The sequence below is a fragment of the Erythrolamprus reginae genome, chromosome 4, assembly GCF_031021105.1.
Source record: "Erythrolamprus reginae isolate rEryReg1 chromosome 4, rEryReg1.hap1, whole genome shotgun sequence".
Taxonomy (NCBI): Eukaryota; Metazoa; Chordata; class Lepidosauria; order Squamata; family Dipsadidae; genus Erythrolamprus; species Erythrolamprus reginae.
The window spans coordinates 64,772,106-64,844,194 of record NC_091953.1 but is presented as its reverse complement, the minus strand read 5'-3'; the positions used below and the strand labels follow the sequence as shown (position 1 = coordinate 64,844,194).

The following is a 72,089-nucleotide window of genomic DNA, read 5'->3' as shown; positions in this document are numbered from 1 at the left end:
TGGATCTTTCTGTCATATTCCTCCATTCCTTTCACTTCTTCTATCTTCCTGGAGGTGTCTTGGTGTTCTTGTTTATATAGAAGTACTCCATGTATATTCCTATAATTCTCCATCTTCCTTGTTGAGCTAGAAGGTAATTGCCTTTAGCCTCTTCACTCTATCTCCAGAGCAACAATGTATACAACATTTATAGTTATATACAAGTATAGTTCTTGGCTTCAGGAAGGTCACAAAAGCATTTTCTTCCATCTCTATGCTTCTCTGATAAACAACAAGAAAATAGATTCCTCGCCCTTGATCTCTCTTGCCAAATAGCTATTGAGCAAAAGCACGAGCAGCATGTAAACAATTAACACACACTTTTGCTCTACCAAACATTATTGTAATACTTAAAACTGAATATTTATAGATATTTGGGGGGGGGGGGCATTGAATATGTGACTGCTGTAGGATTTAGTATATAGATGTTTTAAAGAAACAATGTGAAACCTTCCATTATTGGTTGCAATAATGAGAAATATTTATTCACTGAAATCTGTATATGCTTTGGAAAGAAATATCCAATTGGTACATTTTTTTAAAAACTACAAATGAAATAGAAGTATAATTTTAATGTCATATGTAAATTTGGCACTGGATTTTCAATGCTAATGACAAATTTGAAGAGAAGGTAACAGCATTTTCAACTATATCCTGTCTATTTCACACCCCTTATATAGTTTCAGAAGATCTAAATATTATTGCAGAAAACATTTCGGGTGGTATCATTGTTAAAATATGATTTTGACCAAAATAAAAGCAAAATGAGGCTGCTAACAACCTCGCTGAGAAACGTACTTCATTGCAAAAGTTGTCTTTTCCTTTGAAATGCATGCTTAAACCAACAAAACCTCAAGTCAGTTCTGTCACCTAAGCAATTTTCACAATTTCAGCATCAATATGAAAGCGATTTCAAAATCTGAAATGTATTTTGCTGTAATCAGTCAACGGCTAACATTACTTCCTGTTCTGTTTGTGGGTTTACAAATGCTAAAAAATTGTTCTGAACTACAGAACTAAGTTGTTTGGAAAATAAGGAAACTATGACTAGCAAATAATTTCTGGCTGGAATAAGTCCATATCAACATATATGATAATGAGTTATTATTTATTTGAAAGTGTCTTAAAAATAGAATCTAAGTTGTGTTGGTTTTAACTTAAAAAACCTTGTTGCATTGTTCAGTGTGGTCTTGGTTTTACTCCCAAAGTTGCTTCTTAATTTTTTTTTAACAGAATGACTACCCAAAATAGCATAATAGCTTTGTATGCCCCAATGAGTATTATTGGTACATGCCATTTTAAAATTAAACTTTGATTTATGAATAATGCCATTCGTTCCTTTGCACAAAGCAATTACTTACTTATAGAAATCATTGGCACTGCTGTTTACCAGGAAGACATTGCATTCGCTATTGGAATAAAAACTGTATGCATAGGAGTAGCATATACTGTATAAACTCCAGAATCTAAGATTTTGAGAGTTCAGATCAAATGTGTTTTTCACATGGCATCTGTTTTTAACTAAAACCAGTGCAATGCTTTCAAGAAACATGTAAGTAAGATATAAAACAAAGTTGTTTAACATTTTACCCCTAATCTTTAGTGCATAGAAACTAGGGATAATTCTGTCATTACCTTCTGTACCAAAACACGCAATCAGCAAAACCAGACTGGATTCAACTTCTAATCAATGTTGTAATTATGACTGGTCAGGGCATAAAACTAGTAAAATCTACTAAGGCGGCTCCCAGTTACTGACCATTAATGGCAGCTGATTAGAAGATTAGCAGGGCATCATTGTGCTAGAGGGTGGTGAGGATAAGCCAAGAGATTGCATCTAAAGTTAGATGTAAGTTTTAGCTATTTGGATTTGTAACGCACCACAAGTAAAGTGACCCCACCCTGATTAGTTTTATTTGACAAGACTTCCATAACCATGGGTGAGTAATTTCCCTTTAGTTACTCCCTATTACATTGACATAGTCAGCATATATATATGCTCATATATAAACTGAATAAACAAATTCTCACAGCCAACCCCCACTCAGTAAAAGACCTTGGAATACTAATATCAAATGATCTAATTGCCAAAGCCCACTGCAACAATATCACCAAAAAGGCTTCTAGAGTTGTTAACCTGATCCTACGCAGCTTCTGCTCTGGCAATATCACACTACTCACCAGAGCCTACAAAACTTTTGCCAGACCCATCCTTGAATACAGTTCATCTGTCTGGAACCCATACCACATTTTGGACATCAACACCCTTGAAAATGTGCAAAGATACTTCACCAGAAGAGCCATTCACTCCTCCACTTGAAACAGAATACCCTACGAAAGCAGACTATCAATCTTAGGACTAGAAAGCTTAGAACTACGACGCCTAAAACACGATCTAAGTATTGCCCACAAGATCATATGCTGCAACGTTCTACCTGTCAGTGACTACTTCAGCTTCAATCACAACATCACAAGAGCACACAACAGATTCAAACTTAATATTAACCGCTCCAAACTTGACTGCAAAAAATATGACTTTATCAACCGAGTTGTCGAAGCATGGAACTTATTACCTGACTCAGTAGTGTCAACCCCTAACCCCCAACATTTCTCCCTTAGACTATCCACGATTGACCTCTCGAGGTTCCTTAGAGGTCAGTAAGAGGCGTGCATAAATGCACCAGTGTGCCTTCCGTCCCCTGTCCAAGATAATTCCTTTATCTCCTTTATCTTTTCTTCCTTTCAAATATGTTCACCTATACTTTTGTATCTTTTCTTCTATTCTTTTCTTTATTTATATTACTACATATCTATTCTCTTCAATGTGTATTATGTATTTAAATAAGTAAATAAATAAATAAGTAAATAAGTAAGTAAATATACAAAACATATTATGAATGGCAACACCTACTTGTATGTGGTATCTATGCTGTAACCAAGCTCATCCAGTTCTTCCTCTGAGGTAAAAGTGGGAGCCATGGTGCTTGCCCCCCACTTAGTCCATTCAAACAGTCCAGGTTCTACCCGAATTTTAGCTTTCTGTTCCGTCCGAAGCCCTGTAATTGGAAAACATTAAAAATAATAATGAACACCACTCTTCAGATCTGACTCCTTCATTCAATAGATATCTAGGGTTTTTTAGTTTATAAATTCATTTTTCTTAAAAAAAAGTACAAAGTAAACAGATAAAATCTAAGAAGGAAAGAAAATCATAGAGGAGTATGATACTTAAAAGGTGTAGATTTGACCTAAAATGGATAAAGTAAGATAAAGTAAGATGCTTTTGAAAGTTCCCTTTTACTCAGAAGGGCAGAGGAAATTACAATAACTACTTAAAAGGGATATACCTCTGTCCCCTACTCGTCCCCCAATAAAAGTAAAAGGGGGAAATTACAAATTACATTGAAATTAATTACAATGATTAGGAGGAAAAATATTTAAACAAGGTATGAGGAATACTCTTTTGATAAGCTGCTTTTATTGGCAGCCATATTATTGAACCGGTAATGTGAATTTCTTGTCTAAACCAGGGAAATAATTTCCTTAAATTCCAATCCTTTGAATCCCAACATGAATTTACCTTTGGAGATGACTAGTGATGGGCGAACCCAACGGTGTTCGGGTTCGGCAAGTTCAGACGAACTTTATGCAAAATTCAGCCGAACCCAAACCAAACCCGAACCTGAACGGGGAATCCCTCCCATGAAGAGATTCCGGGGGCAGAGCTTTGACATCACTGGCAGGTTGCTAAGGACACCAAGGTGATCACTTCCTGGATTCCATGGAATCCAGGAAGTGATCACCTTGGCGTCCTTAGCAACCTGCCGCTGACGTCAAAGCTCCGAACGCCGAACACGACCCCGAACTTTGCCCGAAGTTTGAAAAAAATACCGAACACTGCAAAATTTGGTACAAACCCAAATTGTGCGGGTTCGGTTCACCCATCACTAGAGATGACTGGGATGGTAGTACTTAAATTAGGCTAGGTTGGCGGGGAGAAAGTAAGAATAGAATAGAATAGGATTTTATTGGCCAAGTGTGATTGGATACACAAGGAATTTGTCTTGGTGCAGATGCTCTCAGTGTACATAAAAGAAAAAGATACATTTGTCAAGAAACATGTGGTACAACACTTAATAATTGTCATAGGGATCAAATAAGCAATGAAGAAACAATCAATATTAATAAAAATCTTAGGATACAAGCAACAAGTTACAGTCATACAGTCCTAAGTGGGAGGAAAAGCATGATAGAAATGATGAGAAAAACCAGTATAATAGAAGTGCAGATTTAGTAAAAAGTCTGACAGTGTTGAAGGAATTATTTGTTTAGTAAAGTGATGGCATTCGGGAAAAAACTATTCTTGTGTCTAGTTGTCTTGGTGTGCAGTGCTCTGTAGTGACGTTTTGAGGGTAGGAGTTTATGTCCAGGATGCGATTGGTCAGTAAATATTTTCCCCGCCCTCTTTTTGACTTGTGCAGTATACAGGTCCTCAATGGAAGGCGGGTTGGAAGGAATTGTTTTTCTGCAGTTCTGATTATCCTGTGAAGTCTGTGTCGGTCCTGTTGGATTGCAGAACCAAACCAGACAGTTATAGAGGTGCAGATGACAGACTCAATGATTCCTCTGTAGAACTGTATCAGCAGCTCTTTGGGCAGTTTGAGCTTCCTGAGTTGGTGCAGAAAGAACATTCTTTGTTGTGCTTTTTTGATGATGTTTTTGATGCTAGGTGACCATTTTAGGTCTTGAGATATGTTAGAACCTAGAAATTTGAAGGTCTCTACTGTTGATACTGTGTTGTCTAGTATTGTGAGAGGTGGAAGGGTGGAAGGGTTTCTCCTAAAGTATATCACCATTTCTACGGTTTTGAGTGTGTTCAGTTCTAGATTGTTCTGGTCACACCACAAGGATAGCTGTTCAACTTCCCATCTGAATGCGGATTCATCATTGTCTCGAATGTGTTATATCTGTTGTATCATCTGCAAACTTCAGTAGTTTAACAGATGGATCATTTGAGATGCAGTCATTAGTGTATAGAGAGAAGAGAACATAAGCGCACTAGAGTGCCTTCCATCCCCTGTCCTATAGTCTCTCTTATATCTCATATTTCTTCTCTACTATATCCTCTATAACCTTCATTGTGTATTATTGTGTATTGGACAAAATAAATAAATAAAAAATAAAGTGGTGAGAGTACACAGCCTTGGGGGGTACCTGTGCTAATTGTACATGTATCTGATGTGATTTTTTCCTAGCTTCACATGCTGCTTCCTGTCTGTTAGGAAGTTTGTGATCCACTTACAAGTGTGTTCAGGTACTGCTAGCTGATTTAGTTTGGTTAAGAGAATGTCCGGTATGATGGTATTGAATGCTGAACTGAAGTCTACAAAGAGACCCTAGCATAGGTCATTGGAGATTCAAGATGTTGAAGGATGTAGTGTAGAGCCATATTTACAGCATCATCTGTTGATCTATTTGCTCGGTATGCAAATTGCAGGGGGTCTAACAGTGGATCCGTGATGATTTTCAAGTGGAACATCACTAGCCTTTCAAAGGTTTTCATAACTACAGATGTTAGAACAACTGGTCTGTAGTCATTCAGTTCCTTGATGGAGGGCTTCTTCGGCACTGGGATGATAGTCAAGCATTTGAAGCAGAAAGGAACATAGCACAAGTAAGTTATCTTATAGTAACAGAAACAGAAAATTGGTAGAGCAGTACATCTGGGCTACTGTTCGTATTGGGAAGATTTACCTTCTAATAGATGATAAGCAGTTTGAATACAGTGTAATGCTGGAGAAGAGTATACACAGCCAACAGTCACTTCTTTTTCCAGCAAAGCTTCTCCTATTAGTAGAAAATATTAATTTTTCTGTTTTCCCCCACACAAAAAGGGAATGGGTACAAATCAATACATTCATGAATATCAGTTGAAATTGTTTCAAACAATCAAACTGAGAACATTTAATTGAGTTCTATACAGTTTTAATGTGGTCTCTTAGTGGATCCCATCCTCTTCTTATATACAGTATAAACACCCTGATTCCTACTAACACATACCCACAACCCCTTTCAAAATGAAAATAAGCTATTAGAGTCTTCATGATAATTTGGCTTTAATAAGTAGATCATTAAATTGTACAATGCAAAAAAGGAGTACCAATTCATACTTAGGACTACGCAAAATGAGTTTGACATAAAATGATGATTCCTTTACATTGTTTCTAAGGATGCTCCTAATGCTGTTCAAGCATTGTTCTCCCATAGCTAACTAAATATAGTATTCAAATACATTTCCCCAAAATATAATGACTTTTATGACCAAGTCTTTTCTCAAGACTTAATGTCAGGTGCATCCAGTTTAAAGAGACTTACAATTATGATGCTTGTGTTTAAAAAATAAATTTGGATGTAAATTTGTATGGGTGTTATATCAAGAAAAGCCAAATAATAATTTCTGAGATTTTAAAACACCTCATTTTTCTTTCTCAGCTGCTGATTAATATACTAAAAAGCTTACCAGTGAGTCTAGATTGAAATGTGCCACAACATGATAAAGGAGGATCATATTTATAGCGTTTGATATAATCATCTTGATTTGGTAAACTGGAGGGGAAATTGAGGTCTCGTCGATAATATTTTCCTGAAACAAGATGACATTAACCTTATTTAAGAGCCGTGGTGGCACAGTGATTAGAGTGCAGTAATGCAAGCTACTTCTGCTGATTACCAGCTGCCAACAATTTGACAGATCAAATCTCACTAGGCTTAAGGTTGACTCAGCCTTCCAGTCTTCTGAGTTGGTTAAAATGAGGACCCAGATTGTTGGGGGCAATATGCTGCTTCTGTAAATCGTTTAGAGAGGGCTGTGAAGCACTGTAATATAAGTCTAAGTGCTATTGCTATTGTTATTTAAACTATCATGAAAATCTCCTGGTGAGTGGATGTTTGTTAATTTACATGAAAATCATTTTAAATCCCCACTACATTTGGGAACTGATGGGAAGTTCATGTCTCTTCTTTCAATGTAATACAAAATAGATGAGTCATAGTTCTTTTGTCTGTTTCTGTTCATTTAATCCACTGCTTTAGATCGCACCTGCAATATCGGATCTCTAAACCTTTACTTACCATCTGGTCCAAAGCATTGCTGTATCCAAGATTTCCCAAACACCTGGTCTACTCTTTCTCCATGGCAAATTACCAACATGTCTCTCTGGGTTGTGGGTTGTGTTGATAACTGAAAAAAATTACAACTCTGCTTATTTAAATTATTAAAAGATTAAAAGTTCAGATGAACAAAAGCGAATTTATATAGCAACTAAATTGATGAGATCTGATCAGTCTTTTTCAACATTCATAACTTTGCTGGTTGGCGAATTTGCAGAGTTGAAATTCACACATCTTAAAGTTACCAAAGTTGAAGAATACTGCATTTGATTGTGCTATCAGTTTTATATTTATGCAATGAACTTGTGACACTCAGAACAGTGTGGATAATGTAGCATGTTTGATGAAGTAAAAACATTTGCTTGAATAAAGTCTATCAATAATAGCCTTCTGTATGAAAAAAAAATGTTGTTATGAGAAACTCATGAGTAGAATGTGATGTTTGGTTGTAGCCTCTATACAGGGGCATCTATAGCAGGCTACAAAGGAGAGCAAATGAAGAAGCAAGCCTCATAGCATTGCAATATTTGGTTGCAAAGGGCAACTATTCTTTGCTACAGATCTTCAGTGGCTACAGAAGATTTAGGTAATATGTCACATAATTATTGAATATTTAAACATTCACTCACTATAATTAAACTGTTAAGAATACAGTCTAGATCAGTGATGGTGAATCTTCTTTCCTTGGGTGCCAAAAGAGTATGTAAGTGCACTATTGCGCATGTGCAAGTGCCCACACCCAAAATTCAATGCCTGGGGAATGTGAAAACAGCTTCCCCTTCCTCCTGGAGACTCTCTGGAGGCCAGAAATGGCCTGCTTCCCAACTTCAGGTGGGCCCAGTAGACTTGTGTTTCGCCCTCCCCAGGCTCCAAAGGCTTCCCTGAAGCTGAAGGAAGGTAAAAAATGCCCTTTCCCATCCCCCCAGAGGCTCTCTGGAAGCCAAAAATGCCCTCCTAGAGCTTCTGTGCAGGCCAAAAATCAGCTGGCTGGCACACCCATGTACATTGGAGTTGAGCTAGGGCAATGGCTTGCGTGCTAGCAGTTATGGCTCCACATGCCACCTGTGGCACCCATACCATTGGTTTGCCATCACTGGTCTAGATAGAGTATCTTTCCCAAAATGCTGTCCGTCCCCCCCAAAAAATATTAGATTACAATATTCATCGCTTTCAAACAAAGTGCTATGCTATGTGGAAATGAAAAGAATTAAAGGCAAATGCCTCAGAGAAAACACCGGTTCAACTTAGTCAATTAAGATACTTTTTCAAAAATGATAAAGGAACATATAAATCTAAAATCTGTTGGGTATTATATCAGAAAAATATAATAAAGGGACCATGTAACTAATACTACATGTCTGAACAGTGGCTGGAATTGTATTTGCACAACATTGGAAAAGAGAAGATAATAAAAAAGATACTAGAATGTGCATAATTGATAGATTAACATTTGAAATTGAAGAGAAGGAAGACATGAAATATTTTGAAACATGGGATTCGTTTTATCAATGGTTAAGTAAGAGAAACAGAAGTTAGAACTTTTAAAATTAGAAGGACTAATTTTACTATGGGGGATTATTACAAAATTTTTATTATTATTATGAATTAGTATTAATAAGTATTAATATTATGATGAGAAAACACTGTTATTATATGACCATTACTAAGGAACATTATTACTGTCGTGATGTTGTTTATTGCTCGAGGAGTGGCATATAAATCAAACAGACGAACGAACGAATGAATGAATGAATAAATAAATAAATAAATACAGTAGTCCCTCACCTATCGCTGGTGTTACGTTCCAGACCTGGCCGCGATAGGTGAAATCCGCGATGGGGAATTTATCGACTGATAGTACTTATTTAAGTATTTATATTGTAATTGTTTGGTAAGTTTTCATTGTTTTAAGTGTTTATAAACCCTTCCCACACAGTATTTATTTTAGATACAGTATTTAAATACAGTATTTACAATTTTAGATTTATTTATTTTTTTAAAAACCTGCCGATCGAGTTCGGCGGGCTGTTTAAATCTGCCGATCGGCTTCCTCAGAAACCCGCGATGAAGTGAAGCTGCAGTAGGTGAAGCGCGGTATAGCGAGGGACTACTGTAAATGTAACCAGACAACGCACTGTTTATATATAGGTGGAAATTATTATTATTATTATTATTATTATTATTATTATTATTATTATTATTATTATTTAGATTTGTATGCCGCCCCTCTCCGAAGACTCAGGGCGGCTCACAGGATACCATATAAAACAGTGAATACAAAAACAAATATAATTAATTTAAAAAACTATGTAAGCTAATAAACCCAATATGTTAAAATCAATCAAACAAATTCAATCACAGCCATACATCACATTTATTGGCCAGGGGTCATAGATCAAATTGCCCCAAGCCTGGCAACATAAGTGAGTCTTGAGACTCTTGCGAAAGGCGAGGAGGGTGGGGGCAGTGAGACTCTCTGGGGGGTAGCTGATTCCAGAGGACTGGGCCCCCCACAGGGAAGGCTCTTCCCCTCAGCCTTACCAAGCAACATTGTCTGGTTGACAGGACCTGGAGAAGGCCAACTCTGTGGTACCTAACCAGTCGCTGGGATTCATACGGCAGAAGGCGGTCCCGCAAGTAATCTGGCCCGATGCCATATAGGGCTTTGTGGGTCATTACCAACACTTTGAATTGCATCCGGAAACCAATCGGCAACCAATGCATGCCGCGGAGTGTTGGAGAGACATGGCTATTGCTTTTTCTTTATATAGGGGAAAAAAGATACTTTCTGAAAAGAATTACAGGAAGAATTCACTTATATTTATGCTATAGATTTACATAGAATGAAATCATTAAGGTAACTTTTTAAAAAGTTGGTTGACTTCTGAAAATAGGTGTCCTTGCCCTTTGGCAATTTTGATAATGTTAATTTTTCATCTAGGAATCCTGAACTAAAATCTGAAAACTGGATAAATGTTTCCTGTATCTGAATGTTTAATACCTAAACTTGTCTTCCTCTTCATTCTCACACATATTCCGTAGATCAAGATCCCTGAATTTCATTTACCTCAGGAGCAAGAATTTTAGCTACATTCCTTGGCACCGGATTTGGAATCTTTGTTTTAAAGCAAGTTTTGATTTGGTTCTTAGGATGTTGGCCTGCATCTGCAGAGAAAATATATTCTCTGAAACATAAATAGCAAAGAACAAAACAGAAAACAGTGAGAACATTTGGAATCACATGTATCTTTGGACTGAATGTAAGACAACACATCTCAGAAGAGTAATTTTCCTCATAAATGGAAAGTGTTCTTACCAAGAAACCTGAGTCTACACAAGACTTTCTCCTGTGACTAAAATGGGAAGTAGGAAGTCTAGTACTCTCCAGATAATTACACAATGTTCATAAACTCACTTAGTATATAGTGAATGATCTGTGATAATGGGAGTTGTATCTGAAAATATCTAGGTGTTGGTAATAGGGAAATAAGAAGAAGGGGAATTATGGGCTCAATGTGCTAATCAATGAAACTGAACTGTTTAGTGACAAATGACAGAAAGTTCAGAAGCAATATTTCATTTTCTTAGTATTCCTTACTGGTATACCACAATTAAATCTGCATTTTATGCAGAGTAAATGACATATTTCCCCTTCAGAACACACCTATCTACTTTTGATGGTTTCTGGCATCTACAACCAAAAATGCCTCCATAGCTATTTTAAGCAAGAATCTTTAACTGTCAAAGATACAGAAACAGTTGTAAGATCAACTCTCAATGTAATGGCCATGACAACATATTCATTTTTATTATGATTTCATGAGTCAGACTTGCAATGCTAAAATAATACATAGAAAGTTAAGATCCAATTCCATTCATTGGCTGGGGTTACTCATATTCCTTGAAATGGAATGGGGTATATCTTTTGGCTGTTACATACTTTTATGCTAATCTGCATAAAGCTCTCTCTCTCTCTCTCTCTCTCTCTCTCTCTCTCTCTCTCTCTCTCCCTCCCTCCCTCTCTCTCTCTCTCTCTCTCTCTCCCTCCCTCCCTCTCTCTCTCTCTCTCTCTCAATTTAGGATGGGGGAACCTTCAGCCTATGAGCTAATCACCAAGCTGATCTATCTTGTGTTGCTGCAAGTGAGGTTCTGTCTCTAAAATGATGAGTTAAGTTATTTTTAACCAAATAATACTAACCTGTGTTTAACCCAGGTATCTGACTCATTAGCATTTTCTGTGTAATTTTCAGGAAGAAATCCCCGGCATCCAGTTTGGTGAGATATACCGATTCTCCACCCATCACATATTTCATGTTGCTGTGACCGATCAACATATATAAGGTCCCCTGAATTCAACATTAACTCATCAATATTTTGAGGCTTGTACTGGAACAAGGCCCTCAAAACCTTAACAGAAGTCAGTAAAAAAAAAGTCAGTGTTATATTGAAAAATATTTTGTCAAATCCAAGAAACGTAACATTTGCATATGTTTTATTTGATCTATCAACCTGATAATGTTGACATGCAATTGTAACCATAACCTTACATCGTTAAGCATGGCCACTTGATTAAGAATATTTCCAAAATTCACTTGAGAATTAAATCTCATTGATTTCAATAGAATTTATTTAACAAAAAGGAGATGGGATTTGACTGCTGGAAAATAAGCTACATTTTATCAATAGTAAGATCAAACATAGTACTATTACTAAAACAATAGTAAGATAAAACATAGAACAAGGAAACTGCAGTTTAATGTTTCCAAATGTAAAATAATGCACTTGGGGAAAAGGAATCCTCAATCTGAGTATTGTATTGGCAGTTCTGTGTTAGCAAATACTACAGAAGAAAAGGATTTAGGGGTAGTGATTTCTGACAGTCTCAAAATGGGTGAACAGTGCAGTCAGGCGGTAGGGAAAGCAAGTAGGATGCTTGGCTGCATAGCTAGAGGTATAACAAGCAGGAAGAGGGAGATTATGATCCCGCTATATAGAATGCTGGTGAGACCACATTTGGAATACTGTGTTCAGTTCTGGAGACCTCACCTACAAAAAGATATTGACAGAATTGAACGGGTCCAAAGACGGGCTACAAGAATGGTGGAAGGTCTTAAGCATAAAACGTATCAGGAAAGACTTAATGAACTCAATCTGTATAGTCTGGAGGACAGAAGGAAAAGGGGGGACATGATCAAAACATTTAAATATATTAAAGGGTTAAATAAAGTCCAGGAGGGAAGTGTTTTTAAAAGGAAAGTGAACACAAGAACAAGGGGACACAATCTGAAGTTAGTTGGGGGAAAGATCAAAAGCAACATGAGAAAATATTATTTTACTGAAAGAGTAGTAGATCCTTGGAACAAACTTCCAGCAGACGTGGTAGATAAATCCACAGTAACTGAATTTAAACATGCCTGGGATAAACATATATCCATCCTAAGATAAAATACAGAAAATAGTATAAGGGCAGACTAGATGGACCAGGAGGTCTTTTTCTGCCGTCAGACTTCTATGTTTCTATGTTTCTATGTTTCTATGTTTCTATGTTTCTATGTGATGCTCTTGGATTTTCAAAAATATGACAATTTGTGTGAAATGTTATCATGGAAGGAGCACTTGTCTTCTGCAACACAATTATTAATGACAGCCAAAATAGTTGCTCAGTAATGCATAGTTATTATGGTTAAATCAAAGCCTTTTCGGATCTCTATGATTTTTGCACCATAAATATTTTTATGTATAAGATTCAAATTTTAATCCAGTAAGAAATTCCTCAATAAATAAATTGACAAGTATAGTGATTTTTATTCATTTGTTTAATTGGATTCTACTTATCTACTTTTCAATTTGTGTGGTGAATGGTGATAATGTTTTAGTTCATATTTATGCAAAAATATTGAAAATTTAAAAAGTTTCACAAACGTTTAAGCACTGCACAAATATTCACAGATTTTAATTTTAAGAGATTTAACAACAGAGCATGCAAGTGTGAAAATTATTGTGGTTTACATTTTAGTGAAAACTTATCAAGTTTATATTTTGTGAAGTGAAATTCAGTTTTACTATAAATTCAACATATTCAAAATTGTGTGATGCAGTATTCCCATCAAAACTATGCATGAATTATAATAATTTGAGCAAAAAGTGTACAAGATTTATTTAAGAAAATGGCATTTAAGAATATTGCTTTGAATAATTCTTTAACAGGTTATTCATACATATATGAGTATATTGTATGTATGAAAATTAACATATGTTTGTGAGTGCCATTCTAAAAATATATAAAAAGATACAAAAATGGGTGAACTTAGAAATAGAGCAAGCCTAAAGTGGATAAATTCCAGGCAATACACCTACCTGATAATGGACAAAGCGCATATCCCTAGAATAGAGAGCTGCCACCCACTGGCAACTTTGTTTAGGGTTGATTGATTTGGCTAATTGTTCCAATGTCTTTTGATGATGAGGATAAAATTTGTGGGCTAAAGTGAGGTGGAGTTGCTTTATTGAAGGTTTCACAGAGCAATCTACAGACAAAACATAACCAAACAGTATCTACAAGGCTGTAGTATTATTCTCAGACTTGCATTCGAAAAAGTGTTGGAGCATTGAACTGATGCACAAAGAAATAATATGACCAGCCCTTCAGAAAATACCCCCTTGCTTTCAGTGGTATACATACTGTAGATCCCTATAATCTTAGAAGTTAAATGCATACAGGCAACTATTAGAATACCAATTCCAATACCCACAATGCTATACAGAAAGGGCTGTTATATAAAAGGAGAATGTAAAGGACAGCCTCCCCCCTCACAAACTTGCTTCTCTGCTAATAGATATTATGACTTCTGGATTATTGTTACCTGCTAAGACTGCAGCTTCTGCAGCAAAAGCAGCAGCGAATGATTGGATAATCCTTGCTGGGCCATCACTAAGAAAGAACCCAATGTAGGTGCTGGAAGAATGTAGTGATAAGGAAATTATCACAGGAAAACTGCTGGAAAATTGGTTACCAGCTTTTTTTAGCGCTTCATATAAGCCATCAACTTTTTGGTCTTCACACTGGGGGGAAAAAAGCACTTAAGTTAGAGTTGCAGACAAGGAGATGTGTTAATCATTGAGTGTAGTATAATATATAAAACTAAAACCTTTAAAGTAAAGATATGATATGATCAATAATAATTTAAATAAATACAGGTTTTTTGGAGTATAAGACACACCTTTTTACCCCCCCCCCCAAAACAGGGTGAAAACCTGGGTGCGTCTTAAACACTGAATGCAGCCCCACCTAGCCACCCTCACCCTTTTGTCTCTGCCTCCCAGAAATTTACCTCCTTGCAGCAAACAACACAGAGCCTGATTAGCACAAGGAAGTGATTATCAGCCTCCCAACCCACAGCTGATTCAGCACAGGCAAGCCATGTGCTAGAACTGAAAGTGAAACTAGCTGCAAGGAGTCAAATTGTGGCAAGGTGGACTGCTGAAACTGCAACTATACATGTCCATAGAATGTTCAAATTATTAGATTTATTTTTTAAAGACTGCTTTATTATTGTGCTAGACAAGCCACTGATTATATGCCTCCTGACCCTCAGCTGATTGACTGAAGCAGCAGGCAAGCTAAAATGAAAGTGAAACTAAAGCTGCATGAAAGCAAATTGCTGGCAGGGAGAGGCAAGGCAGAATTTTATTTTCTTGTGCTAATCAGGTTGTGCTGAAATTGGCTGTTTGTTGTTTGCTGCAAGGAGGTAAGTCAATAACTATAAATGCCTACAGAATGTTCAAATTATTAGACTTATTTTTTAAAGACTGCTTTATTGTTGCTCTAGACAAGTTAATAAAATGAAGATGCTTTTTAAAATAAATGCTTGATTTGAAGAGGCCCACTGCCATTGTATCTTCTTTTAAATAGCAGAGAATAACTATACTTCCAGAAAGCCACATCAAATTTAAAGTTGTAAAAGTATAATCTGAAATGTAACAGTGTCCTGTTTAGTATTAAGATAAGGCAGCTGAGTTAAACCCTGCCTTAGTCATGTTTGGAGTAGATCTATTTAAATAATTGGCAGGAATTAGTGTGACTACATTTAAGAAAACCTTCTGGCATTAACATATTGCCATAATGTACATTTCTCCAATTCTTTGCTATTTAGCAATAGCAATAGCATTTAGACTTATATACCACTTCACAGTGCTTTACAGCCCTCTCTAAGCGGTTTACAGAGAGTAAACATATTGCCCCCAACAATCTGGGTCCTCATTTTACCCACCTTGGAAGGATGGAAGGCTGAGTCAACCTTGAGCCTGGTGACATTCGATCTGCCAAACTGCTGGCAGCTGGTGATCAGCAGAAGTAGCTTGCAATACTGCACTCTAACTACTGCGCTACCGAGGCTCTATTTCTATGGGTGAGCCACCCACATGTACAGAAATACACAGCAATCTGTGTTGTTTGCTGTTTGCTGTTTGGCAAATTGCTGAGAGGCAGAAACCTTTTTTCCTTGCTTTTCTCCCCCAAAACTAAGGTGGTGAAGGTCAGTGATGGCAAACCAGAGCCTGGACGAGTGCTATCATGCATGCACAAGTGCACACATCCATTATTCAATGCATGGGGAGGTGAAAACAGCTTCCCCCTGCCCTCTGGAGGCCCTCTGGAAGGTGGAAATGGCCTGTTTCCCAACTTCTGATGGGCCCAGTAGGCTCATGTTTCACCCTTCCCAGGCTCCAAAGGCTTCCCTGGAGCTGGGGGAGGGTACAAATGTCATTCCCCATCCCCCCAGAGGTTCTCTGGAAGCAAATAAACACCGTCACAGAACCTTTGTGCAAGCCAAAAATCGCCTGTTCAGCACACGCATGCACATTGCAGCTGATCTAGGGCAACAGCTCATGTGCCAGTGGATATGGATCCGCATAACACCTGTGGCTCCTGTGCCATAGGTTATCTATCACTGGTATAGGTCATTTCATCCAGTTACTGGCTTCACTTCTGAATTCCAAGACACTTTACATGCCGCCACAAGTCTCCTGACCATTTTCTTGCTGGAAATTGCTTAGTTCTTCTCGTGAACAAATCTTCCAGGTTATATTGTGTCAGCCTTCCACTCTATTCGATTATATCCCACTTCCTCTGTTTCTCTTGCAGCATTTCTTCTTGCGGCAAGAGAAAAAGACCACCCAGTTCAAAAAGCACAGGGAAATAATGGCAATGGTAAATAATGGACTGTGGGGAGTCACTCAGCAGAAAATATTAAGGAGGCGAAAATGCTTGCCTATTAAATCACCTGCCCAACATCTCCAGGGTTAACACTGCAAAATAAAATTCATAGTACAGTAGTACCTCTAAATACGAGCTGCTCCACATGCGAGTATTCCAAGATACGAGCCACGAGGGGAGAGAAATTTCTGTTCCAGACCCGAGCTCAAATTCGGGATACGATCCGAGCGTCCACTAGGTGGCGCAAGAATCTGTGCTTCTGGTTATCTCAGAGGGGAAAAACAAAGTCTAAAGCCATTTGTTCCAGATACGAGTTGTTCGACATACAAGCTCCCTTCTGGAACGAATTAAACTCGTATCTAGAGGTACTACTGTATTTCTTCCTGTACAACAGATTAGAATGAAGTTAATGAACTCAGCTATGAAAAAGGGTCACTGGTGAAAGAATAGTAAGTGTGACACAAATCCCAGATTTGTACACATGCAGAGTGAAATTACCTCTGAGCTTAATCTTTAGCTTAACCCAAATAGTGCATTAATCTACACAGCAAGGGAAGATTGCAACAATAAGAGATACCAGAATGTTATTTAAGCTATTGTCATCTCACCCACAAACGTAACTTACTGTGAAGAAGTCAGAAAGTGTAATGTGTGGGAAATTTTCATGAACTTTGTTTTTTCCACATTGGCACTTGCTTTCTCTCCAAAACTCCAGCAGAGTGTCATTCAAGGGCCCCGTTGGGCACAAATAGAGGGCATATTCCTGAGGGATGGGATCTTCTAAGGAAGGATCATTGCAGTGAGAATGTAACCTGCAATTTAAAATGACAATGGATCAGTTGTTGTTTTTGCATTTTTCAGGCAAGGCACCATATGAATTAAAAATAATGCAAAGATGAGTGATTCAGGACTCCATATGTTCTACTGGCTTCCCTTCTGAGAAGCGATAAGGTCAAAAATTAGGCAACTCTTTCTTGCTTCTTAGAATACTTTAAAATGACAAAACAGCTGTTTTAAGCCTTGTAGATACTTAAAGTACCCACTTAAAAACTGGCTAATTATCTCAGAATGTATGCTACTCCCACCTATTTTAAAGTATGGCCCTTCACATGTTACATAAAGCCTAGTTAATCTCTCAACTTGTCTGAAATTGCCCATAGAAATGTAAAATGAGAAAAGAGGTAACATGTAATACTATTTTTTTTTAAATTTATGGCAACCTATGCCCTGACAAAGCTTTTCAGACAGATGACTTCCACTGAAGGAAAACAAACCACGCTGTAAGACAATTTTACTAGTTGATAATTTATTGTCATGTTTATGGAGATTCTTTATCATCCAGGTCATGGTTGTCCAAAAGACACTTTTTCAAAGGTGTCTTTTATTGTCATGAAAATCTTTCTAATACCCGATTTAAATCTGTCATTGGTTCTGTTCCTGCTTTAAGGAGCAATAGAGAAAAGCCAACTCACTATATAACTATACTTCCATTTAGACTTCTGCTGTCATATCTTAGTCTTCTCTTCAGCAAAACACATGCCCATCTCCTCCATTGTTCCTCATAGGAATTGGTTTCCAGGTCTCCTACCTACCTTTGTCTTTACTTTTGCCAATTGGCCAATGTTCCATCAAACTATGATACCAAAACTAAACACATCTCCAGAATAGAATTGTTAAAATGTCAATTCTTCTTACAAAAAGTCCACTGAGATTATTCTAGTTTAAATTTAAATAACAGCTAAGCCAGTGAAGGGCTACCAAAATTTTTACTACCACACTGTGGGCGTGGCTTATGCAGGATGCCCTGCATTTTCTTTCAACTTTCAGTGCAAATTGGGTGCTCTGGGATGGAACTCTATTTTTGTCACCTCACTGCGTTCCCCACTGTCCGGGCAGCAGCCCACCCCTAAGCTAAGCCTACAATAAGATATTGGGGATCATTTTTCTTAAATAAACCCCACTTTCAGAAGCATATTTTGGTTATAGGCTGCTCACAATCATTTGTCTGTGAGATGGGCCGTATTAATATTATAAAATAAATAATAAATAAATATTTTTTCCTAGAACTGTAAATGTTACAACTTTTACACATTTAATAATCACATTTTTTAAAGAATCTGATTATGTCAGTTTCCGGGAGTTCCGATGACAAAGCACTCTTTCTCCACTGCCAAGTTACATAGTTGTCCACCCATCCATGAGTCAGTAGAAAATAGTGCTAGCATAATGTTTGAATTTTCCTTTGCAGATACCTACCCCACCTCTTTTGTTTCTATTCTGAATGGTCATGTTCGTTTTTTGAGTGTATGCTGCCTTTTGTTTAATTTTCTGGTGGTGTTGCCCTCTGTTATTCCTGAGGAATTCCAAGCTAGTGGGAAAAAGTCACCAAAACCAATAATAATACCGGAGTGAGACAGGAGGGGGTTTGGTGAAGTGACCCTCCTTTATCCTGCAGGGCAAAGCCAGAGGAGATGAGATTACATCTGAATTTAGGAAGCCCAAATAACAGCTACTAGAAGTCTTGCTGAAACACCAGTGTTTGAAAGAATGTCCATTCAAAACCATAGAAGCTGACTTGCCAAAGACTGCAGTTTTGAAATATCACATTAGATACGTCACATTGGCTGCTTTTGAAAGAGATACACTTCCCCCCCTCCATTTTCAAGTAGGTACTGTTCTTTCAAATCCATGTATTTCCTCACCTTTTTTAAATGGAGAAGAGAAAAATGAAAGCAGACAAGATTGCCAAGAAAGTGGAAATAAACATTACGGTATGTACACACCACCTTGAAATTGCCAATAGTAACTGGATTGATCCACCTCTTTTGGGTCATTCGACTGAGCAACGTCAACAGCACGAGCAGTGAAACATGTCATTTTGAAATTGTTAGTGGTTGCTGTCAGTTTTGGAGAAGAAACAATGCAGGAACAACTAAGAATGATTGAAGATTGCCTCAAGCTTGGCCCAAGGATGAGAAGACAATTCTCAAAGACCAAAAGAGCAGACAGAGTGTCAGGAGATTTCATACCTTGATTAGATATTAGTGGGAAGGGCGCCAAGGTAGGTAGGTCATGACACCAACACACTCAGGGAATCTCTTTATCAGCCATAGCTCCCTGAGGCAAATTTAATTAATGTCCAGAATCCAGATCCAAAGCAATTCTTTCATAAAAGTTTTGAAGTGTATGCAGCTCTATTCCCTAGATCCATGTTTCTTAACTTTGGTCCTTTTAAGATATGCAGACTTTAATGCCCAGAATTTCGTACCCAGCATAGCATAGCTGGCTGGGGAATTTTGGCAGTTGAAGTCTGCAGGTCTTAAGTGACCAAGGTTGAAAACATTGATCTAGATAATATAAATGAAAACCAGGGCTTTTCACAACAGTGTTATTGAATCAGGGGAAAAAAACCCATTCAAAATAAATTTCTCTGCAGCAACATGCCATACTACTTTACTTAAAACATTTAAATAGTTATCCATTTTACATCAAATTCTGAGCAACTCCCAATCAGTAATTAAAACCATATAAAAACTTACCACTGTATTGCTGCTTCTGCTGTCTTTTGTCCAGTAGCTGCCAATGCCTTTAATCTAAGGAAAGAACGATATATTCATTTTGAGCAAAAAATGTGGTAGATAATGTTTAAACAGTGTGACTAAAGATTTGGCTTTGCCATATGCATAGCTATTGTTCTAGTGCACATGTGTCACAAATGGCACACAGAGTCATATCCGATGGTAACATAGAAACATAGAAGACTGACGGCAGAAAAAGACCTCATGGTCCATCTAGTCTGCCCTTATACTATTTCCTGTATTTTATCTTACAATGGATATATGTTTATCCCAAGCATGTTTAAATTCAGTTACTGTGGATTTACCAACCACGTCTGCTGGAAGTTTGTTCCAAGGATCTACTACTCTTTCAGTGAAATAATATTTTCTCATGTTGCTTTTGATCTTTCCCCCAACTAACTTCAGATTGTGTCCCCTTGTTCTTGTGCTCACTTTCCTATTAAAAACACTTCCCTCCTGAACCTTATTTAACCCGTTAACATATTTAAATGTTTCGATCATGTCCCCCCTTTCCCTTCTGTCCTCCAGACTATACAGATTGAGTTCATTAAGTCTTTCCTGATACGTTTTATGCTTAAGACCTTCCACCATTCTTGTAGCCCGTCTTTGGACCCGTTCAATTTTGTCAATATCTTTTTGTAGGTGAGGTCTCCAGAACTGAACACAGTATTCCAAATGTGGTCTCACCAGCACTCTATATAAGGGGATCACAATCTTGGTACCCAAGATGTTTCCCTATGTCAGCTCCAGTTGGTTTTTGGCCTTTCGAAGGGCGGGGGAGGCTGTTTTTGTCCCCACTCAGGGAAGGCAGAAAATGGCCCAACAGGCCTACGGAAGTCAAGAGGCTTCAGTGAGGCCTGCACGAATGTGCGTTGAGGGGCAGCATATTGGGAGGAGAGGTTATGCACGCAGGCACGGGAGGAGGTCATTGCATTATGGGTTTGAGCATGCTCACCCTTTTGGCACCTGAGCAAAAAAGGTTTGTCATCACTGTTCTAGTGGTTAAAGCACCAGACTAGTAATCAGGAGATCAAGAGTTCCAATCCCTTCTTAATTAGGTTTGAAACCTGACTGGAAGATTCTATACAGGAAGTCCTCAACTTGTAACAGTTCACTTAGTGACTGTTCAAATTACAACAGAACGAAAAAATGTGACTTACAACCACTTTTCATCCTTATGACCACTGCAGCATCCCCATGGTCACATTGACAACTCACTCACATTTATGGCGGTTAGAGTATCATGGAGTCACATGATCCCTTTTTGTGACATCTGACAAGCAAAGTCAATTGTAGTGGCCCGCCAGCAGCCTGTGTAGCCCGGGACTTTGGAACCTCCAGCACCTCTTGGCAGTGATGGGAAAGGAAGGCCTACTCCTTTCCTGAATGCAAGACCACATGGGGGTACCAAGAGGCAAGAAGGTTCACTCCAGAGGAGGTCTCCTCCAGAGTAGAGCTGCAGGCTAATTGGCCATATCCTTAGACTACTTAAATCCTAGCCATGCTGAGCATAGTTGCAGGGAATAATGTCATTTCTGACATTCTGCATTTCCAATTTGCGTGCCAATACAGATCTTACATTTTCTAGTTTTGGGACAGTAAGACTTGCCAATTACCTCTTGGACTTCAGCCAGCTGTTAAGATAGTGTATTAACAGCTGGGCATTTTGAACAAAATAACTTCTGCCCTTCTTTTGCTTTTTATGCTCCTAAGAAGTTAAGAGATTTTGCGTTAATTACTAAACAAACTATGCTTGGATGTTTGTGTGTACATAATTATTCTAGGGCTCGGTGATGGGACAGAACATCAATGGAGAAGCCAGATTCACTTAACAACTGTATTATTAAATAACAACTGCATTGCATTAATTAACAACTGCAATGTGGCAAGAAAAGTCGTAAAATGGGGCAAAACTCACTTAACAAGTTTCTTGCTTAACAACATAAATTTTGGGCACAATTGTAGTCATAAGCCAAGGACTACATGTACTCTCAGCCCAATTAACTCATAGGGTTATTGTTTGGGGGAAAATAGGAGGAGGGAGATTAGAAAGATTGTTTACTGCCTTGGATTATTTATAAAAATAATAAAGGCAGTAAACAATAAATTTTAAAAAATAGAAAAATCACTAAGTTCAAATTTTGGTGCTAAAATATTCTTGTACACGCAAGCGTTTCAGTAAGGCATTACCTTTTTCTGTCTTTTCAGATCATCTATAAGGATGGAAACTGCCTTGTTACTATAACTAAGTCAATGTGCATATCATTGTCTATGAATCAGCAGCAATTTCCCAGTTCAGGTCCTCTAGGTAGTAACCACTATTTGGTCATTTCCTCTTGTAATCATCAGCATGCAAGAATTACAGAATACTTGAATTTTATAAAACTGTGCTCTGGTAAATTGGAGAATTAGATTACTTCTTCTTAAGAAATATTGAATCATGTCTGTGATTATACAAAAGTGTGATATTTAGCCTTAGATAAAACTTAATACAGACAGTTCTTGAGTTACACTAGTTCATTTAATGACTCTTCAAAGTCGAGAATAACTATACTTCCAGAAAGCCACATCAGTTTTAACAGAATCTGTAAAAGTATAATCTGAAATGTAGCAGTGGTCCTGCTTAATATTAAGATAAGGCAACTGAGTTAAAACCTGACTTAGTCATGTTTAAAGTATATCTATTTAAATAATTGGGAGGAGTTAGTGTGACTACATTTGCGAAAACTTGCTGGCATTAATATATTGCCATTATGTACATTTTTCCAATTCTTTGGGTCAGACACATATGCACAGAAATACACAAAAACAGTGTATATCATCTGCGCTATTTGCTGTTTTCTGAGAGGCAAATTGCTGGGAGACAGAGGCAGAATTGTTTTTTCCCTTTTTTTCTCCCCCAGAACTAAAGTGCATCTTATACTCTGGTGCATTTTATACTCCAAAAAATACTGAAAGCTAGACCGTGATGGTCTAGACTAGAGTGCCCAAATTGGAAGGCCAGTGCATGAGTGTGTACATGCACCGGAGCACCAGAAACCGGATGAACAGCTGGCCTGTGTGCTTGCACACCTCGGAAAGGTGATGACCAACTGGCAGAGCTGGGGCAGTGGCACAGGTACCCACAGAAAGGGGCTTAGCAGCTTATTTATTGTTTTATTTTATTTTATTTTATTTTATTTTATTTTATTTTATTTTATTTTATTTTATTTTATTTTATTTTATTTTATTTTATTTTATTTTATTTTATTTTATTTTATTTTATTTTATTTTATTTTATTTTATTTTATTTTATTTTATTTTATTATTTTATTTTATTTTATTTTATTTTATTTTATTTTATTTTATTTTATTTTATTTTATTTTATTTTATTTTATTTTATTTTATTTTATTTTATTTTATTTTATTTTATTTTATTTTATTTTATTTTATTTTATTTTATTTTATTTTATTTTATTTTATTATATTATTTTATTTTATTTTATTTTATTTTATTTTATTTTATTTTATTTTATTTTATTTTATTTTATTTTATTTTATTTTATTTTATTTTATTTTATTTTATTTTATTTTATTTTATTTTATTTTATTTTATTTATTGGACTTATATGCTGCCCGTCTCCATGGACTCAACATACCTCATTTGTAGGTATGACTGGGAGAGAGAAGGATGCAATGGATCCATCTGTATTTTTAATATGTCCATTGATATACCTCTTTAGCCCTTATTTGATGTTGGGCTTAATGTCAGAATGAACCTGCATTAGAGGCTTTCATGCAGCTATGTTTGTCCCTCTGAAGTTGGAGCTCTCTCCCCACCTTCACAAGAAAAAAACCAAAGGTTGTGGCCTACATCAGTTGTCCTCCAAACACTGCAACCTTCTCAAATTGTATTTATTTAGAATTACGGTGTATCCTGCCATTCTACTCTAAAAAGCTGAAGAGGACTAGGCTAGTAGCAACTACATTAATAAGTAAACTGTTAGACTCTATACAAAAATAATAATAGAAACCCAATAATTAAACACATACTGATTTTTAAAGAAACACTGGACATAGACAATGGACAAATAAATTTTACAAGCTAATTTAAGTTTTAGTTAACTATAAGCTAAAATAATATCTCCCTGTCAGGGAAAATAATCAGGAATCCCCCCCCCCCCAACCCTGCTGCCAAATCTTTGAGCTGAAATAATTCCTAAAATTTTATTTGCATTGTAACAAGTAATTCATCAGAGCAAAGTCATTTGAAAGCAGCTGGTAAAAATTATTCATATGTTGCATTCTTTGAATGCCTAGTATGCTAAATAGCAATGTAAAAGCTAGCACTTTTGGATTCAAATGGTAGAAATTGGCTATCCAAGAACAAAAGGAAATCATTCAAAGTACCCCTAGCATTCTAACATTAGAACACTGGAAGGGACATTGTACAGTAGCTCATTTAACTTACTGGTAGCTAGTGGCCTATTTGCTATGGGAAATTCAAAACACCCAAAACAAGTGGTTGTCTAGTCTTTACCTGTGCCTCCTAAGAGTCCTCACAAAATGGCACATTCCATAATTCATTTGCTTGCTATCATAGAGTTTTAAGAGCTTCCAGAATTTTTTCTCCTTTAAGAATTTAACTTAAATCCCAGGCAATTTCCAGTTTTAATATTTCATTTACTTTTCTTTGGTCCAGGTTTACTTTAGATGATTATATTGTGACTGAATTTTTACTACACTGGCAAATAATCTTCTCCAGCAGATTAGCCTGAAAAAATGTAGTCATATCCAAGAACTGAATTTGCTTTGTTCCCAAAGAAATGCTATGCTACAAATGAATAATTGATGATTCCAAGTGGCCTTTTAAATTGTTTATTTATTTACTAAATTTATATACCACATTTGAATTTTGGTGCTGCTGTAAATTATTGCATATATCATGGACAGCCAAGGCAACCAACAGAAAGGTGCTGAACTAGAAGCCAAAATCGCAAGACTACATCTGATTTACTTGGCGATGACATGTGTGCAAATTCATTTCAGAAATCACTGATCCTAGCAATGGTTAATAGACCAAGAAGAAGGGGCAAGCAAAGAACTCACTGTCCTGACACCATCAAAGCTGATACAAAGATGAACACGCAACAACTAAAAGAAGCTGTGCTAGGTAGCATGGAGAGCACTTGCATATAAAATTGCCAAGAGTCGATCATGACTGAATGGTTACAACAATAATCTACAGACCATCTCACGACTCTGGGTGGCTTACAACACAATAAAATCAAAACTATCTAATAAAAACATTAAAACATTGAGAAACATTAACATATTAAAATTAACAGAAATTGGGTAGACTGGGAACCAATAGCTAAGCGAGGGGGTGGGGTGAGATGTCCTCTGTATAAACTCTTTTCATGAGCTCTTCTAAACATAAAAGGGTGGGTTTCTGTGACAGTGTGACCATAGCTGTACTTACGCTATATGTACAGAGAAACCAGTGGCCAAGAGAGGCTCCAGTAATGAATGGGTACTTCTGTTTTTTCTCTTGTTTAAGACCTTTGAATAGAGCTGAGTCTCAGCTGCCGCCATCTCTTCCTTTCCTTCTGTAAATGTGTGTATAGAAAAAGAGAGGCAGAGTCTGCTAAGATAAAATCAAACCCTCAAAACCTCCTTCAGCCTTTTTTGACAGAAAGTGATATCCTGTTTTTACAGAATGCTGTGGTTCTTACAATTATTACAGTAGGTAGACTGCAAAGGGTGGGGAGGGGAAAGGAAAACATTTTTTAATATACGTGTGTGTGTGTGTGTGTGTGTGTGTAAGCAGATTTGGTATGGCTTATATTGTCCTTGGGTTAGTCTTGGGCCCTGGAGACAATCTGGATTAGTATCTGCATTTTCCTTGGCAAGATTTTGGAATGGCTTGCCATTGTCTCCTACTTAGTGCTGAGGGAGAATGATTGGCCCAAAGTCACTCTCTCATGCCTAAGACAAAATTAGAGGATGTGGTTTGTGGTTTAGTGTGTGCACCCAACTGGCTCTCTTTCAGCAGGAATTACCAATGAATTAGCCACATTCCATATTACTACATGTCAGTGTTTCCTAATTTGTAATTCTTTTTATTGAACTCTCTGGCAGTCCAGTTTCAATTCCCCAAAGATGTTCAGGAACACAAATACAATGCATTGTCTGTCTGCAAGGAATTAAAATATCTGCCACTTTTCCTGCAAGCCATGTGGCATTTGAGTCATTCCCTGTCAAATGGATCAGTGGTCCCCACCTTACCATCTCAGATTTTGATGAAATTTGGCACGTAATTTATTTATGATATAAGACTATGCTGTGCAAAATTTTAGTTCAAAAGACTAAAAATTGGGAGTTATAGAAGACCTCAAGTAAAGGGTTGCAAAATGCTGAGTCCGCAAAAATGACATTTTGGGCCAACTTCCACATAAACACGGCAGTTTCAGTAGTATGTTGGAGATATTTGGAGAACATGCACACCTTGTAAGGCTTTATAAACTGGCAAAACCTCATGTACCCAGTCCTCTTACTTTTTACATGGTTCAGGCTCAAACTTTGCAAAAAAAATGAATTAACAGCAATCTTCAGGCTGATGTAGTTTCAAAACTACTTGGCCTTTCAAACTGATTTTTGGCAGGTGTACTGAGTACACAACTGCAATGAAAACTTCCAATTCGCAGCACTTTTCTTCAAGTTTTTGAAAAACTATAAGAGTTCAAAGTTGGTATTTAATGGGGTTTTGCCAAATTTTGGCTATTGATGATGCTCTGTTTGATCCTATGGGACAGCTTCAATCCTCTTCAATTTAGCACCATTAGAAAGAGCAGATTCCCTTCTTTAAGAATATATTGTTTTAATTTTCGTGTCTCTTCATATAAGGAGTTGAAAAATGTCCTCAACTGTTTGCAGGTAGCCTGTGATTTCTGCATTGCACCCTTCGTACAAGCCACTCCCACCTGGTCACATGGCCACCAAACCACACCACAAAATAAGCCATGCCCACGATATGGTAATAAAAACGTTTGCAGCCCTTCATTTTCTCCAGGGGAGTGGAGAAGGCCATTTTTGCCCTCCCCAGGCTCCTAGAAAGGTTCTGAAGTCTGGGGAGAACGAAAAACAGGCATGCCATTGTGTGTTGGGACGGGGATCTTGTGCACATGCATGGGGGGGATGAAATTATGGTTGTGGGCATGAACCTGCGTTACTTCCCCATGGCCCCTTTTTTGGCACACAAACCAAAAAAGGTTCGCCATCACTGAAATAATGTATTCGGTATTATTAACTATCATCTCATACCCAGTTATACTTCTCAACCCCATGTCCAGTCAATGAAGCAGTGGAAGTGATGTGCCACTGCCTGGAGGCTGTTGGGGCCTGGATGGGTGTCAACAAACTCAAACTCAACCCAGACAAGACGGAGTGGCTGTGGGTCTTGCCTCCCAAGGACAATTCCATCTGTCCGTCCTTTACCATGGGGGGGGGAACTACTGACCCCCTCAGAGAGGGTTCGCAATTTGGGCGACCTCCTCGATCCACAGCTGACATTATAACATCATCTTTCGGCTGTGGCGAGGAGGGCGTGCCCAGGTTCATCAGGTGCACCAGTTGCGGCCCTATTTGGACAGGGAGTCATTGCTCACAGTCACTCATGCCCTCATCACCTCAAGGATCGATTACTGCAATGCTCTCTACATGGGGCTACCTTTGAATAGTGTTTGGAAACTTCAGATCGTGCAGAACGCAGCCGCGAGAGCCATCGTGGGGCTTCCAAAATTCGCTCACGTTTCTTCAACACTTCGGGGCTTGCATTGGCTGCCAATCAGTTTCTGGTCACAATTCAAAGTGTTGGTCATGACCTTTAAAGCCCTACATGGCATTGGACCAGAGTACCTCCGGAACCGCCTGCTATCGCACGAATCCCAGCAAACGATAAGGTCCCACAGAGTTGGCCTTCTCCGGGTCCCGTCGACTAAACAATGTCATTTGGCAGGCCCCAGGGGAAGAGCCTTCTCTGTGGCAGCCCCGGTTCTCTGGAACCAACTCCCCCCAGAGATTAGAACTGCCCCCACCCTCCTTGTCTTTCATAAACTACTCAAGACTCACTTATACTGCCAAGCATGGGGGCGTTGAGAGACCTTTCCCCCAGGCTTTTTTATACTTTGTTTTATGTTTGGTATGAATGTGCTCTTTGGTTTTTTAAATAATGATAGGGTTTTATATGTTTTTTAATATTAGATTTGTTCCACTACTATATTGTTTTTATTCCTGTTGTGAGCCACCCCGAGTCTTCAGAGAGGGGCGGCATACAAATCTAATAAATAATAATAAATCTAATAAATAATAATCTCAGTGGAATTTCTACTAAAGACAATCTGACCAATCAAATAAGTTTCAATTGTTTTTCCTGAGAAATAAAGGCTGCAGTTTCCAAGATTCTTGAACATATTCACATCTACCATTAATGTTCCCGTCCCTTGGTTACAATTAATTAATAGGACTGGTGCCTTTTTTACCTTCCTGGCCCTTGGAATAAAGCCATTCTAGGCTATCTGATATCTTTGGTCTGACTGAATTACATTAACACCGGTCATAGGATCATCTGTGCAAAGAGTCCATTATCAATTCCTGAAGGGTCGGTGAACATATTTACAAAGAATGCCATGGGAGTTTTGGCTAGATAACCTTTATAATGAAAAGAGAAAACATTCAGGCTTTTCAGGATGAGTTCGGTGGAACAGGTAAGTGAAACCCAGAGGGTTAGAATCTGGGGCTTTTTTTGTATATTACATTGCGTGCCATATTTTGGAATTTTTTTTCTTCGACTATTGCTGGCTTTCTCAACAAAGTTCCCCTAGAGAGAAGTAGACAGGAGTTAGATGAGGGCAAATCTTTTTGAACTCATATGATGGTATAGAAAACATCTGTCTAGCATACAATAGATTGTGTACCTGGTTATTTCTGATTGTAGAAAACTCTTTAAAATCCAAATGCGCTAAATGAGTATAAAAGCACATTCATTCATTTTCATAGTCCCAGACTATGAATTATCCCCTGTTAACCCAGCTGCATATTCAGCTCTCCACTGGAATTCTTCAACTACAAGTTAAAATAGATTCTAACACTGGGCAATGCCATTTTCAAATCATTGAGGGTTGTGGGTAGATTATGAATTTATTTAGGAACAGGTTCACTTCTAGCACAACACTAATTGTCAGGTGCAAAGGTGGACACGTGTAGACATCAAAGGCGATGCATCAACTCTATGTGCACAATGGAAGAATTATCTCCAAGAAAATTTCACGTAGACACCAAAATAACTAGTTCAGAGTAATGGAAATGATGTTAGCGCTAAGGACTTGTTCTATTTAACTTCTTTTTTTTGTGCAAAATTATACTCATGCTATGAGCAGAACATTTTTTTCCTTCATCAATATGTTTCCAAGAAAATATAATTATTGGGGGACATACAGTAAATTCTGTCTGTCCAAAGAAAGCATTCATCAATGTAATAAGGAGGCACTATTTTTCAACAGTTATTCCTTCATCCAGCATTCTTACTTCTTCCAATTTCCATTATCTCTATTATGGCTTCTACAGACAATATTAAACGGAAACATTATTTGTTCAAGAAGCACTTTGAAAAGAAATGGTATGCCTTTAAGTTGGTCATATTTAAAATATTTGCACATAATTAATCTATTTGAGGAGTGAGATTTGATTTGTCATATAAATATACTTAATGCTTATGCTCAATTTTCAGATGCATTACTTAGCCAGAATCTTTCCAGCAATCCTGAAACATAAGATAGACTTAACTGTGCCACAGTTGATTATGGGACTCACCAGACATATGTACCTATCTTGATCTAGGCCCCAGGAACAGATTCCAGTCTTGATATCACTGAAATTGCCTCTGCTGCAGAAGATGAACTGCCAGATTCTAATATTTGTTTCTGCTATGAAAGGATATTCTGTATACAGCAAGCAAAAGTAGATCACAGTGAAAATGAAAATGGTAAGAAGCATAGAATTCTTTGATGTAATACAGTGTTGGTTGTTGCCTCTCCAAATCTTCTTTTAGCCCTGTGCAATACCATTTTATACTCATGTTTGTTTGTTTTTCTTTCTTCTAGCAAACATGTCTGACATAGTTTAGTTTGTCTGGTTTTATAAGAAGGATAGATACCAGAAAAAGACATGATAGAGTTAAAAAGAGTCAGTGAACACATTCGTTACTATTCAGGATTCTTCCTCTTGAATTTGAATGAAAGAATAGAAATAATAGAAATAGTAACACAATTCTGAAAATTATTGACAGCTCTGCTTGAATACCTGTGCCTTGAGTTCTATGAACTATATAAAGATAGTTTTCAAACCTTTCAGAATAAAAACAGATAGTAGCATCTTTGTTGGAATAAATCTTCTGCAAAACAAACGTAACATTTGTTTTGGAGACATAACATGATGTACATTTAGGGTTCTCGTTCCATCCGTGTTTTGTATTTAAGCTTACGGTTGTTTTAAGATTATTCAAGGCTATTTTAAAAGGCCTTAAGAAAGGATTTTTCAACATATTACAATTGCTATTTGAAGAGGTACTTGTAATCTGAATAATTCTTATCCCAACTTTAAATCTTATACCAATTTAACCACTCCATGCATGTCTTTAATAATATTTACTGTTCAAAGATGCTATCAGGTTCCTTCTCAACATCAACAAGATGTTTTCCTTTTAGAAATATGTTTCAAGCCTTTGCAAATTCATATGAAGGAATCTGGGATCTTTTAAAATGTTATTTTGGTATACAGTAAAATCTTATAATTGCATGCCTTTTTAGACATTTTTATTTCTCACTTTTCTGTTTGATTTCCAGAAGAGATCGCACCACCTCGGTGCCATTTTTTAAAACCACTAAGGCTGCTTCCCTTTATCCTTGCCTTATTTCTCACCTTAATCATAGCAACAGCCATTGCCTTGAGTGGTGAGTACAAATTATTTATTAGGTTCTCAGTTAACCATCGAACAGTTTGCATTTTTCATGAATCTCCCTCCAAGAATAATATTAATTGGATACTAAAAGTTGCATCTTGAATTATTGCTCTTGAAATAATGCTAATAAAAAACCTTTTATGAGCTTTGTAAAGTAAGACAGTCATTAATAAGTGTAGTCTGGTCTTCCCCCAACTTGATGCGTTCCAGAGATTTTGGACTTCAGTCCTCAATGATTCCCAGGAAATCTGATTAAAGTACAAATTGCCTGGGAGATCTTGGAAACTGGTGTTTAGCTACTTGAAGGCAACCCTTAGCTCTGGGAAACAGGTTATTGCAGAGAGTCAAATCTTTCTTGAGACCCATTATATCATTTCAATTTTGTTGTACTCCCATTTTCTCCTAGGTATTTCAAGTACCATCTAGCTTTCCTTCACAAAGTCAAGCATCTGAAAGTTTGCCAAACTTTCAACGATTTCTTTTGCTATGCAAAAGTCAACATATATAGATTATCTTTCTTGAGGCATGCAGTCACACCGACCACACAAAATACTACCTTTTTTCATCTAAGTATCAGCCAAGTTGAAGTGGATTTACCCCAGTTTCTATTTTATTATGGAATAGTGTCTCATTTTAAGAGCCACCATAAACTAAGAAAAACTAGAAGCAAATAATTAATCAAGCTTTATGGTTCACACAAAACTTTCAGTATAGAAGAATTGGGTTATAAAACATATGGGGAACAATACAGAGGCTCACAAATGTCTATGTAAGCATTTTTTTTATTGACGGTGAATGAGTATTAGACATTTCACATTGTATAGCTGATTTTTGTTGCCGTATAGGGGCTAGGAGGAAAAGCAAATGGGAAGGAAAGAGAATTTGCATGGAGAAAGTTAGAGAAAGGAATGGGTTTCTATTTTGGGTTTAGGACATTTAGCCTCTGCCAGTTGGATGAAGCTCTTTGGCCACCAAGGTCCCTTCCCTCTCTATCATTCTGTAAGTCTCCTGAATGAGAAGGGGGTCAGACTAGATGGCCACCGAGGTCCCTTCCATCTCTATCATTCAATGTGTGTGTTTGTGTATGAAAGAGCAAACTGTCCCATTCTTTCCTTCCAAAAGTAGCATTTTGTAACAACTGTTCTGATTGGATGGTGGCGAAGTGTCCCATGTGGCCAAAAGGCTGTGGCTGAATTTGGATTTTTGTGACCAAAGGGCTGGAGCCAAGAGCTAGGGGCCTTTGGGCGAGGGAGAGAAGGCAGCGGCCGATCAGCTGCTGCGGAGGAAAGAGCTTCATCCAACTGGCAGAGGCAAAAAGTCCCATCCCCTCTATTTTAGCTTCCATCACAAAACAATTACAGTGATCCCCCGGGTATTGCGATCCCGATCATTGTGAACGGGCTAAATCGCGATTTTTCAACCCAGAAGTAACAACACCATCTGCGCATGCGCGCCCTTTTTTTTATGGCCACGCATGCGTAGATGGCGCCGGGCAGATCAGCTGCTGGGCGGCTTCCCTGGGTCTTCCCCCTCTTGCTGGCGGGAGGGCGAGAAGCCCCCCCCCAGCACCCGCTCGCCCGCCCTTCGCCGCTCGCCCGCCCTTCGCCCGGCCACCCGCCGTTCGCTCACTGCTCGCCCGGCCACCCGGGTTCGGGGGGGTGCTGGCAAGCCCCCCATGCCGGCGGCGACGTTTTAAAACAGCCGCGCGGCTTCCCAGCTGAGTCCTGAAGCGAATTGGCTTCAGGACTCAGCTGGGAAGCGGCGCGAGCGAGCGGCGCGAGCGAACAGCTTGTCCGCCGCCTCCCTGCCTGCTCGCCCACCGCTCGCCCGCCCTTCACCCGCCCACGCCGTTCGCTCACGCCGCTTCCCAGCTGAGTCCTGAAGCGAATTGGCTTCAGGACTCAGCTGGGAAGCGGCGCGAGCAAACAGCGTGGGCGGGTGAAGGGCGGGCGAGCGGCAGCGAGGAGTCTGCGTGGGCGGCGGGGAAACCCCAATCTTCGGCTCCTCGCTGCTGCTGCGGAAGTAAAAACACCATCTGCGCATGCGCAGATGGTGTTTTTACTTCCGCAGCGCTACTTCGCGAAAAACCGATCATTGCGAGGGGTCCTGGAACGGAACCCTCGCAATGATCGGGGGATCACTGTATAACATTTCCTTCTTTCCAATGTTCAGTGAAAGAGAGGAAGGTTGTGCACATACTTCCTATTCCAATTTGTGAGGGTCAATCAAATCTCAAAATGTTGCTGTTTCATTGTTGATGGCATTTTGAATGAACAGCATAATAATATTTGTAATTCTTTAATGTGCCTTTTTCCATTTCTTCCTTGTGCATTTTTGTTCTTAACACGTACATTTTTAAATAAATCTGGACCTTGTGTTGTTTTAATATAATATGCTTTTTTCAGTTTATTTCAATTGCAACGGGAGGTTTCAATGCAGATCTTCCTTTAAATGTATTGATCAAACAGCAAGGTGTGATGGCATCTTCAACTGCAAAGACGGAGAAGATGAATACAGATGTGGTAACATTCAGTTTTATTGTGATGTCATGTGCTATTTCCCCTCAAGGCTTGTTTTGAGGTGAAAAAGAAAGACTTATCCAACATTACAGTGGCAATTTCCCTATTGTTTTGTGCTCTAGATCAGTGATTTTCAACCTTTTTTGCGCCACAGCACATTTTTTACATTTACAAAATCCTGCGGCACACCACCAACCAAACTGACACAAAATGACACTCTAGCACAGTACATATTTTGCATATAGTTAATAATATCTATATACACCATCAGGATAGACATAATCAGCTGAGGCTGAGGCTTCATCTAGTGGTGGCAACATTTACCTCCAGTCCTGACCAGGATTACAAATCGGGACCGTGGGGAGGAGTAGCAGCTTCAACTACTTGCCGCGGCCACACAGTGACAAGTGCACGGCAGCTGAGCGGGGACTTTCCTGGGTGTGGATGAGAGGAGGCCTGCTATTGGTTCATCGCTAGTGGTTGGGATGAATCCTAGAAGGTGATTGGTCAGTGAGCGTTCCCTGTGCCTCCTCTCTTCCTGTTGCTGACAGCTGGAGGGATTGTGAGGGGAAAGTTTATGTTCGGATGGAGGCAGCTGGTGGCGGGCCGGATAAATGGCCTTGGTGGGCCGTATCCCCACGGCACACCAGACCATGTCTCATGGCACACTAGTGTGTCCCGGCACACTGGTTGAAAAACACTGCTCTAGATAATATTCCACATGACTAAAAGGAGAAAAATATTAGTTCCAAGTGACCATTTTGTGAAGGAAATAATAAAATACATATACAGTAATATTTCCTTCTCAATGGAGTCTTTTTTTTACTTTTGAGAATTTAAAATTCCTGCCAATATGAATACATTTCTTTATTGTGCACTCATCATGAATTACAGTTTTAACTGTACATGTGCAGTAAACCTACCATATTATACAAAGGTGAAAAGAGTTGTACAGATGACCTTGCAGAAACTATTACATTATAAAAAGAACTCAGTTCAGCTCTGTCTTTACTCTCTTGAGTATAAAGGAAGGGAGGAATAAATAAACGGATATTTTCAAGTTTCTGTTATTTATTAATAAAGTAGTGTTCCAATATTAGTTGTGGAGCCTATTTCCCTGAGCTTGCCACAAAGGGGTGACAAATGTTAAGAGGGTTAATTTATTCCAGAAGCAGCATTGACTGCAAAAACATCTTTTTAAAAAATCACATAACAAAGTTCTGCATAATACTATATTTTATTTTCTGAACTAGTCTGCTAAAGGCCTTACCCAAATAGCGTGAAGAGAGAAAAATAAGAAGCACTTAGCTGCTGCAGTTGTCCCGTCCTTACAATAATTTTGACCTTTTTTCTGTGTCTCCCTAGTTAGACTGAGTGGCAAAAGGGCTGTACTGCAGGTGTTCAGTTTCGGAATCTGGCGGACTGTGTGTTCCGATGGCTGGAAAGACAACTATGGGAATGTTACATGTAAATACTTAGGATTTCCAAGGTATTACTTAGCAATTTTGTCAAGGGGCAATGGAAAAAAAATGAGTCGAAATGTAGTTTGAAAGCTTTTGATATACAGTGAACATATTTGTTGAATTTGATTTTGCATTTGGGATTTCTTTTTTCAATACTGATTTTGATAAACAGTTTCTGAAAATATTCAAAATGTCAGAAAAACTTGCCAATTTTTTTTATTGAAGCATGGAACTCATTACCTGACTCTGTAGTGTCATCTCCTAACCCCCCAAAATTTACCCTTACACTATCCATGGTTGACCTCTCCCGATTCCTAAGAGGTCAGTAAGGGGCGTGCATAAGCCCACCAGTGTGCCTTCTGTCCCCTGTCCTAATATTTCTCTTATATTTCTGCTAGCTACATGTATATATTTATGAACTCTATTATCTCTTCCACATTATTCCTATGTCTTTTCTTCTATTCTTCCATTGATATATTTTTACTATGATTATATCCTATGATACCTACATTATTTATCGGAGTAAGTAAGTAAGTAAGTACCGTATTTTTCGCTCTATAAGACGCACCTGCTGATAAGACGCACCTAGATTTTAGAGGAGGAAAATAGAACAAAAATATTTTGAGCCAAAAAGTAGCTATCACACATGAGCAAGTTCTTGCATCCATAATTCTATCCTTTCTATGTCTTCCTCCCTCTTTCCTCCCTCCCACTTTCCTTTCTATCTCTCCCTCCCTCTTTTCTTTCTATCTTTCCCTCCCTCTTTCCTTTCTATCTCTCCCTCCCTCTTTCCTCCCTCCCTTTTTCCTTTCTATCTATCTATCTCTCCCTCCCTCTTTCCTTTCTATCTTTCTTTCCCCCTGCCTTTCTCCAAGCCCTTCCTTTTCCCTCTCCCTAACTACCCCCTTCTCCCTCCTTTCTATCTCTCCCTCCCCCTTTCTTTCTCTCTCCCTTCCTTCATCTTTCATTCCCTCTCTCTCCATCCCTCTTCCTTTCTCTCTTCCTTCCTCCCTCTTTTTTTGTTCTTTCTCTCTCCCTCCTTCCCTCCCTCTATGTCTTTCCCTCCCCCTTCTTCTCCCCTCTCTTTCTCTTTCTCTTGCTTTCTTTCCCTGTCTTTCTCTGTTGCTTACTTTCTCGCTTTCTTTCTCATTCTTTCTCCCCTCCTTTCTTTCTCTCTCTCTTTCTCTCTCGTTCACCACGCCGGCAACAGAGAGAAAAAGAGAGAGAGAGAGAGGGAGAGAGAGTGGAGGGCGCCGTTGTCTTCGCCTCTGCCCGGCAGCTCTGCAGCGAAGAGGAAACAGTCACACACCGCCTCCCGGGAGACCGGCCGACTTTTGGAGCCGTTTTGTTTTCGGCCGGGCGGAGGCGGCGCGCGGAGGCGAAGACACGGTGCCCGGCCACGCTCCGCCTCTCGGGAGCCCAGCTGAAAACAAAACGGCTCCAAAAATCGGCTGGGCTCCCGGGAGGCGGAGCGTGGCCGGGCACCGTGTCTTCGCCTCCGTGTGGCTCTGCAGCGAAGAGGAAACAGTTGCGCACCGCCTCCCGGGAGCCCGGCCGACTTTTGGAGCCGTTTTGTTTTCAGCCGGGCGGAGGCGGCGCGCGGAGGCGAAGACACGGTGAACGGTGCTTCGAGACCTCCCCGCCTCCTGAAGCGATTCCCGTAGCCTTCCCAAAGGCTCGGAACCGCCAACGCTCCTCCGGTGCCGCTCCGCCTCCTAAACCTGCGCGGTGGAGGTGTCCCCCGGCCCAGCACTTCCAGAGGCTGAAAGGCACGGCTCTCTTCGGGGTTGGGAAGAGGAGAGGCGGCGACAGAGGCGGCGGTCTCCAGATGAGTATATCGCCGCCCCCCCCTCTGCTCCAGCGCCTCTCCCCCCTCCCTGCCTGCATCTTCGCTCCATAAGACGTGGCTGATTTTTCATCCTACTTTGGGAGGAAAAAAACTGCGTCTTATGGAGTGAAAAATACGGTAGGTAAGTAAGTAAGTAAGTAAGTAAGTAAGTAAGTAAGTAAGTAAGTAAAAAATTAAATTAAATTGAATTGAATTGAATTGAATTGAATTGAATTAAATTAAATTAAATTAAATTAAATTAAATTAAATTAAATTAAATTAAACTAAACTAAACTAAACTAAACTAAACTAAACTAAATTAAATTAAATTAAATTAAATTAAATTAAATTAAATTTGCAACAGGCTTGTTGTTGCTGAAGATTATGTTAAATCTGCCAGGAATTTTTGATGCAGCATAGCACTGGAGACATAGGCCTTCTCTTTGCAATGTTTACAACTGTGTGCAGAATAGGGCACACTACAAAGTGATCTTTCTACTGCAAAAGGAAGAATGAGATGCTGGTACTGTAATATATGGAAAAGATGCTGGGAATGCTGATGAGAATGAAACTCCAGCATTCTGAGAAGATTGTAGATTTGCTATCCTGTATTAGATTTATTTTACTATTATAGTCTATCCCAGTTTTCCAAAAACAGGTAATATAAGAAGTCTTAAATATAAGAATTAAACATGAAGATTTTACTTGAACGTATTGGTTAATTCTTACCTTCTACAGTTTTGTAAGCTCATCTGGCTTCCCAGTGGCTGCCATTGAGAATGAGTTCCAGAAATATTTTGTTACTGCAAATCGTTGGTTATCAGCTGATCAACTAACATCTCCACAGAATGCTACTGATTTACGGTATGTTTCAGATGCTTAGTTTCAGAAAGACATGCAAATGGGCTCCATGAGTTTCCGTGGAACTGTAGAATCTAAACCTATATTATATGCATGCATGAACTATCGCATAATGCTGTTAGATAAGATGTCCTGTGTTACTGGGCTTTCAGTAAAACTTCTCAATTGGCAAATTGGTAATATGCATTGATTCCTAGTCTAAAAGAAATATTCATTGATTTAAAATGCTTTTCCATCTTCAATTGAATAGAACGACTAAAATAAAAGTCATTATTCATTTGTATTCTCATTCCTAAACCTTTGCAGGGGACAAGTAGCAATTAATTAATTAAAATGGCCAGTCTCTCCCTGGAGTTAATTGTGACATGTGTTCATGTAAACGCCTTATATAAGTAATCTCACTCATATCCAAAATCATGTATAATGAATTGGACATTCTTGAGATCAGAACACCAAAGAACTCTTGGGACTTTAATATGGAAAGGAAACAGTCATATATTAAATTAAGTATCTGTTTCTATATATCTATGTGTGAAAAATATGTATGGAAATTTAGACTTCCAGTGATGAAGTCATATTGGTGTTAGTGAAGACTATGCTGAGAAAATACTTACAAGATTGAGCCAATCTTTCTTGTTTAAACCAATCATTGCCTAGTCCCTTTCAAATGTATGTTGAATGCATCTCCAAAGGAGATGGGCAATTAAAAATATGAAAAAATGAAGAAAAAGAAAGAAAGAAAAAGAAGGAAAGAAAGAAAGAAAGGTAACATAATGAAAGTTATCTGTGAATTTTGAGAGTTGTAGTACTAATATCAGAAGTCCCCAAACTTGGCCACTTGAAGACTTGTGGACTTCAACTCCCAGAATTCTCCAGCCAGCATAGTCCACAAGTCTTCAAGTGGCCAAGTTTGGGGACCCCTGCCTAATATATTTGGAAGAGATAAATTTAGAAAGGCAGATTTAAACTTATAGACTGAATCATTGGTATTTTGATGGATAAAGCTGGCAGGGAAAGAACAAGTAATAGACTTTACTTTTTTCTGTTTCAGAGAAGAATGTATTTCAGGCAATGTCATTGTCTTAAAATGTTTAGGTAAGTGATTTCGGAAATGGTATAGAATATTAACCCAATTTCCTCCCACGAACTAGGGAAGAATGCAAATGTTCAAATATAAACACTGGAAAAAAACATTCTTTTAATGAAGGGCAACTTTACAAAACAAGATAGTCAGTTTCAATTAATTTCTGCGAATCTTATAGAGGAAAACTTTCTGGCGCTTATTAGCATGTTTGGTATAACTACATTCCTCAAAAATTATAAGGACAAAATAAGGATAACAGCAACAGCAATCGTTTAGATGAATAATATCCCTATTCAGGGTTATTCATAACTCAAAATATTAAATCTTTTCTATTAGATAAATTAAGAATGGCCATTTTATAGCGACCAGTATATGCCAATGATTTTATTTTTTCATTCTGCCAGCATGCGGTACCAGGATCTGGTACGCCCCACGAATTGTCGGTGGAAATGTGTCCATACTCCAGCAATGGCCATGGCAAGCCAGCCTTCAGTTTCAAGGATATCATTTGTGTGGGGGGTCAGTCATCACCCCTCGGTGGATTGTTACTGCAGCCCACTGTGTTTATGAGTAAGCATCCCATCTATAATACTATTTTCTACACATCTTGTGATGTTATCTCCAGCTTCCTGTTCCAATTTCTTGGCACCTTTGGAACGATTTTTAAGCATGGTTTTGAAGTTTTAATTTGAATTCTAGAACTGATAAGGAGGATGGAATTATTTGCCAAAATGTCCCTGAATGTTGCTGTGAAAAGGCGGTGATGGTGGGAAATAAGACTTCTGCTGACACCACTTGCAGAGTCCTTGACTCACAACTGTAATTGAATTTGGAATTTTGGTCATTGCACTCAATTGCAGTTGTAAGATAAGGCATCATATGACCAAACCAAACCAAATTTTCATCAATTTGTTTGTGGTATTGCTTAAGCAAATGCTATGGTGATTAAGTGAATGCTGTGGTGATATGATATGATATAAGATATATGATTAATATGATTCTGTATTTTTGGAAATGAAATCTTATACATAAAAACTTATTGAACATAAAGTTCAAAACTTTACACACAGCCAATTTTAAATGTTGAATTTTTTTTTTAATTTGTAATGTTTTTGCTGAAACAGTTTGTACCTACCAGGAGAATGGAGTGTTCATGTGGGTTTAGTAATCCTGGAAGAAAGTCCTGTTAACCCATACTTAGTGGACAAAATTATATACCATAAAAACTATAAGCCCAAAACAATGAAGAATGATATAGCGTTGATTAAGCTGGCTACTCCACTTGCACTAAATGGTAAATTTGAATCCCTTTATTTTCTTTTTCTCTTGTTTTGTATATAAAATTCATATTGAGATTTCTCACATGTGCTATTTGCTACAGAGTTAGCAGTTTTCACTTTTGGAAAGTATTCAGTTATGGAAAGGAAGATGATCTGTATGAAGTTGGAATATTATTTTTATGCTTTTCATTTCTCTTAAATACTGGAAAGGAAGAGTAACCATTTCCAGAAGGCTTCTGTGCAGGTTTCTGATGTGATCTGATGCTCATTTTGCAGAAGCAGTTATGATGGAGAGGAAGGAAGGAAAGGTGTGGGTTATGATTCTTATCTCACTTCAGTTGTCCTGTGGGAGAGACTACCAAAACCCAATTTGTAGAAAGAGACTGTTTCGTAAGCTGTACAATTGCTGGAGAGACGGAGTAACGACACGGACACAAGAGCTGGATTTAAATTGGGTCATTTTTATTAACATAAATTTGCATAATTTATTCAATACTTTGCACAAATTAGCATAATCAACTATGACCCGGAAATGGACCTGCAGGGTCAAACAAATACTTCCGGGGCGGAAATGACGTTATGCCAAAAACATTCCTGGGCAACTCATGGGCGTATCTCGATGCAAGTCCAGGTGAGGGGCCAGACCATCACCTGCGACCCTGCCATGCTGTGCATGAGGGGGGTCCCACCGGCTAACCCGAATCCGGGAATTAAAGGTGCAGGACCCAAAGACAGGTTCCCCCCAGCTGCTCAGGCAGAAACTCCCTCCATGAGCTTGCGGAGAACCTGTCAATCATCCCCAAAGATGCCCAAGGGAGAACGCGCGGTTGCTAAACCACCCCAGTTTTCCGCCCCTAACCTGCCTACCCAAATGACCAAAGGTAAGCCAATTAACCTAATAAATGCAAGCACCCCCTAACCGCACATCCACCTCCACAGTGTGGAATGGGCGAAAAAACAGCTCGGCTAAGAGGCAGAACTGCCAAAAATTCCCATTCGGCCCCATAAGGGCGACCCCTAAGCACACTGAAAAATAGGGAGGGCGGGCGGGTGTCTGCTCGTGGCCTCTGCAGTCCGGGCGAAAAGGGAGAGCCCCGGGCCTGCTCGCCCTTATATAGGGCAAGCAGGCCCCACCCGGACCAATCAGAAGCCTGGCCAATCAGGCCTGACCTCCCGAGCGAAGTCTCGCATCGCGAGACTTCGCCCGGGATCCAAAATGGCGGCCGCCATGAGGGACCGTGTCTCCCGGTCCCTCCAGCAAAGCCTGCCGCCGGGTAAGTCCGGCGCTGCCATTTTAACGGTAGTTGAAGACAAGCCAGGAAGACCAAGAAACATGCCTTTTGTTCTTCCTTTTCTGATAGCTTTTTCAGTGAAACTGCTTTGTTTTAATAAGCTATGCTGTTCTGTCATTGTTGTATGTTATTATTGCAGAATCAGCCAGATGTTTAGACTGGATTTGGCAGTTTTGGCAGTTCTGCCTTCTAGTGCTTCCCAAGGACCTGGGCTAGGCAGGTGTTGTTGCTTAATGGTGTTAAAGATATTGTTGTTGTTATTTTACAGGTTCGTGGATTTGCATAGATTCAGAATTGGATTTTTAATACAAATAATTTAAAAACTACATGTTTAATTCAATGTTAGGAAGTCTCTTGTCATTTTCACAATCTTCTATAACAGTGATGGTGAACCTTTTTTTGCCCAGTGCCAAAAGGGTGCACATATGCAAGATAGTATCCACATGCATGTCCACACCCATAATGCAATGCCCTCCCAATGTGCATTAGCACACAACCGCACCCCGAGCTACCCCACCATGCATGTTTTCCTGAAGCCTGGGGAGAGCAAAAAATGGCCCCATGGGCCTATCAGAAGTTTGTTCCCAAACTTCTGGTAGAGCTGGTGGGTCTGTTTTTTCGCTATCCACAGACTCCGGAGGCTTTCTTGAAGTCTGGGAAGAGCAAAAATGGTCTCCCTCCACCCTCCAGAAGGCCAAAAATCAGCTGGCCAATGTGCTGGAGCTGACATAGGGCAATGTCTTGTGTACCCTCAGATATGGCTCTGTCTACCTATGGCGTGTGCCATAAATTCACCATCTTGGCTCTATAATCTCACAAGGCTGCAGTTCTACAAAAGAATTTAAAAAACTGTATTTAATTATTTTAGAGTTCTGAATCTTTAGAAAAATGATGAAGGATATGATCTCACAGGGAATGTTATTTGCTTAAACAGGTCTTGTAGAGCCAATTTGCCTTCCTAATTTTGGAGAACATTTCCCAGAAGGAAAAATGTGTTGGATATCAGGATGGGGAGCGACAGAAGAAGGAGGTATCTATTTAAATGTTTAAAATGGTCTCAACCAAACTGTCACATGTAAAAAATTATATTTCTATAAACTTCTCAATAAACCCTAACCCTTTATTTCTGAAACAGACAATAAATTTATAAACATAAAATAGAAATAAAATTACCATGACCTTTAATTATTTTTTTATGTACAAGTAATCCTCAACTTACATAATTGAGCCCAACCTTTTGCTAGGTGAGAAATCTGTTAAGTGAGTTTAGCCCCATTTTATGACATTTCTTGCCACTTTTGTTAAGTGAATCATTGCATTCTTAAATTAGCAACCCTGTTGTTAAGTGAATCTGGTTTCCCTATTGATTTTGCTTCTCAGAAGGTCACAAAAAGGGAATCATAAGACTCTGGGACACTGCAACTGTCATAAATGTGAATCACTGTCAGACATCCAAATGTAAATCACATGATCATAGGGATGCTGCTATGATCATGTGAAAAATCGTCATAAATCACTTTTTTCAGTGTTGTTGTAACTTTGAACGGTTGTTAAATGAACTGCTATAAGTTGAAGGCTACCTGTACCAATAAAACAAAGAAATGTTTAGAAATAGGAAGACTATCTCCTCTTTATCTAAGGTAAAAGACTGCAAGACATGTTCCAAACACCTGACGATACCAAATTGTCTACTTCCTAAAATATAAATACCACACATTACTTTTGCAATTTGTATGGAAATTTAATTAGTGTACTCTGTAGGTTGATCTGAATACAATTTATTTTTGACTTTGCATTCCTCTGAATTTTACATTGCAATTCCTGCTTTAAAATTATACACATTTTTAAAAAAAATTAATTTTTTAAAAATATTTTCATCCCGCCATTTTATGTTGCCACATAAACATAAATACTCTTCCCTCCTTGTGCTGACATTTATTTGTTTGTTTGTTTGTTTTCTATGCAACCCAATCCCAATGGGACTCAGAGCAGCTTACAGCAATATTAAAAAAAACAATAATGAAAAGAAGTCAAATATTAAATATTAAACTGTTAAAAACCCATATAAAACCCACAAAGCAAGCAGTCCAATCAACACACATGTATACAACTCATACACAATTCAGCCACGACAGATGTAATATTCACAGCCCCCAGGCCTGCTGGCAAAGGCAGGTCTTCACAGCCTTTCAGAAGTCCAGTATGGTGCGTGGAGTTTTATCTGACCGAGAAAAGCTTACCTAAGCTTGGACCCAAACACTCCTCTTTTCCCCACAACAGCCCTTTGGAGTGAATTGGGTTAAGAGAGAGTGACTGGGTCCTGCCTAAGGTAGAACTAGAACTCACAATTTCCTGGTTTCTAAGGCCACACTTTATTAACTACTAAACCAAACTAGCTCAAAATTGCATTATATCAGGCCAAGTCACAAAATGTGCATAGTAGAAAATGCTGTGTACAAAAAAGGCATAGCATGAAAAAACATACACAACATGAAAATAAATTCAATCTTTTTTTTAATTGCAAAAATTATACAGTAATGACTATAAATGACCTTATACAAAATATGCCTGATTTGGAAAGATTGCTCCATTTCTGGTGCTACTTTACATCCACTGGAAAGTAGTAGGGATTAACTTCACCTCTCCAGTTGAGATTCATAATTCAATGTTTTTCTGGTTGAATGTCTGGTTGAATGTCTGGTTGAATGTCAAACATTTCTAGATAGTTTTGAATGAATTCTTTTTGAATATTAAAATTCCTTCTAAATAAACAAACAAAAATAGTTGATACATATAATCCAATATCATATAAAACAGCAATACATATACATAGTTCATGAATAAATACATTTATATTTATTTATGAATATAAGACTAATAAAATATATTAAATTGTATGAAATCTTCTTAGGATATAGTGCAGAGGTAGCTTCTGGTTCTCTTTTCTGCTGATTAGCTCGGGGATGTGCTGTGGGGGTGGGGGTGGGAGCATGCACATGCACAGAACTTTAAAAAAAGTTGTGTATGCACCAAAGCTAAAAACAAGATGGAACCACTTATGATGCCACCAGGAGAACTGGTTCAGAGGTGTGACAGGCTGGTTTGCTGCCTGTTCTAGAGATCCAGGCCACCAAGTTACTACAGGTTCTATAGAACAGGTCCAAACTGTCCGCTCTGTGGCAAGCTCGGGGGGCAAGGGAAGCCAGGAGGGGGTGAGAGCGAGCCCTGATAAAGGGCACATTCCCCAACCCCGGCCTCCCAGAATGCCCGAGCGGCCACTGGGTCATCAGGGGCGTTCCCACGCTACCGCGGGGAACGCCCCCAGCTGATAGGCAGTACCGAGTTGGTTCCCGCCATCGGCAACTGTCAGCTGGGCGTTAAATCGCCCAGCCTCTCATTTCTAGTGATCCAGGCCACCAAGTTACTACAGGTTCTATAGAACAGGTCCAAACTGGGAAGAACCCATCTCTAAACCCATTAAAATATAATGTATATTTTATCACTGCTTATAGATTTTTTTTTTACAAAGCCATCTTATAACAAAAATGGAAAAACTAATTATTGTCTTGGGATATCAGGTGATACTTCAGAAGCCATGAAATATGCTGGTGTCCCTCTAATTTCTAACAAAATGTGCAATCATGGAGAGGTCTATGGAGGAATTGTAGCATCATCAATGCTCTGTGCAGGTTATTTAAAAGGAGGCATAGATACATGTCAGGTAAGAACATGGTTCCTCTGCGGGGACCTAAAGCTGGAGCTCTTGCCTCACAATCAGCAGGTTGTGAGTTCGATCCTAGGTAGAGGCAGATGTAGGGTCTCCTGCTTCGGCAGAGGGCTGGACTAGATGACCTGCAAGGTCCCTTCCAGCTCTGTTAATCTGTTATTTCTTACTGCTACTTGTCTAAATTATATAGTTTATAAAATGTTCATTAAACATATGTCTTTCTGCTGTTAGTCTTATGCAAACATATTACCTTATTTTCTTCCTCTCCGTCATAGGAAAAGTTCCATCATCTTGTGGTCAAATTATAAATGCATACAAATAGAAATGATATAGGAATATTGTAAACTCCAGTACACTTTGGCATCTGCAACATTTCATAGATTTATCCTTAAACACATCACTGGAGAGAAACATAAATCTCTCCAGTGACATGTGCCATCTATGAAACATTTTATACATATTTCCTTTATATGCTGTTGCCATTGTCAATTTATAATTTCTTTCCCACAACTGCTGCCATTTATCCAGTTCTATCGTGTATCCAAAATTTCTTGTCCATTTTATCATCATTTCTTTCACTTGTTCCTCTTCCAATTTGATACACAATAAATAACTATACAGTTTTTTAATCAATCTTTCATCTGTTCCGGTGAGTATTTCATCTAACTCTGTTTTTTTCTAAATTAAAACCTTATATTTTAACATCTGTGTCATATATTTATTGCATTTGCATTCTCATATACCAGTCCATTTTTATTCCTTGTTTCTCTAATTCTTGTTTAGGTTTCAGCTCCCCCTTTTTGGGTAAGATGTCCTTATATCTTACAATATTCCACATATGGAACATGTTTGGCTGCATTAGTGCTTTCATTGTTGAAAGCCAATATGCTATTTTCAAATAGTATTTCTCCTTTATTGTCTCCCACACCACATGAAAATAATTCCTTATATAATTTGCCTTGGACGGGAAAAGAACACTCGGACACCAAGCTGGGTAAAATGGGTCACTTTATTAAATATTAACAGAAAGACCTGCAGGGGTCACTAAATGGGGCGGAGTTTCCTGAACACAACATACTTGGGCAACTTAAATGGGCGTTACTCCAAGCCTGGTCAGGGTGAGGCGTGTCCCGCCTACTCCTGACCCGAAAGCCACGCCCAGCATGTGGGAGGGCTCACCTTGCATGACCCGGAACCGGAAATGACGTAGGTGAGCCCCAAGGGCACTCCCTTCGCACCTCTCCGTCCGTGGAGGAAGCGTGAGTTGTGCAATGGGGGTGCCAATCATCTTACAAAAGATGCCCAAAGGAGAACACACAGTTGCTACTGATACCCTTTCCGCCCCGTTTCTGCCATAGAGTGACCAAGAATATAAACATCCAATTGCTGAATCAGAACCTATTTACATACAGATGCACCCCGTAACCACAAATCCTTACCCTCGTCCAGGATGGAGTAGGCGAAAAACAATCTGTAGCAAATGCCCTAAGACTGCAAAAATTCCTACTCGGCCCCAAACCAGGCGACCTATAAAAACATCCTGGATTGAGTGGAGGGTGGGTGGGTGTCCGTTTTGCGGCGAGCTCGTCGGCAAGGGAAGCCAGGGGAGGGCAAGCAAGCCCTGATAAAGGGCACATGCCCCGCCCCTCGGCTTTCCCAGAATGCCCGAGCGGCCGCTGATTGCTCAGGGGCGTTCCCACGCTATCGCGGGGAACGCCCCCCAGCTGATGGGGGAGCCGAGTTGGTTCCCGCCATCGGCAATTTTCGTCCAGGCGATATTTCGCCTGGCCTTTCATTTGCCTTGGACGGGAAAAGAACACTCGGACACCAAGCTGGGTAAAATGGGTCACTTTATTAAATATTAACAGAAAGACCTGCAGGGGTCACTAAATGGGGCGGAGTTTCCTGAACACAACATACTTGGGCAACTTAAATGGGCGTTACTCCAAGCCTGGTCAGGGTGAGGCGTGTCCCGCCTACTCCTGACCCGAAAGCCACGCCCAGCATGTGGGAGGGCTCACCTTGCATGACCCGGAACCGGAAATGACGTAGGTGAGCCCCAAGGGCACTCCCTTCGCACCTCTCCGTCCGTGGAGGAAGCGTGAGTTGTGCAATGGGGGTGCCAATCATCTTACAAAAGATGCCCAAAGGAGAACACACAGTTGCTACTGATACCCTTTCCGCCCCGTTTCTGCCACAGCAGGGGGTCAGATCTCTATCTTGGCCCCCTGCTCCCCCACTAAGCCTGCCCCAGCTCACGCAGGCACCACTGCAGGTCTGTGTAAAAATTGCCACTCCTGACATCTTCCTAAATTGACCCAGTGAAAGCTAGGGGGGGGGGTTTAAAAACACATGCCCGTGTGTCAGATCACTTTGCCTCCCCCTGCCATGTTAACCCATAACCTGGTCCCGTCAACAGCTGTTGGTGTGACGGCAACTCCGCGTCCCCTCCCTGTGGGGGTATCAGAACCATACACCAGAACCACACACCACGGCCGTAGGCCCCGTACGACCGGTGGTTCACCATGACATGACATCACTGTGCCAAGTCCTTCACCGACACCAGGTCGTTGCCACCCGTGTGCAAGACCAACAATCTGTTCCTTATGCTCTGCAAGCCCCGGGGGACTGCCACGACTTGACGCCACTGGGCCAAGTCCTTCACCACCACCAGGTCGTTGCCACCCGTGTGCAACACCAGCAATCTGTTCCATATGCTCTGCAAGCCCCGGGGGGCTGCCATGACTTGACGCCACTGAGCCAAGTCCTTCGCCACCACCAGGTCGTTGCCACCCGTGTGCAACACCAACAATCTGTTCCATATGCTCTGCCAACCCCGGGGGACTGCCATGACTTGACGCCACTGAGCCAAGTCCATCACCAGGTCGTTGCCACCTGTGTGCAACACCAACAATCTGGGTCCGGCCCATCATTGCTCCCGACTTTTCACAACGGAAGAGACCCGTCTCAAACGAAGACCTCCGAGCTCAAGCCTTTCCGCTGAAGCCCCAGCGACTCAGCAACCTCCACATTCCTGAAGATAATGTTGCAGCTCAATGTTCAGCCACCAAGCCACGCTGTGGCTGCAGTTCACTACTGTGGGCAACGGAAGGGCAGCTCCTTCGCACTTCGCACGTAACCAAGTGGAGCAGGGCCAGGACCTAGAGAAACGATAAGGATACAAAGACAGTGTTAGCCACCCGATCCCAAGAGTGCTTGTACTCAGGTGCTCTGAATCTACTTTATGAAAGCCACTGACTTCCATCTGCCACCGGATTCATTACTTTGCTGAGAACTTGTTGAAACCTGCATTCAGTATTGTTGAGGGAATACCACCCGATATCTTGCCGATCCTCCTGTAATGGCCCCTAACTGTTATTTTAAAAGGCACCCTTCCCTGGCTTCATCGTTTTACTTGCACTGAGTCCGTCATACCTCGGCATCTATCCTTGTTTGATATACCAGGCCAGTGATCAATCCACCATCTGCGTTATTGGTCAGCCACCATGTGTAACCAACGCGGCTGCCGCAGCCGCTATTTAACATCAGTTTGCTGGCCCAGGGAACCTTGCATGATCCACTACTATGAGATCATGACAGCACCTTGCAGACCTACCATGTCCCAAAGGCCATTTTTTTTTTTTTTGGCTGTCGTGTGAAACAGCCTCGCCTCGTTGGGTGAGGATCTGGGTCTCATCCAATGCCCGTTGCCCCTGAAACTGGGCAATGTATAGCAGCTTACTAATTTCTCCCCAATCTGAGTCCTTTCCTTGGACCATCTCTTGGTCATTCCCCCTATCCTCAAATAGTTTGACGCCAAGGTCTTTTGTTAGGAGAGCTAAGCCCACCTGTTGCCCCTACATGATGGCATGTAACCATGTGGTCCAACCTTCATTCCTTTGCTTGAGCGATGGCGCCGTCCTCCAATTCTGGGTACCCTGCGCCCCAGCCTATGCCATGTGGCTGCCAACCGCCTGCCCATGCACACATACTCCCTGTTAACAGACTGGGCCTCCTGTTGCTGGCTCGCTTCACTCCACTGATGGGCCAACTGTACACCATAGTCGCAGTCCCATGTTCCTGTATTCCTCTCAGGAAATCATAATACTCTTCCTCCAGTATTAAAATGCCAGGGGGATTAGCCAATATGTTCCGTGGCCTTGCTTGCTAACCCAGGGAGTAAAATAATTGCAAGAAATTTATGAAGATAAGCAAAGGCCCATGCCAATGCTTTCTTTACCGTTAGCGCATGGATTAGCTTTACCAACATGACTTAATCAATATAACCATAATATTAATGGTACCATCCTGGCACCACGACTTCAATATTGTTTATGATAATAACATTTTCTGAATTATTCATTAAAACCAATTAATATAATGCTTAATAATTATATTAAGCTTAAAATCAACTCAAACGTGAGTTTGATTCAGATGGCCTCAATGCTTAGCGTTCTTGCAAGCCCCCCATTCCGGTAAGTGACTATACCATTTCTTATGAAAAAACTAAAGGGGGTTGAGATAAGCCGACTAATTTATTTATTTATTTATTCGATTTTTATGCCGCCCTTCTCCTTAGACTCATGGCAGCTTACAACATGTTAGCAATAGCACTTTTAAACAGAGCCAGGCTATTGCCCCCTCAATCCAGTTCCTCATTGTCTTACTCATGAGAGGATTAGCCAGAATTTGGGAGATTTCCAACCTTCAGCATGGTAATGACATGGGGATCTGCAGGCTGTAGTTATGGTATTAATAGTATCTTTCAGTTTTGCTTGTCCAGAAAGAGGGGGGGGGGGCTTGCTACCAACTACACCCGTACTGTTGTAGCCTCCAGTACAATAACTTCACATTTGGAAATGTGGCAAAAATTCAGAATATTAGTAGCACCATTCGGGGAGACATAATGACTTCCATGCGCAACTGCTCCAGGATCTGGCACATCATGATAATAATAATAATAATAATAATAATAATAATAATAATAATAATAATAACAATAATAAATACCCAGGAGCAAGCACATAAGAAAAAACCCCCTGTTACCAAGTACTCCTTTAGTGCAGTACATCACTAGTTAAGTATGGCCATAAAATTAACAAAGATAATTCCTCAGGGCATATTTGACCAGGAGGATTGCCATTAAGCCAACTTGAAAGTGAAGAGGAAAACATACCAAAGTAAACCTCTGGCCTGATAACATGTATATATTCTCAACAAAAGCTTTAATAAACAAATTTTTCTATGTAAGGTGTAGAACATGTTTCACCTGCCATAACAGTTTATATTAACACTGTCACCCTTCTTAAAGTGTGAGAGCAATTATTTATTTATTTATTTTAAATTGAGGGTAAGGGAGCAGCATGAGGCTATGTTTACTTACCGCCCAATAACCTAATTGCTATTTTCAATGTGATAAAGAAACATATGCCAGACCTGTCTGCCAAACAGCTTCTTAGGTCCCCATTCCACAATGCTTCAAAGAAAGGACAAGATATATTTCTACACAGTGCTCTCGGTAGGAGATCCTTACATAGGAAGAAACAAATCCTTTATATTCAGCAGCGCTGTTCCAAATGAAGTGCAGAAATTTATAATGCTTGATAAAAGTGTAATAAAGGTTAACAGCCTTCCAAGTAGCAGAAAACCCTCATCATTTGTTGTAGTGTTTCTTCTAAACCCGCTTATGAGCAGAAGCCAAGGTTTTAACTGCAAAGTTGCTGTCAAAAGCCAGCTAAGTCCCCTGAAGCTATGATGAACAAAAGGGGCCAAGGTCTATAGTAATGCTACAGTCTTTTGATCACTACCAGCCATTCTCACTGACAAAGCAGTCTTTCCATAGATCCAGTTGCTCAAACACCACCTAACCTGGTTTCATGGCTACTATCCCTGCTTGTTATTGTCCCTCTTGTGAGAAAATGCCATAGGAGGGCGCCATTATCCACTGGGTATGAAAGAACTGTTATCAAATGGTAGTGAGACCGGGCTGCTGAAAAGCATTTCAAATATGAAATTTTTAATCCCCATACCATTTCTATGTCCACCACATTATGGTTCAATTATATGTCTCGTTCTAACCAATGCTCATAACCTAGTGGCTTGTTTGGCCTACCCCAATATTTAACTGGCGTACAGGAGCCTTATTTCTCCAAATTTGTGTACGCTAAAAATTGCCTTAAGGGGATGCTCGGATTGCCCTGTGGAATTGGTGGGGCGGGCAGAGGGGGGGGGAGTTTTCCCCCACCACCCCCGCTGTAATATCACAACCCATGTGTTGTGACCCTCAGTAACTCAGTTTAATTTCAAATTAATTCATTTTAAGCTCACTCAATTCAAATATACTAACTTAATAAATTAAACCATTCTTATAATTCATTAAGCACAATCCATTCCCATATACTGACTTAATAACCTAAATCATATTTTTTTTAATCACTTTATGTTCAACCAATTCCCATATAATCGTTTCAATAAATTAGCTCGTTTTAATTCATTCCTCTTATGATCAGTTCATTCCAGTATACTAGCCCAAATTAAATTAGATCATTTTGATTCATTTATTTTAAGTTCAATCAATTCAAGTCTATTGACTTAAATCCATAAAATCATTTTTATAATTCAATTCGAGCTCAATCAATTTTACTATACTGACATAATAAATAAATCATTTTATCAATCAGTTTATGCTAAACCCCTTCAAATATACAGTTTAAATAAATTAAATCAGTTAATTTCTCAATCCACTCAAGTATACTGACTTAAAAAATTAGATCATTTTGATTCATTCATTTTAAGCTCAATCGATTCAAGTCTACTGACTTAAGTCTATTAAATCATTTTAATAATAATTTTATGGCATACTTGTTATGACTGACCATCTAAAATAGCACCAAACAAATGATAGTTTATTCCATACCTCATCAAATAATCTCCCTAATGAAGTAAATAGTCTGAAGACAAATCATGACTTGCCCAGAGTTGCCCCAGTGAGATGGGCAATATATAGAATGTAATGTAATATAAACAAACAAACAAAGAATGTTTATTTTAGATGATTTCTTTGTGTGTGTGTGTGTGTGCGTGAAGTAATGCCATGAAGTAAGTGGTAGAGCCTTAACCCTACGCGTGTTGCAAAGACCACAAGGGCCTCTTCCATCCTTATCCAGGGGAGTGCTAATCTCTCCTTTCATACAACATCACGGCCATTACCAGTTTGCTGAACCGGAATGAATGGAAGCAACCCACCACTTTTGCAGATCGGTGTCTAATTGAGATGCCTCAAGTGAAGGGGGGAGGGAAGGGCGCCGGCATGTTGAAGTCAGGCCTTGCCCCGCCCCCCCCCTACAAAAGCAAAGCTCGGCGCAACCTGCCATGCTGGGAACGGTGTGCGTGCAAGCCACGTGGCACACACCCCGGGGCCACGCTGTGTGCGGCCCGCCCGAGACCCCTGCACTCGCAACACAAACCACGTGGGGGAAGGTGCTGCTGCCGCTCCCTCCCCAGCACTCGCCCTGGTGAAAGCTCTGTGACCATCGCCAACAGGGCCGTCCGAACCACGATCCCAGCAGGCAAGCAGGCAAGCAGGCGAAGCCTCCGCGCGCCCCGCCGCCACCCACACAAGGTGGGGGGGGGGCGGAGCCACCGGCCCCCGTAAGCCATCTGACCACCTTTCCCCTTTCCCCAAGCAAAGTAAACCTGAGCTGCCCCTGGCGATCCTTAGCGATCCCAGGGGTTCCGAAAAGGCATCGTCCTCAGCTTCTTCCTAGCGGGAGAAAAGGCTTGCTGGTCCGTTTTGCGGCGAGCTCGTCGGCAAGGGAAGCCAGGGGAGGGCAAGCAAGCCCTGATAAAGGGCACATGCCCCGCCCCTCGGCTTTCCCAGAATGCCCGAGCGGCCGCTGATTGCTCAGGGGCGTTCCCACGCTATCGCGGGGAACGCCCCCCAGCTGATGGGGGAGCCGAGTTGGTTCCCGCCATCGGCAATTTTCGTCCAGGCGATATTTCGCCTGGCCTTTCATGTTTCTGGAAATAGCTACTTTTCCCATACCATATGAATGCATGCCATCCCATCTGCAGATTTTATCCCTCTAATATCAATAATCTTGTATTCCCTAACAAAATCCATTCTCTCATCCATGATAATACCACTGCCTGATAATATAATTCCTAATTAGGCAGTCCAAGCCCTCTTCTAAGTCTTGCGTCCTGCAACATTTTTATATTACCGGTAATTCTTGCCTTCATTCCCTGCCAAATAAACTTCAAAATTATTTTGTTAAACTCATCAAAATGTTTTTTTCTTTAATCTTATTGATATTGGTGAGTATAAGAACAACAATCATGGCAATATATTAATTTTAATTACCACAATTCTTCCCATCAAAACAGTTGTAGATTTTTCCATTTTTCCAAATCTATTTCTATTGGGGGTTTTTCAATCTATAATAGTTATCTTTGTTAATTGTTTTACATTTTGCTGTTAACAGGATGCCCAAATATTTCACCTTCTTCATTGTCTGTATGTCTGATTTTAGAAATATCCCTCTTTATATATGTTGCCTTTGGAGATGGTGGTTTGGGATTCTGGGCATCGCTTTTTACTCTTTAATGGAGAAGCCCAAGTTGAGGGATACAGTAGGGAATAACCATGATCAGCCTGATAGGATATAATAAACAGTATCAGTGTTTCTCAGTCTTGGCCCCATGATGATGAGTGGATTTAAACTCCCAAAATTTCACTCATCTTCAAGTGGCCAAGGTTAAGACATACTGAGCTGTATGACAATGACAAAAGGAACTTTCCTTTTTCCTAAAACTTGTCAGTCTCTCAGAAAAGTTATGCTGTGGACGTATCAAAGAGTCTTCCTCTTTATTTGCAGTTGTTAAGTAGCTTGAATAAAAGCTGATACTTGCTTGCTTAATTAATTGCTCTACTGATTTCTAAGATGTAGTCCTTAAAGTATGGTGTAGTTAAAAGATAACAAATGTTCTCAAGACTATGAGTGCTCAGATAATTATCAGCAATATTTTTCAGACATGGCCACATTATGTTTATCTGCCTCTTTCAGGGAGACAGCGGGGGGCCATTGGCATGCAAAGATATGAATACCTGGAAGTTGGTGGGAACAACCAGCTTTGGGGTGGGTTGTGCAGAAGAAAACAAACCTGGAGTCTACAGTCGCATCACCTCATTTCTGGATTGGATACATGAACAAATGGAGGTTTACTCTCTGCTAGTTTCTTTTCCAAGCTTAAGCGTATTGTATCCAGTGGGAGCATGCAGCCAATTATATTTCCTTTTACTCAATTGCAACCTTCCCTCCCTCTGCCCAGAGACATCAGTAGTGGGGTATAAAATAGTCAAGATGGCCACCACTACTGTGTGCTCTAACACCAACCCTTTTCCCCATCCATCCATGTAAAAGGAAATGGGCCAATTATGTGGTTGCGTTTGCCATCTTAATTTCTTCCTCCCTGCAGATGTTCACGTTTTTCTCTGCTGCAAGTATGTGAATGGCAAAACAAATGGATTTTGCATCTATATTAAGTTGGCAATTGTAGGAGCAATTGTTGAAATCCAGTGTTTATTATGTGGGTGGGAAGAAACCAAACCCAATTCATTTCCAGGAGAATAGAATAGAATTTTTTATTGGCCAAGTGTGATTGGACACACAAGGAATTTGTCTTGGTGCATATGCTCTCAGCATACATAAAATAAAATATACATTTGTCAAGAATCATGTGGTACAACACTTAATGATTGTCATAGGGGTCAAATAAGCAATGAAGAAGCAATATTAATAAAAATCTTAGGATATAAGCAACAAGTTACAGTCATACAGTCAACATGGGAGGAAATGGGTAAAAGTAGAAGTAGGAGAGACTTGATAAAATGCAAAGATTTAGACCACAAGGCTGAGTGCCAATTGAACTTTGATAGTATGATAGTCCTGCCGCACCCTAGAATGCTTCTATTTATCCAGGGAGAAAACAGAAGATTAGATTTGCAGAATTATGCTTAATCATTTCCTGCTTTGGCTTTGCATTGCTAATTAGAGGCAATTATTTCAAGAACGTGAATATATATTTCTAAGAGAGTAGCAGGCTTCATGCAGGGTACCTCCCAATGTAATACAGTATATCACTTATCTGCAGAATGACAAACAACTTGAGTGATCAAGTCATTAGATTGATTTTATCACCCCTTAGACCAGTGATGGCAAAAGTGCCCGAACTACAACCCAAAACCCACTTATCACAAAGTGCCAACATGGCAATTTAACCTGAATAATGAGGCTTTACTACCTAAAATAATGATAAACAAGGCAGACTTCAATTAATTGTTGTAATAAAAATGTGATTTTACATCCCTTAATTCCCCCCCCTGCTTTTGAAGCTTTACATTTAGTAACAATAAAAAAGAAAAAAAACTTTTGTAATATCATTTCTCTCTTTCTTTCTCTCCCTCCCTCTCTCTCTCTTTCCCCTTCTTTTTCTCTCTCCCTTTCCCTCCCCCTCTCTTTTGTTCTCTTTTTCCTTCCTCCTCTTATCTCTCTATGTGTCTTTCTCTGTTACCCTCTCTATCTCTTTCCCTCTCCCTCTCTCTATCTCTCTGTTTCTTTCTTTCTTTCTCTCTCTATTTCTATTTCTTTTCCCTCCTTCCCCCCTCTCTGTTTATCTCTCTGTGTATGTCTGTGTGTCTCTCTCTTTTCTTTCTTTCTTTCTTTCTCTTGCTTTCTTTCTTTCCTTCTTTCTTTCTCTCTCTCCCCCCTCCCTCTCTTGTCTGTCTGTCTGTCTGTCTGTCTGTCTGTCTGTCTGTCTGTCTGTCTGTCTGTCTGTCTGTCTGTCTGTCTGTCTGTCTGTCTATCTATCTATCTATCTATCTATCTATCTATCTATCTATCTATCTATCTATCTATCTATCTATCTGTGCTGTCCTACCCAGCTTCATGTATCATGTGTATCCAACTACTTGGGCTGTGGAGAGGGAGTGGAGGATGCTTTAGAGATCCATGTAAAATAAGGGAACTCCAACCTAGATCCTATTCCTGTTCCCCCTCTCCCGCTGCAGTGGGTCGACTGAGTGGCCTGAGCACAGCTGCCTCCTCTGAGGCGACCAGCAAGCAAACAAATATGGTGCTCTGGTTAGGAAGAAGTGTACTAAAACAATGTAAAAACCTAATGTGGATATGATTAATGTGCCCATGGAAACAGCGATCCCTACCTAACAATTGTTACACAACAGCTGTTAGGCTCTTATCAGTGAATTACAGATGAATAAACAGCTGCAATTTTAATAAGTTCATTGAAAGAAGTTTAGAATGTAATGGCAATTAAGGAAGAACATTTGATGTACATGAAAGCTGCATCAGTGTTAGCCTAGCACCTTTCCCATGGTTTGTCTATACCTTTCCATAAACTTTGGGATGCTGATTTTGGAGATCTATATGGATATGTTCGCTAATATTATCTCCACATGAACCCTCCACATCTGTTTTACAGTAAACTGCATTAACAATCACAGCACCCTTCTGTAATGAAGAACATAGTTATCAACTATCATAACTTTTAGGTTTTTTTCAACAACAAAGGCCCGAGTGATCAATTTATTCCCATGAATTAGACTGAAAGTAAGTGACATATTTTAAGCATTTGGACAAAGTATTTCAAGCCTCTAGAAAGTTAACTGGCCAAGTAAATTCTGGCACTTTTACTCTCAAAAGAGCACACTATAAACTACATTTTATAGGAAATGGGGCAAATTACATTCCAGCATCAAACTATTTATGGCCAAAATAGTTCCACAAATTTTATCTAAGATGCAACATGGCCCATATATATAAGGGCTTATGAAAGCACTTAATTTCTTTAGGACTTTGTTCAGTATCTCTAAATGCACTTCTAATACAGTCTTGATCTTTATCCATAGAGAGAAGAGTGGAAGGGAGGCGATTAGCATCATCCTTATCAGCAGCAGCAGCAGCATCATTCATCAAAATGCTCTACAATTCATTTTCAGCTTCCATATTTTTTGTACTTTTTTTAACAAAGGTGCTGCAACTTTTCCCGTTTCCTATACCTGCATAATATTCTTATACAATTGAGAATTTTTACCTTTTTTGGATGACTTTGTCGAGTCTGGAAATAAAGCTTATTTGTAAATCATTGGTCATTAAAAAAAAAATCTCATCCATAATCTGATTGCTTTAAAATGAAACCAGAATGTAAGATCTGGTCAAACAAGCAGAACAAATTAAAGACATGTTTAAAGAATGAGCTAGGGCCCTACACCAAAAAAGGAAAGAATACGTATAAAAGAGGAGATGAGACTACTGTATGTTTTATATATGGAATTCTGAAAGAAATAGTTAGATAGCAGCTGAATGTTGAACTTATTTAAATGTATAAGTTTATTTATTTACTGATTTGAACATAGGTTGACTTTGGTGCTTGCTAGCCAGGACAGAGACATAGAAAATCTGTGTTCTAATTACAGTTGGTCATGCAGTTATTCAGGTATTTCAACTGAGTTCAGCATTATTATCCACCTATAGAGTCCTCCCCAAGGGCCTGATTTAACACCATCAACCTCTGCCCATTCCAGGCCTGAGGATAAAAAATCCCAGTCAAAACATCTGGTTCAGGAATGGGTTCTTCTTTTCTTCACTGCCAGTTTGCTCCTTTATGCACCGTGCTCTTTGTGCACTCTTTGAGTGCGCTTTGCATGTGCTTAGCACATGCATGCACAGAAGCAAAAAACAAGGGAGCCAGTTCAGGGGCGTGGCAGACTTGGGTTGTTGCTGGTTCAAGTGACCCAGGCTGTCATGTTGCTTTCGGTTCTATAGAACCGGTCTGAACCAGGAGAAACCCACCTCTGATCTGCATGGCTGTGTAACCAACCTTACTTAGCGAACACAGATTATGTGGTCCCTGCTAAAAAAACATGAAAGTCAAATGGTGTTCAGATCAGTTGCATGTTGCACAGTCAGACAGATGTCCAGACTGGATTTGGCATTTTTATCTACCTATTGAGTCCTTCCCGAAGACCTGGGATAGACAGATCTTTGACAGTGTTTAAAGATATCATCACATGTTGTAAGCTGCCTTTTGCAATTGACTGATGGTGAATTTGTCAATGTCAATATTATTCAAGTGGTGCCCCAATTGTTTTGGGATTTCACCTAAGGCATCTATGACTATGGGTACAATCTTTACTTTCTTTTGCCACGGTCATTCTATTTCTATTTGCATCATATTTTGTTATCTTTGTTAAAGCTGAATGTCAGATAACTCTAGGAAGAAAGCAGGAGGCAGCTTGCTTAAAATATAGCTGTTTACTCAGGAACTATGGTTAAGACAGTAACAATGAAACTAAGGCTGACAACTTCTTTATTTATGGAAAAAGCTGTCGGGGGAGAGACCAATAAACTATCCAAATCTCCCGCATACTGGCTGATTAAGTTCAACCAATCAGGCAGCAGCCAGTGCAGCTAAGCCAGGATTCAACACCCCTTCCCCCTTAACGCACACAGATGTAGTCAGTGAAAGGCTACCAAAATCTTTATTAACCCCACTGTGAGCGTGACTTATGCAGGACACCCTGCATTTTCTTTCCACATCTTTCAGTGCAAATTGGATGCTCCTGGGTGAAGCTCCATTTTCGTTACCCCACTGCGTCCCCATCCCTCCGTCCAGTGGCTTAACTATTACATCACAGTGGAATGCATTTAATTAATTAAGATCTGCATTCTAGGTAGAGAAAGCTGCAAAATGAAATGTTGCTGGGGGGAAAAGGAAACAATTCTTTTAAAAGCAGCTTATAAAGAGAAAGTCTATTTTGTCCCACAATAGGGAACCAAAGTAATCCTCTCCTGGGGAAGGGATGATTGCATCTTCTGGTCCTCAATATTGACTAGATCCTCTGTAGTCCTGGTCTTGGGCCAGGGAGGGTGGGGACATCTTCTGAGAAGGCCTAATGACATTGTGCCATATATTAGTCAAATATGAAGTAACATGATTGACATTGGGCCCTAGGAAGCAGTTGGATTTGTTGCTGCTATACCAGCCTTCTTAATTGAGCTGTCTTTGTTGTGGAGTTGATAGTGGAATATCTTAGACCAATAGTTCTCAACCTTATCTTCATAATGGACCCTTTTAAATACCTTTTGTGGCTGTGGATCACGGCCATGGATCCCAGAGAACTAACTCAAGATTTAAATCATAACATTTCTTCAAGTATTTGTGGACCCCCTGTGACAACATCCCGGCCACCCAGGGGTCCACAGACCTCAGGTTGAGAACCACTGTCCTAGACTGTTAAGTTTAAGTTTTATAAGATTTGTATGTCGCCCCTCTCCGAAGACTTGGGATGGCTGTTGGGTCTGTGAGACTTCAATCTGCTGCCCTGGGGCACTGAACCAGGAGGCTTTGAGAATCCACAGCCAAGATAGCAACTGCAGACCCAAACATAATTTATACAGATACATGAGGTCTGTTTCTTTTACTGGAACAGTCTGGATGAGATTTGAAAACAGAGAACGTTACAGTTAGTCCTTTGTCATGGTATGGTCACACTGGGGTCTGCATGCATTTCCTGTTGAAAAATGGATAACCCAACAATTTAAGAACTGCCAATGGAGTAAAACACCTGAATTGCCACAGATTGCATTATAACCACAAGGCATACAGTATTTAGAAATAGGAAATTTGCTTTCATCTAGCATTTAAGAGAACTAGATTTCACAAGTAGTGATGTGTTCCTTTTAGAGGATCCTAGTACAAAGAAAAGGACAATAACAATTTCATAGCATGGTTGCAAAGTGGGAACACGAAGTAACATGAATTGCTTAAAACCCTTAACCCTACTCAATATAATTAATGATATTTAGGAATGTGCAATACTATTAATAATAATAATTTCTTGGCCTTTCCAGAAAAAGTCAGAAGGGAATGTGTGATATAAAAATTTCATCACTGGTGAAGTTCTGTTGTAAAGAATATCCTTCTGCGTTCGGTTCCAAGTGGGGAAATAGATACTGGAAGCATGAGACTGCTTGGAAAGGTGATTTAATGGAGGGCAGCAGGACCACATGGTCTGAGGTCTCAGGAAGAGGGGATCACATGCCTCAAGGATGTTGAAGGAGAGAAGGACCTGAGATGCTGAGAGGGCCTGTTTTATACCCTCTTTTGGGCCCCAACTTAAGCGTTTCCTGTTCGTGTTCAGAAATGTATCCCACTGGCTGTTAGACTCCCAGGGGGCAATGCAGGAGCAACTCTATAGGAGTCCCAGGCTTGCTGATGTAATCATCCCAGGTGCCATGTGGTGAGATGGGTAGAGGGCTAATCCTATCATGTCCTAAAGGTGAAGATATTAATCCCATCACCCTGGAGCTGAAGGAGATAGATCTTTGTTATATAGAATAGACAGGCCCAGGCTATTAACAAAGGTGGGGGCTATTAGGATAATGTGACCAGACGTCCCGCTTTTGGTGGGACAGTCACGCTTTTTAACAATTTTTCCCATGTGCCACCACACTTTTTAAAAGTGCCACTTTAAAAAAAAAAGCACCACAAGCTTCCGGCTGTCCAGTCCTTCGCAGCCCAGGGCCACGACATCTACTTCCCCCTTCAGATGCTCTTGCTGCAAGACTCCTCAGCATTTAGCACTGGTCAAAAGGTAGTTTAGCACTGATCAAAAGATAAGTTTAGGGGGGAGTTTAGCACTGATCAAAAGGTAAGGCTTCTGCTGTTCCACCCCCACAGCTCACGCTCATTTGGGAAAAGCCTCCTGAGATATAGTTTGGGGGGGCAGGAGAGCCACCACTTCAGGAAGGTTTGGGATTCCTTTTAGTGAAAAAGGACGCGAATTCCTTTGGACTACAAGATACTAGAATATAATGTAATAAAGTTGCTTTGCTCCTTCCAACCAAATACCCTGCTTTCCTCCCTTCGGTCGCTTTACGTCACGAGCGGAAAAAAAAGAAATAAGTTTATTGCTCTGCCTGCTTCTCACTCCCCACTCCCTCCTTCCCTTCCCCCTTTTCTCCTGGGTGCAAGAATAAGAGTTTAGTAGTAGGAGGGGCTGGAAAAGAAAATGAGAGATAGGGGCGTGCTGGCAGCTGTCAAAATAACCCCTCGACCCTGCATTATCACCCTCTGGGGAAATAAGAAGTTTCCACTTTGCAAACCAAGAAGCAAAACAAGCCGGCACGCATGGCAGCCTGTGCTCAGGAAAGTAATCCTATGCCTGCAAGCCGGTACGACCTGGGATATTGTGGAGTGCCAGCTCTGACCTTACAGATGGAATCCGGCTGTCAGTCCACGGAAAAACAAAACAAAACAAAACAAAAAACTCCTGGGCAGAAATGCAAGGATTCCATAGATCAATTTTTAAAAAAATGTGTGATTCCCCAAAAGTATGCAGAGGTATTGCTCCTATGAAATTGGCATCTTGCAATGCAACTTCAACAGCTAAACTCTGCTGAGTAAAATCCTGCAAATTTCCCCAAAGTTCTAATTTTTGGATATGTCTGGAACTCTCATAATACCAAGACATCTTCCTCTACAACAGAAGTGACAAATTTAGGGAGCAAGGTGTGGTGAATAAAAGTGCAGCCTCAAGCCCCATGCCTATAACGTTGAAAAAGATGTACAGTATGGTATTTTATGGATATGTTTACTCATCTAAGGAACTGTCAACAACGATACCAGATTTTTAAATTTATTTTGACCCCCTTTTCTCATACTTTCCCTATAATCTGCTTTACCCCCATTTCTTTGAGAGTGATCCTGGTATGACCTGTTTTCCCTTCTTTGGTACATCACAACATGTATTGATTTGGTGAACATGGGGATGAATGAATGCATGTGGCTGAGGAAAATAGGGTAACTCAAACCCTAGAACTGCTAACATGGTGTTATTTGTACCATTTTCACCTAAAAGTGCTATCTGGCCCATGCGGTTCCCAGGAATTCCCATCCTAGTTTGGAAGGTGGTAAAATCACAGGGGCTATAATCTGGGGACAGGTTGCACCTTCCTCTTTGAAAGTGGTAATGTTCAGTTCCAAACATCTGGTGGTTTCACAGAAAGGCTTTTAAGATATGAAGGAATACTTTACAGACAAACTAGCTTGTTATGAAAGGGGCTTTTCAAGAAACAGCTAATTTTCACAAATGCATACAATGGATTTATAAAGTAGCCCATGATGACAATTTCTTAGATTTCTATTTATCCATAGCCAGCTACCATTTCTTTCCCACAAGATTCGACTTCCTGTTCACACACACACCTCTCTTTTGTGTGTGTGCTTATGAGAAGATAATGATGTCATATTAAGAAAATAATATGACATATCAATGTGTACCGTTTTTATGTAGTGTGCATTTGTTTTTATTATTATTATTATTATAAAAATCAATAAAATTATTATTTTTTTAAAAAAAAGAACCCCCACCCCTCACCCCCATCCCCAACCCGGATCAATGGTGTCCCACCTTACCAATGTTAAAATCTGATCACCTTATATTAGGAGTGAGTCTGTTTCCTGCCTAAAAGCATGTTTCTTCATTTCTCTATGGATATTCTATATAATATTCTGCCTTTTTAGTATTTCCTAAAATATTTTATTTCTCTAGAAGGAGGAAAGTGCTAACTTCCTACAGTTCCATAAGAAAAGCATTTTAAATAACAATGAAGATATTTTTTTGGCTTCTTGAAAAAGTATCTCAAGCTTAGCAAACCTTAGTTCTTCAACAAGAACAGTTAATGAAAGCAGAAGTTTCATTTTAGGCATAAGATGGATAAACTCTCTCACCCCTAGGAAGAAGTAAACAGTGGTTCCAAAAAACCTCGTCAAGAAAACTGCAGACTTGTCAAGGCAGTCATCAGCAGTCAAAATGTGCTCGAAGAGACAAAAAAGAGAATATCTTAAAAAATAGGATATAAGACACCAGAAAATGTTTGCTCTTAAGAACATAAGTCCATAAGTGTCAGGAAGTGAAATGCCACTGCCTGGCAGCAAAGAAACAACTTTGTCTCTGGTAACTACTCTATTGTCCTGCAGGGTCATCAGGATACTCCATTGAAACTATATGCATGGTAGGTACATAATGGAGGTAGCGAATCATTTTATCTTCAAAGAGAATTCTAAAGCAATTAAGACCCATCAGCTTAGCTCAGGTGTCTGCAACCTATGGCTCCAGATCCTCATGCGGCACTTTGGACCTTCTGCTGTGGCTCCCTGTCAGGTGATCCCACCACTGGCTGGCCCCATCCCTCACTTTTCCCTCCAGTCACTCCTTGCCTGGCCTGAGAAGGTAAGGACAATAGCGGAGAATGGAGAAGTGGCCAGGGCTAATTCTCCAGTGCCTCACTCTTGCTGGAGCTTCTTCTGGCCCTTGATGGTGCTGGGTGTGCCTTGGTCACTTGGGGAGACATGCAACCTGCTCTCCGCCCCAACCTGGTCATGACCACCCAACCTGGCCATGACTGACACTGGATTTGCTAACATGAGGGCTAGCAGGGTGGGAATGGGATCCAGGAGGAGGGGATGACGGAAAGGAGAATAGGTCCCAGCCATGGCTTTTAAACTTGCATGGGACACTTTTGCCACCCAGAAGAGTCTATGACTTTGCAGGTGACACAACATAAAGAGATTGGTCTGCAATTTTCAACATTGTTTGGATCTCCTTTTTTGAAGAAAGGGATGACAGTAAATAATGACCATACATTGGGTAAGAAGCTAGTCTTGAAGGATTTTTCAAAAATTATGCTTAGAGGTTCAGCTATGGATGAGGAGAGCTTTTTAAAGAAGTATGCACATAGTCCATCCAGTCCAATAGATAGGGATGGTTTTATATTGTGTAAAGCCTTTACAACATCTTCTGTAAAATTGATTTGTGTTAGATTTTTGTAGTTTTTTGTGGTACAACTAGGAAATATTGATCATGAGCCATTGCTGTTTACAAAGACTGAGCCGAAGAATGTGTTAAAGAGGTTGGCTTTAATGGCTTCATCATTATATTCTTTACCATTTGATCCTTTTAGGGATGGGATGGATCTCGAGTCTTTGAGTTGGTTGTTTACAAAGTTATAGAAAGCGCATGTGGATTTCATGCGCAGAAGTTTTTCTTCTTGATTGATGTTGTAATTGATGCATTCAGTCTTTATTTGGGGGCATAGATTTTTGTAATGGCTTTTAAAGTTTGTAACTTAGCCAATTTTCATTTTCCACTAAAGAGATCTTTTTTTTTTTAATTCGAGCTTCCTTATTTTTATGGGTAATTTGTGAATATTAGTGGTACCCGTAGTCTAATTACTCTTTGCCTTTCAAGCAAAAAGATACTGTAGTAGTCTTCAGTAGTATTACAGCCAGAGAATAATATCTGCCAGTCAAGAGATGAGAGGTTGGCATCTATGATATCATAGTTGGTTTTTTTTAAAGTTGTAATTAGTTCAAGTTTCAAGTTTCAAGTTTTATTGGATTTATATGCCTCCCCTCTCCGAAAACTCGGGGTGGCTAACAACAATCATAGACAATATACAATAATAATCCAATACTAAAAGCAAATTAAAACCCCTTAATATAGAAAACCAAACACACATACAAACATACCATGCATACCATTGTAACGGCCTAGGGGGAGAAGAAATCTTAATTCCCCCATGCCTGGCGGCAGAGGTGGGTTTTAAGTAGTTTACGAAAGGCAAGAAGGGTGGGGGCAATTCTAATCTCTGGGGGGAGTTGGTTCCAGAGGGCCAGGGCAGCCACAGAGAAGGCTCTTCCCCTGGGTCCCGCCAAGCGACATTGTTTAGTTGATGGGACCCGGAGAAGGCCCACTCCGTGGGACCTAACTGGTCGCTGAGCTTCGTGGGGCAGAAGGCGGTCCCTGAGGTAATCTGGTCCGGTGCCATGAAGGGCTTTATAGGTCATAACCAACACTTTGAATTGTGACTGGAAACTGATCGGCAACCAATGCAGACTGCGGAGTGTTGGTGTGACATGGGCATATTTAGAGAAGCCCATGATTGCTCTCGCAGCTGCATTCTGCACGATCTGAAGTTTCCGAACACTTTTCAAGGGTAGCCCCATGTAGAGAGCGTTACAGTAGCCGAGCCTCGAGGTGATGAGGGCATGAGTAACTGTGAGCAGTGACTCCCGGTCCAAATAGGGTCGCAACTGATGCACCAGGTGAACCTGGGCGAATGCCCCCCTCGCCACAGCTGAAAGATGTTTCTCTAATGTGAGCTGTGGATCGAGGAGGACGCCCAAGTTGCAGACCCTCTCTGAGGGGGTCAATGATTCTCCCCCCAGGGTAATGGACGGACAGATGGAATTGTCCTTGGGAGGCAAGACCCACAGCCACTCCGTCTTGTCTGGGTTGAGTTTGAGGTTGTTTACACCCATCCAGGCCCCAACAGCCTCCAGGCACCGGCACATCACTTCCACTGCTTCGCTGACTGGACATGGGGTGGAGATGTATATCTGGGTATCATCGGCATATTGATGATACCTCACCCCATGCCCTTGGATGATCTCACCCAGCAGTTTCATGTAGATATTAAATAGCAGGGGGGAGAGGACCGACCCCTGAGGTACCCCACAAGGAAGAAACCTAGAGGTTGACCTCTGACCCCCCACTAACACCGACTGCGACCGGCCGGAGAGGTAGGAGGAGAACCACTGAAGAACAGTACCTCCCACTCCCAACCCCTCCAGCTGGCACAGAAGGATACCATGGTCGATGGTATCGAAAGCCGCTGAGAGGTCAAGAAGCACCAGGACAGAGGACAAGCCCCTGTCCCGGGCCCGCCAGAGATCATCCATCAACGCGACCAAAGCAGTTTCCGTGCTGTAGCCGGGCCTGAATCCAGACTGCTGAGGACCTAGATAATAGGCTTCTTCCAAGGACTGCTGGAGTTGGAGCGCCACCACCTTCTCAACAACCTTCCCCATAAAGGGAAGGTTGGAGACTGGACGGTAGTTATTGAGCACGGCTGGGTCCAGGGAAGGCTTCTTGAGGAGGGGGCGCACAAGTGCCTCCTTATAAAGGGCTGGAAAGGACCCCCTCCCCAAGGAGGCGTTGACGATCTCCTGGGCCCAGCTCTGTGTCACCTCTCGACTGGCCGAAACCAACCAAGAGGGACACGGATCCAGTAATCAGGTGGCGGAACTCACAGCTCCAATGGCCTTGTCCACTTCATCAGGTGTCACCAAGTCAAACTCCCCCCAGACAAATGGACAAAGACATTTAGCCCCAGTCACCTCGACTGACTCGTTGTCAATCGATTCTGTTTTACAATTGGAGTCGAGGTCCGCTCGGATCCGAGCGATTTTATCAGTGGAAAATGTGTTAAAATCCTCGGCACTACTCTGCAAGGGCTCCCCAACTCCCCCCTGATTAAGAAGGGAGTGGGTTACCCTAAACAGAGCGGCCGGGCTGGAGTCCGCTGATGCAATCAAGGCGGCATGATACGCACATCTTGCCATCTTGAGCGCCACTTTGTAAGTCTCAATGTGAGCTCTTACAAGTGTTCGATCGGATTTGGACTTACTCTTCCTCCGTCGCTTCTCTAGATGTCTCTTCTGGCGTTTCAACTCCCGGAGCTCCTCGTTGAACCATGGAGCTCTACGGGACTAGCGCCACGGAGAGGTCACAGCGGCGCAATTCGGTCAAGGGCCTCTGCTGCTGCCTTGTTCTAGGCCTCAGCCAGAGACTCTGCCGAACTGTGGACGAGTGTATCTGGAAGAACCCCAAGCGCCTTCTGAAAACCTTCTGGATCCATAAGACGCCTGGGGCGAAACAACTTAATCGGTTCCGCCTCCCTGCAGGGAAGGATTGGAGCCAGGAAGTCAAGCCACAGTAGAAAATGTTCTGACCATGACAAAGGCAACACTTCTACGCCCCTTAGTCTCTGACCATTACTCAGTTGTTCAGAGAGGAATACCATGTCGGGTGCATGCCCCCCTCATGAGTCGGACCCTGTACTACTTGGGTCAGGTCCATGGCTGCCATGGTGGCCATGAACTCCTGTGCCAGTCCAGAGGATTCATCGAGCGACGGCAGGTTGAGGTCCCCCAAGACAATAAGTCTAGCGAACCCCACTGCCAGCCTGGATACCTCCTCAAGTAGCACAGGCAGGGCTTGTGCCATGCAGCTGGGAGGCAGGTATGTGAGAAACAAGCCCACCTGAACCCCTAAGTCCAACTTCACCAGGAGGGACTCGCAACCCGCAATCTCCGGAGCAACGAGTCTACGCAGGCAAAAGCTCTCCCTGGCTATAATAGCCACTCCTCCCCCACTTCCCTGGGGTCGAGGTTGATGCCATATCTGAAACCCGTCTGGGCAAATTTCAGAGAGAGGAACTCCTCCCTCTGGGCCCAGCCAGGTTTCAGTTACACATGCCAGGTCGGCCTCCTCATCCAGGATTAAATCCTGGATGAGGAGAGCTTTATTTACCACCGACCTGGCATTGAGTAGCAGCAACCTGAGCCCAGGGCCAGACTTACACTCGTCACCAGTATTCAAGTTGTCCTATTATTACGGTGATTTTTGTAAGGACATATATTGAGACAAAAGTCAATCATACTGTGTTCACTGTTGGAAAAGGGCTCTTTTATTTGTAGCCTATAAATTGAGTGTGAACTGTTGCAGAAGATGAAATCAAGACAATGGCCAGGCTTGGGGTGATTAGACCCTAGCCTCCTAGCCGATGAATGTTATGTATGATTGTTGTTTGAGTGGGTATGATTGTTTTTATTAATAATACTAGGTTTTATAGATTAGTACATTTAGTTGTTAAATTAATTGGATTTAGACTATTATATTGCATTGTTCTTCTTTTTTATGTGTTGTAAGCCACCCCGAGTCTTCGGAGAAAGGAGGCATATAAATCCAAATAAATAAATAAATTGCTGAGTCTAGTATTGTTTGTTACTAGTTGTTTGAGTCCTAGATTGGTAATAGCATTGTAAAGAGTTGAGTGTATGGGTTCAGTTGTACATTCATTTAAGGTCCAGTTGATATGAGGTAGGTTGAGGTCGGCAAGAAAAATAAGAGGCTTTCGGTAGGAGAGGGTGTGGATAATGCCCACATTAGTAGTGAGGTTAACTTGTTCAAATGTGTAATGTTGTAATCAGGGACTCTATAACATAGTAGGAAGCAAAATGTGGTATTTAGGGTCAGTTCACAGATGATGATTTTTGGAAGATCAATGTCATGTCTAACTTGGATATTTTTTAGGTTTAGTGATTTTTTTATAGAAGATGGCAACTACCCCTCCTCTATTGGTTTCACAATCAGTCTAGTAAATATGATAGTCTCTTACTGTTATAATGGAGTTGGGCAGGGATGCATTTAGCCATCTTTTGCAGACAAATATAATGTTGAAATTAGCAGTTTTTAGTAAGAGAAGGAGTTCAGGTACTTTGTTTACGATGCTTCTTGCATTCATTACTTTGCATTTAAGATAAGTAATAGTTGATGTTGAGGAAATAAGGGGCATGCATACCTAGTCCTAGTTAATGTAGTGTTTGTTTTGGTTGAAGGTGGATTGGATGTTGGGATGGTTTGGGGTGATGGAGGGTTGAATGTTGAAAGATGGATTGCGGGTTTTAGTTTTGATGCAATCAGTGCAGTAGTCAATGTATCGGTCAGTATGTCCTTGGTCTTGACGTTTTTTGAGTTCTGTCCATAGTTCGTGCTAGCAGATAGAGTTTATAGTATAGATGAATTTTCGTTTGATGAGTTCATTTTTGCAAACAGATTTGTGGGCCCACAAAACCATCTCTATACTTAAACTCGGGGCTATCTCTGGAGACTTCAATGATATCTTCCAGGAAGATGTTTGGTGCAGTGAAATTGCGAATCCTTGCGATATCAGGTTTGTTGGTGACATAAAGCCCAAATAGAATAGTGTTATTATGTTTTTGTTCGTGTTCCAGCGTGTCTTTGATAAATAAGGATAAATTGCTTGGATGGTTGGTAGATGTTTGAAACTGTATATGTAGTTGAGGGAGAGGTTATTGTGGTTGTGCATGTGGTTGAGGTAGTGGTAGTTGAATTTGAGGTTGAGGTAGTGGTTGAAGTATTAGAATATGATTTTGAGCATTTGAATTTCCATTTATCTGTGCAGTATTTTTCCCCCCCAAAAGATGTGAAGCATGCTTCTAAACAAGCATCTATATGTGCTTCTATGGAGTCAATGTATGTTTTTTGTGCTTTTATGGTTATTTCTAAGGTTTGGAATCCATCAGGGATGGTAATTAGATTACTGGTAGGTATGATGGACAGAAATGAAGACATATGGAAGTTGTTTGAAGGAAGATGTCTACATTATTGCTTATTCCCAGGCACTACTGAAATTCTGCCCAGAATACAGGAATTTCTCCAAACTGCTTGCCTTCCCTTGGGAATAAATATATAAGGTTCAATAGAGCTAGGGGTGGGGTGGGGATAGGGACACTATCAATTCAAGGATAACTTCTCACTTGATTCTTCCTCTCTACATGTATTCATCCCTAACAAAGACAGGCCCCTTTAAAAGAAAGGAAGCCCCAAGTATCAAGAAATGCTTGTATTTATTCTCTTTTAGTACCTGCATAATCCACCCAGCAAAGCTGGCACACAAGTGATACCAAAGTCACCAAGCAAGGCTGGCACATGATAGATAATAGAAAGAAGAACAGAACTAGTTATCTGCTTCTCTTGGAGGTCTTGGGTGACACCCTAGGGATATTGGGTGTTTCCCAAGAAGTTTCTATTGCCTTGAAGGTGTGCAGAGATAATGGAGCCATCTGCATGTACACGTCTTCTATGCATTCTCCAAATTCCTGGTCAACATTTAAGCTCTTATGAAAAGATAGAAAGGTTGGGGTCAATTTCACCTGGGGGAGAGGGCACGATGTTCCAGAGGGTAAGAGCAAGAGCAGAGAAACCCTCCTCCTGGATCCCACCAGCCAGAATAATTGGGCTGATAGGACTTGCAGCATGCCTCCTCTGCCAGCACAAGTGGGATGGGTCAATGCCAGTGGGGTGACACAGTACCTCAAGTAACCTGGGCCCATGCCATGAAAGGCTTTAACGGAAATCACCAGTACATTGAATTGCACCCAGAAGCAGGATATATATAATATTGAGGAAGACGCATGTTAATCACTATATTTACCAATACATTAATCTCATACATATAAGATACAATCTCTTCAACCTCTAAGTAACTTCCCCATTCAAAGTTCACTAACCTTTATAAAAACCCTGGCTTACTGGAACAGCATAAGGAAAAGTCACAAGATGGACCAAAAGTAACAGATACAGTAATGTCACAAGCCGCCAGATAGAACATATGTCATTAAGGTTCATTAAAGCATATTTTCCTATTTAGGATGTGATTTGTTTTCATACTTACTTCTCCTTTTTCTTTATAAGAACATATTATCAACTATAATTTATTATTGGCAGATTGATGACATGTAAGGAATAAGACTTTCAGTCGAGGTGACTGGGGCACGTACTTGTCCACCTGTCTGGGAAGAGTTTGATCTGGTGACACCTGATGAAGTGGACAAGGCCATTGGAGCTGTGAGTTCCGCCACCTGTTCACTGGATCCGTGTCCCTCCTGGTTGGTTTCGGCCAGCAGGGAGGTGACACGGAGCTGGGCCCAGGAGATTACCAACGCTTCCTTGGGGAGGGGAGTTTTTCCATCACTCTATAAAGAAGCGCTTGTGTGCCCCCTCCTCAAGAAGCCCTCCCTGGACCCAGCTGTGCTTAATAACTACCATCCAGTCTCCAACCTTCCCTTTATGGGGAAGGTTGTTGAGAAGGTGGTGGCACTCCAGCTCCAGCGGTCCTTGGAAGAAGCCGATTATCTAGGTCCCCGGCAGTCGGGTTTCAGGCCCGGTTACAGCACGGAAACTGCTTTGGTCGCGTTGATGGATGATCTCTGGCGGGCCCGGGACAGGGGTTTGTCCTCTGTCCTGGTGCTCCTTGACCTCTCAGCGGCTTTCGATACCATCGACCATGGTATCCTTCTGCGCCGGCTGGAGGGGTTGGGAGTGGGAGGCACTGTTCTTCAGTGGTTCTCCTCCTACCTCTCTGGCCGGTCGCAGTCGGTGTTAGTGGGGGGACAGAGGTCGGCTCCTAGGTCTCTCCCTTGTGGGGTGCCTCAGGGGTCGGTCCTCTCCCCCCTGCTATTTAACATCTACATGAAACCGCTGGGCGAGATCATCCAAGGACATGGGGTGAGGTATCATCAATATGCGGATGATACCCAGCTTTACATCTCCACCCCATGCCCAGTCAGCGAAGTGGTGGAAGTGATGTGCCGGTGCCTGGAGGCTGTTGGGGCCTGGATGGGTGTCAACAGACTCAAGCTCAACCCGGATAAGACGGAGTGGCTGTGGGTTCTGCCTCCCAAGGACAACTCCATCTGTCCGTCCATTACCCTGGGGGGGGAATTATTGACCCCCTCAGAGAGGGTCCGCAACTTGGGCGTCCTCCTCGATCCACAGCTCACATTAGAACAACATCTCTCAGCTGTGGCGAGGGGGGCGTTTGCCCAGGTTCGCCTGGTGCACCAGTTGCGGCCCTACCTGGACCGGGACTCATTGCTCACAGTCACTCATGCCCTCATCACCTCGAAGTTCGACTACTGTAATGCTCTCTACATGGGGCTACCTTTGAAAAGTGTTCGGAAACTTCAGATCGTGCAGAATGCAGCTGCGAGAGCAGTCATGGGCTTACCCAGGTATGCCCATGTTTCACCATCACTCCGCAGCCTGCATTGGCTGCCGATCAGTTTCCGGTCACAATTCAAAGTGTTGGTTATGACCTTTAAAGCCCTTCATGGCACTGGACCAGAATATCTCCGAGACCGCCTTCTGCCGCACGAATCCCAGCGACCGATTAGGTCCCACAGAGTGGGCCTCCTCCGGGTCCCGTCAACTAAACAATGCCGGTTGGCGGGCCCCAGGGGGAGAGCCTTCTCTGTGGCGGCACCGGCTCTCTGGAACCAACTCCCCCCGGAGATCAGGACTGCCCCT

General features: G+C 40.7%; 2 protein-coding genes and 1 pseudogene across 2 annotated transcripts in view; 1 reads left to right on the top strand and 2 right to left on the bottom strand.

Moving 5' to 3' along the window:
* UBASH3A (ubiquitin associated and SH3 domain containing A) overlaps positions 1–25,598 on the bottom strand; it is a 31,299-nt gene extending 5,701 nt beyond the window's left edge. The window contains exons 1-11 of the mRNA XM_070750478.1: positions 25,464–25,598; positions 19,963–20,016; positions 17,049–17,235; positions 14,073–14,271; positions 13,567–13,736; positions 11,408–11,616; positions 10,277–10,394; positions 7,171–7,279; positions 6,560–6,682; positions 5,794–5,886; positions 2,951–3,095 (exon numbers count right to left, since the gene is read on the bottom strand). Coding sequence (XP_070606579.1) covers positions 2,951–3,095; positions 5,794–5,886; positions 6,560–6,682; positions 7,171–7,279; positions 10,277–10,394; positions 11,408–11,616; positions 13,567–13,736; positions 14,073–14,271; positions 17,049–17,235; positions 19,963–20,016; positions 25,464–25,576 — 1,520 coding nt within the window. The 5' untranslated portion in view covers positions 25,577–25,598. The remainder of the gene's footprint in view (positions 1–2,950; positions 3,096–5,793; positions 5,887–6,559; positions 6,683–7,170; positions 7,280–10,276; positions 10,395–11,407; positions 11,617–13,566; positions 13,737–14,072; positions 14,272–17,048; positions 17,236–19,962; positions 20,017–25,463) is intronic.
* Positions 25,599–28,728: 3,130 nt separating this feature from the next.
* On the top strand, positions 28,729–57,090 carry TMPRSS3 (transmembrane serine protease 3). The gene is made up of 13 exons (XM_070750467.1): positions 28,729–28,746; positions 29,879–30,023; positions 30,883–30,990; positions 33,404–33,520; positions 34,883–35,006; positions 37,547–37,672; positions 38,721–38,764; positions 39,158–39,323; positions 39,878–40,047; positions 42,260–42,355; positions 44,904–45,046; positions 54,118–54,270; positions 56,979–57,090. The coding sequence occupies exons 1-13, from the start codon at positions 28,729–28,731 to the stop codon at positions 57,003–57,005; spliced, it is 1,437 nt and encodes a 478-aa protein (XP_070606568.1). The 3' UTR covers positions 57,006–57,090.
* Positions 52,134–52,249, bottom strand: LOC139167439 (U6atac minor spliceosomal RNA; annotated as a pseudogene).
* Positions 57,091–72,089: the final 14,999 nt, after the last annotated feature.

Coding starts and splice junctions, on each gene's coding strand:
- TMPRSS3 (XM_070750467.1), top strand. Junction 30,024..30,882: donor TCACAGTGAAAATGAAAATG/GTAAGAAGCATA, acceptor TTTGATTTCCAG/AAGAGATCGCACCACCTCGG. Junction 40,048..42,259: donor TACTCCACTTGCACTAAATG/GTAAATTTGAAT, acceptor TTGCTTAAACAG/GTCTTGTAGAGCCAATTTGC.